The sequence below is a fragment of the Lolium perenne genome, chromosome 5 (genome assembly GCF_019359855.2).
Source record: "Lolium perenne isolate Kyuss_39 chromosome 5, Kyuss_2.0, whole genome shotgun sequence".
In the NCBI taxonomy this organism is placed as follows: domain Eukaryota; kingdom Viridiplantae; phylum Streptophyta; class Magnoliopsida; order Poales; family Poaceae; genus Lolium; species Lolium perenne.
In genome coordinates, this window is record NC_067248.2 from 85510362 (window position 1) to 85582450 (window position 72089).

General features: G+C 43.4%; 1 protein-coding gene across 1 annotated transcript; it reads right to left on the bottom strand.

Annotated features, from left to right (window-relative positions):
- Positions 1 to 16250: 16250 nt before the first annotated feature.
- Positions 16251 to 27284, bottom strand: LOC127300725 (proline--tRNA ligase, cytoplasmic). Its single transcript, XM_071819921.1, has 12 exons — positions 27023 to 27284; positions 26860 to 26945; positions 26170 to 26262; positions 25318 to 25434; positions 23668 to 23855; positions 22928 to 22994; positions 21234 to 21356; positions 20958 to 21110; positions 19096 to 19380; positions 18101 to 18319; positions 16665 to 16758; positions 16251 to 16529 (listed from the first exon to the last, which is right to left on the bottom strand). Exons 1-12 carry the CDS (start codon positions 27105 to 27107, stop codon positions 16465 to 16467), a joined length of 1575 nt encoding a protein of 524 aa, XP_071676022.1. The 5' UTR covers positions 27108 to 27284; the 3' UTR covers positions 16251 to 16464.
- Between the last annotated feature and the right edge of the window lie 44805 nt (positions 27285 to 72089).

The window sequence follows — 72089 nt, forward strand, 5'->3', positions numbered from 1 at the left end:
CAATGGATGTTGAGGCAGTGGCCCCGAGTAGATGATGTTGCGTGTCGAGTCCATGCTAGGCAACATGTTCATGGGTTGAAGCAATTGCTTGCATGGATTATGTGACAATCTTGTATCGCTAGTGCAACGAGGTTGTCAGCTCGGTCAACACGCCTCACATGAGAAGCCGTGACTTCTGTGCTGAGGCGGCAGCACCAGATGTTGGTGTGGCGGCCATGGTATACAAACGATTTCCCAATGCAGCTTGGGCTATGGTTAGTTTAGTTGTGGCGGCTCAAGTGTGAGTGGTGCTAAGTCAGCATGGCAGACCCCCAAAACTTTGACAAAGCATTAGATGTCAAGGCGGCAGTCCCAAAACTTACTGTTGAGGGCGTCAACCACATGTCATGCGAGTTTCATCGATGTTGGTTGTCAACGTCCGTTTGGCACAGCTCCTTTCAAGGTGTGTTGGTCGTCAACGTCGTCGTTGTTAGAATACGTATAGTATGTTAGGGCAATATGCTTGTTGTATTACCAGGGGGCCAAAGGCCACAATATATAGTACATGTATAGGTGCACATATGCAGAAAGCCCCCTAACATATGGGGAAACTACAATCTTTACTATTAAATTGCAATAGGTGGCTGCCTGGTGTCACAAATGGGCCAACAAATTTTTTCACATAGGCCCAAACTAAATCGGAGTTCCAAAGCCCACGGCTCATGCACAAAGCTGCTCCCGTCCCGGAAAAACTCATGTACGCATAAGTTTCATATCAGTTATCCTCAAAATAAAAAGAAAAACGTGCGCATAAGTTTCCGATTCAGTTACAAAACAGCGACCCATTTGCTATCTAAAAAAGCGACCATCGATCGGCCGTCTTTATGCTCTCTAGGACTCTATATGATCACAAAGTGTCCTTCCCCTAAACATATTCAGTTTTCTTTTCCGATTGAGCACCCTGCAGGTATACATACAATTCAGCTGCCGCGGCTGCCAGCTCGGCGAGACTCCAAACGGCATGACCACCCAAGACTCTCCGCTGAGCAGCAGCCCACGGTCAGTGCGGCGGCGCTCTCCAAGACACCAGCCCGCGCCATAGACGAGCCGGTGTGCGGCGACGCCCTCTAGCAACACGCCCGCGCACCTCCTCCAGACGAAGCCACAACTCGACGTGGCGGAGCCCGACCCTCTCTTCTTCTCCTCAGTTGGTACCACGGCGGAGATCTCTGCGGCCACGCGACCAAGCTGGGTGGAAAACACAACAAAGAAATCGGGACAAGCAAGAAACTACACTTCAAGCTGAATCCTAAGAATGTTACATACGGGCAGGTTTACGAATGTTATATAATTATTTGGACAGCACAATAGAAAAACATGTTTGATATGTATGAACGACTATTTTCGATAACACTTGTCTATTTGCAGTAGGTGATGATGGTTGGTCCATTAAAAAACCAACCTGATTGGTTGATGGCAGCTTGGGAAGTCGACCATGTTAGATTAAGGCCGGATTGATCACGGAGATTAATGAGTTTTCCATTCCTTCATGCAATTTATAACATGGTTTTTAATTTTGATTCGAGTAAAAGCGCTGTGTGACGTGCATAACTTGGGAAGATGGTAAGAGTTAAAACACAGTTAGAGGTGAGTGTGTGCGCATATGTGTAAGCGAATTTATTTGTATTGTGTTTCGCAAAAAAAGCTACGATTTGTCGATAACTATTTGATAATCAACATTTTTTAGCATTATGTGCATGTATTTCTATGTTGTAGCAACACACGAGCATTTAGCTACATGTGTCATAAAACCGGCTTCGTACGTAAAAAAACCAGATGGATCGGCGTTTCAGGCTTAGTATGTAAAAAAAAACTCGAGCACTCCCACCTCACGAAAGCCACAAAACCAGGACAAACTAGCGATCCCAGCAGGAAAGCCGGGTAGAGGAAGAAAACCAGCGTACATAAAAAACCGCTAGGCTAAAATTACGCGCTTTGACACCGCCAAGTGAAACACACCGTTTCGCTATTATGTTCCGTATATAGAAAATAAAATATCCCAATCGCTGTCGGGCACGGCTCCCTCTGCGGTCGCCCTGCTTAATCCCGTTGCCCCTACATGTAAGATCTCTCTGCACTGCCGGGCATGGCTCCCGTCATGGTCGCCTCAGCCCCCACCGGCGTGCTGGCCGACGGAGGGCGTTGACAGGGGCTAGCAACAAGCAGAGTCTATGAAGGCTCGAGAGTAAAGCAAGGTAAATAACCAGCCATGGACAGGAATAAGTCATGTCTGTCGAAGAAGAAGAATACCAGAATTTATGCAAACAACATGTCTAATTTAAACCAAAAGTAGTATTTATTAAAAGGTATGGTAGCATGCTATCACATTGCGCATTCATTATTTCTAATATTTAAATAAATTCAAGTTATAATTGTTCCGCGGCAACGCGCGGGCATAGTGCTAGTATACATATATATACATCTAACACCCCCCTCAAACTCATGGTGGATCCACAACACTGAGTTTGGAGAGTAAGAAATCATGCTGCGCTCGAGTCTGTGCCTTCGTAAAGAAATCCGCCAACTGCAAATCTGAAGGCACATAATGAACCGCAACAACATCATCATGTACCTGTGCACGCGTGTAAAAAGCATCAACACCGATATGCTTGGTCAGCTCATGCTTGACCGGATCACGTGCAATACTGATAGCACCTGTATTGTCAGACAAAAGTGGAGTGGGTGTCGTAACAGAGACCCCAAAATCTGCAAGCAACCACCGTAACCAAGTCACCTCAGCAATCAACAAAGTCATAGCCCGCAACTCAGCCTCAACACTCGAATGGGAAACTGTGACCTGTTTCTTCATCTTCCAAGCAACAAGCGAACCACCAAGAAACACACAGTAAGCAGAAAGCGAACGACGATCTGTAGGATCACTTGCCCACGTAGCATCCGAATAGCACTGGAGCTGGAGAGAGCTGGAACGGGGAAAGAAAAGGCGACGAGTGATCGTGCCACGAAGATAACGAAGAACACGGAGGAGATGACTATAGTGAACAGTGGTAGGAGATGAGACAAACTGACTCAGAATATGAACATGATAAGAAATATCAGGACGAGTGACAGCAAGATAAACAAGACTCCCAACAAGATGGCGATAACGGGTGGGATCAGGAAGAGGATCACCATCAGTAGGACGAAGCTTAACATTAAGCTCCATAGGAGTATCAACTGTGCGTTCATCCCCAAGAGCAGCACGAGCAAGAAGATCCTGAATGTACTTTTCCTGAGAGATAGAAAAGCCATCAGAAGTGGAGGAAACCTCAATGCAAAGAAAATAGCGAAGAGGACCAAGATCAGTCATAAGAAACTGATCACGAAGACGAGCCTTGACAAAGGCAGTATACTCAGGATCATCACCAGTAATGATCATATCATCAACATAGAGAAGAAGAGTACGTCCACGAGGAGAAGTGTGAACGAAAAGTGCTGGATCATGAAGACTAGGAGAGAAACCAGCAGCAGTCACCACACAGGCGAAGCGCTCAAACCAGGCACGAGGGGCCTGTTTAAGACCATAGAGAGAACGTCGAAGACGACAAACCATCCCATCGGGAACAGAATACCCAGGAGGAGGCTGCATGTAAACCTCCTTACTCAACTCGCCATTAAGAAAAACATTCTGAACATCAAGCTAGGAAACAGACCAACCGCGAACAGAAGCAACAGCAAGAAGGGTACGCACAGTAGTCATATGAGCCACAGGGGCAAAAGTCTCATCATAGTCACGGCCATGCTCCTGCTGAAAGCCACGAGCCACAAGATGCGTTTTATAGCGCTCAAGAGATCCATCAAAGCGAGTCTTGACAGAGGAAGTCGAGTCTGTTCATCGGGAGCCAGAGGAAGTCGAGGCAGAGGAAATCGGCCCTGGCGCTGCGTGGATCGGAGAGCGTCGGGCAGAGGAAGTCGAGGCAGATCGATTAGATCGAGAACGGGGGCGGACGGACGGGCGACGGGGAGATGAACAAGCAACGTCGGCCGGGGAACTAGGGGATCAATTTTTGCTCTGATACCATGTTAGGGCAATATGCTTGTTGTATTACCAGGGGGCCAAAGGCCACAATATATAGTACATGTACAGGTGCACATATGCAGAAAGCCCCTAACATATAGGGAAACTACAATATGCAGATATATACATCTAACATAGTATACGTATAGGACTTTGTATTTGTATCTCATATATAATAAAGGATCCCTACTTGGTGAGGTACGCCAGGACGACCAAACTATTTGGCCACGTTTTCATGGTATCAGAGCATCCGACTCTGACCTAGGGTTCCGCCCAACTACCTCGCTTCCGCACCCGCCGCCGGCGCCGCGCCCAACCTCTCCAGCGTCCGTCGAGATGTCTCTCCCCGTGTCATCCACACCGGTGACTTCGTCGGCCTCTACATCGGTCACTTCATTGGAGTCACCGTCGCTCTCCACAGCGGCCCCGCCCGCGCCCGGCATGGGCATCGTTCCGCCGTTCTCCGTACCCGACCTGGGCACTGACTTGTCGTTCACCACGCTACCAGGCACAGCTGCAGGAGAGGCTTCCCAGATGGCCACGATTCAATCTGATGCGGCTCGCTATACTGACGCCATAGCTGCAAGTTTGAGGCATCTGTCAACCGTTGGTTATCCACCTATGGCCGCGTATCCACCACAGGCTACCTACCCTTTGGCACTAGGATTTGGTCCTTATGGAGCGACACCACCATATGGCCAAGGCTCAGCGTCTCCTTCATTTTGGAGCTTCTTCCCGACTCAGCAGCCGGGACACTTTCCAAACTACGCGCTGCTGCCGATCGTTACCATTGCCTCGGCAATCATGATCCGTCTGACGAGCGACAACTACCTACTCTGGCGCACGCAAGTTGGTATACTTCGTCATAGTCACTTGCTCATGGGATATGTTGATGGCACCATTGCCTGCCCTGAGCCCCACATCGCTGTTCCTTACGCCGGAGGGATGCATGAGGCGCCGAACCCAGTGCATCAGCACTGGACAAAGCAGGATCATGTTGTTCTCTCGGCGTTTGTTTCCTCGATGACTGAAGGCGTTCTCAGCATGATTATGTTTGTCGGCACCTCTCGCGAAACCTGGGAGATCCTGAGTGGAGCTTTTGCCTCTACCTCCATCGTCAGGTCCTCCGCGATTCGACAGGAGATGGCTGAACTAAAAAAGGGGACCAAGACCATCAATGTCTATTTTCATCAGATGAAGGCACTCTCAGATTCCCTCACAAGCATGTGACAGCCTCTTCGTGATGCAGAGTTTATCTCATACATACTTGCCGGCCTTGATGAAGAGTATGATGCTCTCTATGAAGTGGTGACTAATCGCACCACGCCTATACCAATTTGTGACTTGTTCTCGCAACTTCAGAGTATAGAACAACGCAAGTTGGCTCAGTGCCGCTCAAGCGTACCTCGCACTATCCTGCCGCGCACATTGCTGCCCCCGCTGGCCCTGTCGCCGCCTTCGGAGCTGCCCGCGCTAGGCCTCGGCCTCTAGCGTCGCCGCCCTCTTCAGCGCCCAAGACGACGCCTCCATCCACCACGCCCAAATCCAACAATGAGCGTGGCACTGTTGTCTGCCAGTTATGCGGGATTCCGCGTCATGTGGCGTCAAAGTGCTACAAGAGGTTCAACCGCGACTTTCTGGGTCTAGGCAATGATGGGAGTAACACCGAGAAGCAACTTGCTATGGCGATGTCCGCTTCTCATGGATCTCATGGTGCTCCTCCGACCGTAGACCCGGCGTGGTATGCGGACTCCGGCGCTACTCATCACATCACTCATGAGCTCGACAAGCTCACTACTCATGAGCCCTACCACGGCACCGATCAGGTTCACACAGCTAATGGAACAGGTATGCACATTCATAATATTGGTCATGTTGTTTTACCTACTCCATCGTCTAGACATCTAGCTCTTAATCGAGTTCTTCATGTTCCTAAAGCAACTCGAGATTTGTTGTCTATGAGTAGATGATACGTTGCAAACGTATCTATAATTTTTGATGCTCCATGCTTGTTTTCTACCAATCTCCTTATGTTTTATGTGCATTTCGATACACTTTTTAGCATTTTCCGGAACTAACCTATTGACATAGTGCCACAGTGTCAGTTCCTGTTTTCTGCTGTTTTTGTGTTTCAGAAAAGTTGTACAGGAAATATTCTGGGCATTGCACGGGACAAAAACCCAGGACCTTATAATTTCGAGGGGAAGCCTAAGCCAGAAGGAGACACGCAGGGGAGCTGCCACGTGGCAGTACACAGGGCAGGCGCGGCCCCACCCCTGGCCGCGCCTGGCCCATGTACTGGCCACCCCGGCCTCCGCTGACATCGCCCTTTCGCCTATATATTGCCCTCACGGAGAAACTATCAGATATCAAGAAAGAATTTCACGAAAAGTCCCGCCGCCGCCGCCGTCTCAAACCCTAGTTCGGGGGGTTCCTGCTGCCTCCCACGTGGAGATAATCTCCATGGGGGAGGGCTCCGAAGAAGCCATGAAGGAGGGAGTTGAGGGGCTGCACTCCACGCTGCCCTCTCCGCCGTCTCCACCGCCATCTCCATCGCCAACTCCTCCTTGTACTTAGGGGACCATCCTCTCATAAGCCTCTGTACCGCCCTATGTAAACATGGTGTTCGATGCTATATTCTATCCTATGATCTATGTCATGTTTCATAGTTTATTTGTTCTTAGATTGGATGGGCGATTTTCTTTGATTCATTAGAGTTGTGATCTGATATGTTATTGTCCTTGGTGTCCATTATATTTGTGCGCGCATGGATCAAACACCTAGGGTTGGTAGTATTTGTAACGAAGCGGGGGGAGTTCTGCCGGAGCGACAGAAACCTGAGAACGCGAACCGATTAGTTGCACATATGGGAGTAAAGGAGACCTAGAGCTTAAGGCTATGGTTGGGGAAACCTTAATGCTTGTTAGTAGTTACGGATGTTTGCTAGCAAGCCAATCATATAGTGCTTGCAATCCCAAGTAGCGGAGTGCATGTATATTTAGCCTCTCCCACATAGAAAGCTCCTTCGAGGACAGTGAATCCGAGACCGTTACTATTGTTATAAATTGGTTGTTGTCCAGTAGTTAATATTAATGTAAACTTTTCAAAGCTTGAACATGAGTGGATTTTATTTAATGAGTATTAACCTACTAACATGTTTTGTGAAGTTTTATGTGGATGTAGCTAATTAGTGATGATATGAATAAGAAGACACAAGAGCTCAAGCTTGGGGATGCGTAGGTTCATCCTAAGAACCAATTCAAGATTACACAATCATCTAAGCTTGGGGATGCCCGAGTCATCCCCATATTCATCAACTACATGAGGTTGTCTCTTCCATACTCTTTATTACTCATCCACAGTTGGTTTTTAATAAAGCCTAGCTGAAAGGCGTTAAAGAAACTCACTTTTGGGAGATAACCCAATTTTATTTTTGCTTTGTTGAGTCTTGGAAGTTATTACTACTGTAATAACCTCTCCTTATCATTTTTATTTCGATTTTGTGCCGAGAGTATCCTCTAATGGAAGGGAAATGATGTCTGGGTGTTTGCTTTTCTGAATAAGATTTTGTGTTGTCACGAAAAAAATTCGTGAAAATATCCAGAACATTATTTTGAGCTGCCAATTTTTTTATTATGTCCCAGTATGTTAGCTAACTTTCGTTAGTTTAGCACTTTTTGATTTGAGCAACATAACTATTTCTTGAATTTCGATTTTTGCCTGCTGGTCTGTTTTGACAGATTTCTGCCATATTTTTCATTTGCTTCATATGCTCCCTCTTTTTGAGTTCTTTTGTGAGAAAGAGCTTTAGGAAGAAGTAGTTACTGTAGAACATGTATAAATGAGTGTTTGATATATGTCTCTACTGAAACCTTGCTGGTTTGGTTCTAATGTTATTTGCACTAATGTTGCTGATCAATTGTGTTAAGTTTTGTATGAAGGAAGTTTGCAAGTGTAGGGAGAGAAGAATGATGCAATGAGATGAAGCATGGACAAAAGCTCAAGCTTGGGGATGTCCCCTGGACACCCCAAGAAATATCCAAGAAGTACAAGCGTCAAAGCTTGCGGATGCTCAAGGCATCCCCTCTTCATCAACAAAAGCACCAGGTCATTTTTCAATACACTATATTTTTATTGCTTCATATGATATGTGTTGTTCCTGGAGCGTCTGTATTTTCGTTGTTTGTTTTATTTGTTTTGTTTGCTGTAATAAACTTGGTGGATCCTATTATTCTTGTGTGGGAGAAAGACACGCCCCGTTTCAATTGCCTAGAACACTTTAGTTTTCATTCCTATTTCTTTTCTAGTGTTCTAGTTTGCTAGTACTGCGTTTAGCTCTTGGTTTTTCTACTCATATCTTGTTCAGAGCTTGTTGGTTCTCCTTATTTATGTTTGAATAGATCTCTGGTCTTTTTCTTATTTATCATCTATGAGAGAGTTTTCAAATAAGTCGGTTGGCGTGGATGCATAAAAGGGTTTCATGTGTATAGTGATGCAAATAGAGGCATGTTTAGACTGTGGCATATATTTTTTCCTGTCATGATAGATGTTATTTTCATGTTGAGCTTATTTATTATGTCTATATCTTGATTAGCCTCAAATAGTTGAGAGTGTTTAGTGTACCATTGAAGGTTTTCATGCATTGTTTTTAGCATACAATAGAAAAGCACAATATTGTGGTATATATTCTCCTGCGAATGCTTTATTTGGGGCAACTTGGCACATGTTTTGCAACATGTTATGACTACATTCCAGTCAATTATTGCCTCCATGATCATTTAGTTTGCAACTTGTGTATCACTTTATGCTTTGATTAATATATTTTGTCGCTGTGCATGATTATGGCCATTATGCTCTCTTAGTTGGTCGGCCATTATGCTCTCTTAGTTGGTCGCACCCGGTCTTTTTCTAGCCTCCATTTGTATGAGTGTTTTATTCATGCATCCAACCACCAAAAACCAAATATGCCAAAGTGTCCACCATATCTACCTATATGTGGTATTTCATTGCCATAGTAGTTTGCTCATGTGCTACCTTTAAAAACATTCAAACTGCTCCTCGTTTTGTGACATTGTTTTTAGCTCATGAGGAAGTAAATTAAATTGTGGTAGTCATCTTCCATATTATTTAAGTAACTCAAAAACTCGCGAGCTTCATCTTGCTTGTCACATAAAAAAGTATATAAAAAGAAGAAGAGCTGGTTTGACCACAACTTCCAATAGGGGAAAAAAATAGGAAAATTATAAGAAAAGGGCACTCCTCCATGGTTTGTGATTGCTTGGTCGGCACCCGAGGATTCGGTTAGCCATGGTATGTGTAAGCAAAGGTTGGGAGGAGTGTCATTATTTTTTAAGTAGTATAAATGAAAAGAGGCTTCGCCCAAATATTTCGGAACCGCTCTCAAACTTGCTTAGTATGGAAGATGACAATAGATCTTTTTACTACTCGTTGACATGAACAACCACCTCTCAAAAGAAACTTTTACCTCCATTGTTTCAATAAAAAGCTCTAGCACATGAGTGATCTCACTTGCCTCTCAAAGAGAGACTATCTTTTACTTTAATGTTGAGTCTCCACCTTCTAGTTTATGCACCACTTATGAGAGCATAGTTGTCATTCTTAGTTTTATGTGCATGGTCCTAAGATTTTTATTGATTGATTCATAATTATGGTATCACTTGTTCTCAAACTTCTTGTTTCTAGTCACTCTTAAACTTTTAAAGGTGTCCTAGCATTTATGTTTTGCTACCACTTATGGGACAAGCTGAGTACCACTTTATTATGCATCTATCCTATGCTCTTTACAATCACTTTGCTTTCTATGCACTTTATACATTATCTTTTGTTTGATTACTCTTCATGATCATAGCATGGTTATTAAGTTTTACTGCAAGATTATATCTACCATGTCTATGTTAGAATGATTATGATCCCAGCTATTTTGCTTTTGCAAATTGATGATCAAAGTAGTGTGACAGCATGTCACCTCAAAAATTATTTGTTTGTTATCACTTACCTACTCGAGGACGAGCAGGAGTTAAGCTTGGGGATGTTGATACGTTGCAAACATATCTATAATTTTTGATGCTCCATGCTTGCTTCCTACCAATTCCCTTATGTTTTATGTGCATTTCGATACACTTTTTAGCATTTTCCGGAACTAACCTATGGGCATAGTGCCACAGTGCCAGTTCCTGTTTTCTGCTGTTTTGTGTTTCAGAAAAGTTGTACAGGAAATATTCTCGGAATTGCACGGGATAAAAACCCAAGACCTTATAATTTCGAGGGGAAGCCTGAGCCAGAAGGAGACACGCAGGGGAGCTGCCACGTGGCAGTACACAGGGCAGGCGCGGCCCCACCCCTGGACGCGCCTGGCCCATGTACTGGCCACCCCGGCCTCCGCTGACATCGCCCTTTCGCCTATATATTGCCCTCGCGGAGAAACTATCAGATATCAAGAAAGAATTCCATGAAAAGTCCCGCCGACGCCGCCGTCTCAAACCCTAGTTCGGGGGTTCCTGCTGCCTCCCCCTGGAGATAATCTCCATGGGGGAGGGCTCCGAAGAAGCCATGAAGGAGGGAGTTGAGGGGCTGCACTCCACGCTGCCATCTCCGCCGTCTCCACCGCCATCTCCATCGCCAACTTCTCCTTGTACTCAGGGGTCCATCCTCTCATAAACCTCTGTACCGCCCTATGTAAACATGGTGTTCGATGCTATATTCTATCCTATGATCTATGTCATGTTTCATAGTTTATTTATTCTTAGATTGGATGGGCGATTTTCTTGATTCATTAGAGTTGTGATCTGATATGTTATTGTCCTTGGTGTCCATTATATTTGCGCGCGCATGGATCAAACACCTAGTGTTGGTAGTATTTTTAACGAAGCGGGGGAGTTCTGCCGGAGCGACAGAAACCTGAGAACGCGAACTGATTAGTTGCACATATGGGTGTAAAGGGGACCTAGAGCTTAAGGCTATGGTTGGGGAAACCTTAATGCTTGTTAGTAGTTACGGATGTTTGCTAGCAAGCCAATCATATAGTTCTTGCAATCCCAAGTAGCGGAGTGCATGTATATTTAGCCTCTCCCACATAGAAAGCTCCTTCGAGGACAGTGAATCCGAGACCGTCACTATTTTGTCTTGAGCAAAGCCACCACTATTACCACCACTTTTCCACACTCATGTTACTGGTTACTTAGTTTATTTTACCGCTGCAACACTAACATTTATTTCCGTGTATTTATTTTCCTGCAAAGTCACCTCTCAAACCCGTGCCACCGCTGTAGTTTTATTTCCTAGATATTGCAAACGTTTAGTGCGCGTAGAGTTGTATCAGTGGTTGATAGAACTTTAGAGAATGTTTATCCTACCTTTAGCTCCTCGTTGGGTTCGACACTCTTACTTATCGAAAAGTCTACAAACGATCCCCTATACTTGTGGGATATCAGTAAACTTTCCCATGACAACAATGTGTTTATTGAACTTCATCCTCATGATCTTTTTGTAAAGGACCTCGGCACGAGAGCACCCATCCTTAGAGGTTGTTGCAGTGGAGGTCTCTACGAGATTAAAGCCCCTATCATCAAGCAAGCCCTTTCAAGTGTCAAGGTGTCCCGTGATATGTGGCACCGTCGTTTAGGACATCGAGCATTACAAGTCGTTCAGCATGTTCTTCGTAGTCATGAGTTACCATCCACCCATGAGTCTAATAAGATTGAGTCAGTTTTTGATGCTTGTCAGCAAGGGAAGAGCCATCAGTTGTCTTTCTCCTTGTCTACTCGTGTAACAAAATTTCCTTTAGATATTATTTATTCTGATGTGTGGGGTCCTACCCAAACATCTGTTAGTGGACATCGTTTTTATGTAAGTTTTGTTGATGCTTATAGTCGCTTCACTTGGCTCTATTTACTTAAACATAAATCTTATGTCTATGATGTGTTTCTCAAATTTCAAAAACATGTTGACGTCTCCTGGATCGCAAGATTGTTCATGTCCAAACTGATTGGGGTGGAGAGTATGAAAAACTCCATCCTTTCTTTCACAAGCTGGGTGTCTCTCATCGTGTGTCTTGTCCTCATACACACCAACAAAATGGCACTGCTGAGCGTAAGCACCGTCACATTGTTGAAACTGGGCTTACCTTACTTGCTCATGCGTCTGTTCCGTTATGCTACTGGAGCGATGCTTTTGCGACTGCTTGTTTTCTCATTAACAGGCTTCCTAGTTGCACCATTGACATGAAAACTCCACTTCAACAACTTCTTAAAGAAACACTTGACTACATCTTTTTAAAGGTCTTTGGGTGTGCTTGCTGGCCTCATCTTCGACCCTATAATAATCATAAGCTAGATTTCCGTTCGAAGAAAGTGTGTTTTTCTGGGCTATAGTGCTCTTCATAAAGGATACAAATGTCTCCATGTTCCTTCCAATAGAGTTTATATCTCTAGGGATGTTATCTTTGATGAGAATGTGTTTCCTTTTGTCAACATGCCTAACTCACACACGTTACCACCTGTTTCGGAGTCGTCTTTGCTTTCAGCTGACTAGTTTACGGATGTTGCATATTCGTTGCCATTGCTTGCTGACCATGGTGCAGGAAAAAGACGCGACACAAGTTTAGAGGTTTTAAGTCCACCTCAATACACTATTGACGTTGATCATGGAAGCCAACCATTGCATGGCTCCTCCCGTGGCTCCATTCCCTTGCATGGCTCGCATGGTATTGGTGCCTCAGGCTGCGGGCCAGCTGAGCCGCACCTGGCTCCTGCGTGCGCGCCCCTGCATGCAGCTGAGAGCAATTCCAATAGTGCAGTCGGGTGCTGGCTATAAGGCCAGCTATAGTCAGCTTATAGCTAACTTGTACAATAGTTGGCTTTAAGGATTGATGACTTTATGTGTAACAGGTCCACCACACATACTCACAAAGTGCCTAGGAGCAGGTGCAAGAGCTGGCTCTTGCATTAGAGTCCATCTCTCTTCTCTCTCCACTTCTCTCTCATCCACCTAAGCAAAACAACACTATTTTAATTCTTATAGCCTGCTGAGTCAGCCTTATTGTACTTGCTCTGAGCCGTGCCTGGCTCCCGCATGCGTGCCCTTGCATGCAGCTGCACCGCGCCCCACCACGCCTGCGTCCACGCGCTCAGCATCGCCTCCGCTGGTGACGCCCGCAGATGCACCCTCGCCGGCCACATCTTCCGCGCCTGACCGACGCGACAGGAACAGCAGCGCGTCCCGCCAGTCTCCTACGCCTGACGCTGTGCGTGATGCTGCTTCGCCAGAATCAGAACCACTGTCACCTGATGCCTCCCCTGCAGCGACCGTGACGCTACCTGCCTCCTCTGCAGCGATACAATCACCCGGCGTGACTCCTTCAACAGCTGCAGACTCATCACCAACACCACCTTCTCCTTCTCGACCTGTCACACGTGCACAACGTGTCATTCGTCAACCCAAAGTACGCGCTGACGGGACAGTGATATGGCTATCTGTTCTTGCTGCACATGCTGCAACTAAACACACCCGGGACCCGCGTGATTATAAAGAAGCTCTTCGCATTTCTCATTGGCGTGAAGCTATGGAGGCCGAGTTCTCTGCCCTGCAACGCACTATCACTTGAAAATTGGTACCTCATGTTCCTGGCATCAACTTGACTGATTCACACTGGATATTTAAAGTGAAGCTTCATTCACATGGTTCTATTGAACAGTATAAGGCGTGCATTGTTGCTAAAGGATACAAACAACGTTATGGTCTGGATTATGATGAGACTTTCAGTCCCGTGGTGAAACCAGCTACTATTCGCTTGTTGCTGACTATGGCTCTCGCTCATCGTTGGCACCTTCGTCAACTCGATATTCAGAATGTTTTTCTCAATGGTTTTGTTGATGATGAGGTATACATGAAGCAACCTCCTGGTTTTGCTGATCCTGATCGTCCTGGTCACTACTGCAAGCTTGACAGGTACATCCTTGTTCATTCTTCGGCGTCCGGATGTTACAGTCAGTCAGCTTCCTCAGAGTTTCAGTTAAGGATCTTGGTGGTCTGCATTATTTCTTGGAGATTGAGGTTTCCTCACCCTCATCCGGTACTCTTGTTCTTCGACAGCGCAAGTATGCACTTGAGCTCCTTGCGCGTGATGGTATGTTGAAGTGTACCCCTGTGACTACACCTATGGCGTCTACTGATCGTCTTTGCAGTGTTGATGCACTCTCATCTGAGGAGGCTACCCAGTATCGTAGTATCGTTGGTGGTCTCCAGTTTCTCACAGTGACACGCCTCGACCTGTCCTTTGTTGTCAACAAGGTGTGTCAATATCTTCATCAGCCTCGTACACCTCATTGGTCTGCAGTCAAACGCATTCTGCGTTATGTTTGCCACACTGTTGATAGTGGTCTGCAGCTTCGGTCTTCCTCCTCTACACTGCTTTCAGCCTTTTCAGATGCAGACTGGGCTGGCAGTATGGATGATCGGCGATCCACAGGGAGATATGCAACTACAAATTCGATTCAGCTTTTCAAAGGATCAAGTTGCTGATATTTTTACTAAGCCACTCCCTTTATCATTGCATGAGCATTGTAAGCGCAATCTCAATCTTTTACTAGTTGAGGTCGAGGAAGGGTGTTAGAATACGTATAGTATATGTATAGGATTTTGTATTTGTATCACATATATAATAAAGAATGCGAAGGGCGGGCCTGGTGCAGCGGTAGAGCCTCACCGCCTGTGACCGAAAGGTCCTAGGTTCGAGTCGTGATCTCCTCACATTGCACTTCGTGAGGGTAAGGTTTGCCACTAACACCTTCTCGAGACCCCGCACAATGCGGGAGCTCTCAGCACTAGGTACGTCCTTTGTATAATAAAGGCGAACGCTACGCGTCGGGTGGCGGATCTGGGGCCAAAAATCGGTCGTCCTCCGCGCCGTTCGATGGCGATCCAACGGGCAGAATCAATCGCATTAGGAAGTTTACATTATAGCCCCCGGTTTCTGGAGAATCAACCCGCAGTACTATATTTCTCAGATAATAGTTTAAATGCAGTTTTACATTTGCCACCCTCCTTTTTCTGGAAACCAACCCGCGGTACCTCCCTACTGTGAAGAGTATTACAACAAAAATCATCTCTCCGCGTACAAAAAAATATATACTATTACAACAAAAAGTCGCAATATTTTTTAAAGTAATGTCACAATAAAGTGGCTAAACCAACAAATTGTTTTTGTTGGAGATCAATTTACAACAAAAGTAGCCATTATTATTAACAAAAACCGGAGACTATTACAACAAAATTCCATATGTTTGCAAAAAAAACATTAATTTGTTACATATTGAATTACAACAAAAGTCACCAACTTTTTTTACAAAAAGTCACAAACGATTACAATAAAAAATCAATATGTTTGCAAAAATGATGCAAAGTGGTCAAGCGATATTTAATTTACTATAGATTGAATTACAACAAAAATCACCTACTATTTTATCCAAAGTCACATATGGTTACAACAACAAAATCACTTTATTAGCATCAACAAAAAAATAAGAAAATATTGTCTCTTTACAACAATTGTTAACAACAAATCCTACAAAAATTATGGATTGTTTACAACAAATAGTTCATCATCTCACTCATGTATTTTGCAGTAAAACCATTGTTGGGCCGAAAAAAGCAGGCCCATTAAGCCGATGCGGGAGCGAGGCCGGACGACCGATCGCTGGCCGGATCGGAAGCATTTTCCTATAATAAAGGATGCCTACCTGGCGAGGTACGCCAGGATGACCATACTATTTGCCCACGTTTTCAGTCGTCCGTTTGGCACAGCTCCTTTCAAGGTGTGTTGGTCGTCAACATCCTTTTGGCACGGCTCCTTTCAGGGTTGGCTTTCATCGTCTACGTTAAGTGCGTGTCCTCCCTTTCAGGGTTGGCTGCTCCTCTCATAGTCTCTACCGGCAGTGAAAGGCTGTCAGTGCTCTTTTGAGTTTGAGCATGTTTGGCTTGGCCCAATGGCCTTAGCATTGTTGTATGGTTTTGCCTTAGTTTCAAAAAGAGTTGAGCAAAGCGCAAAACAGCTATTCGGCTCAAATTGGTAAAACTGTTAAAATTCAAAGAAAAATTAAATTTTACACCTTTTTTCCTGTATGTGCTTGCAAAGTTTGGTCAAAGAACAAAAGGCAACGAACATGAGATATAATCAGAAAAAAAAAAAAGTTACTTCAATCAATGCATCGAATTGTCACAACAGATTTTGACACAAACAATTGGATTCATATTGCAATACAGGTATACGGAAAAATATGGATGATGCAACCTGCGATAACAGTACTGCAAAACCATGGAAGATCAGGTACACGACAAACGGCTTCGCCAGGACAAATGTATGAAGAAAACAGTAATATGCCAGGTTACGGAGATCAATAGCTGCGACCCCAGAACGACCACTTTGTAGCAGCCTTTCCAGAAGCAAAGCACACGGTTCCTGCATTTTTTTTGTGCAGAACATCATGCAGTGCAGCGAAAGAGAATGCCAAATGTATAGAACCCTCGGTTGAAGTGTAGCGAAAGAGAAACCCCAAATGTAATTGAAGTACGGTTAGTTGTCTTGATAGCTTACCGGAAGGAAGGTCTGGCTGATCAAATGGAGTACACAATGTTTTTGCAGCTCCAAGTTCGCCTTTTGTACGAGCTTTCACGTCCTTCTCAACTTCCTGTAGAAGGGAACAAATTGTATGATAAACATGAAACACCGTTTTTTAGCGAAGGAGTTTGGAACACCTAGCACACAGGATCATTGAGTGGTTCATTAAGCCAAGTACAGCAATGTTGAATATGTCTGCTGAATGCTAGTCCTCCACTCAAAGATGTCACCCTATAATTAAAATTTATTCATAAATACTTTTATGATTTGAAAACAACATTTCACTCATATAACCCTCTGAACACCGTTTACAAATTATCCTAGAGCAACAAGTGACCAAAGTCACCAAACAAAGGAGACTGATCTGGTCTGATGTGTGTCTACCAGAGATGTCTATTAATTGTGCAAAGTAACTATAACTTCGATTTTCTCACATGCTATTAAAAATTACAGGAACCAATAAATGGGGCGCTACCTTTGTGGAAACATGATAGGGAGTTTTTCTCTATCATATCCACCCATTTCTTTACTCTTCCATTCCATGCTTCAGAAATTTTGTTTTATTTGCAGAGAGTGCTTTAGAATATGAATGTTTATCATTAGTTAATCGAATGGCTACGATACAGAGTTAAGTTATACAATTCTCAGAAACAATTATCCACATTTTTACAGGAGAGTGATCCGGTCTAATGTGTGCCAACCAGAGATGTCGAATTGTGCAAAGTAACTATAACTTCGATTTTCCCTCACTTACAAGAACCAATAAATGGGGCGCTACCTTTGTGGAAACATGATACGGAGTTTTTCTCTATCATAATCCACCTGTTTCTTTACTTCCATTCCATGCTTCAGAAATTTTGTTTTATTTGCAGAGTGCTTTAGAATATGAATGTTTATCATTAGTTAATCGAATGGCTATGATGCAGAGTTAAGTTAAACAAGTCTCAGAAACAATTATCCACATTTGTGCACATCCCATCACTCCTACCAGTTCTGCAATATATGGAGCTTTTCTCTATCAAAATCCACCTGTTTCTCTACCAGTTTTGCAATATTGGAAACATTGACAGGGAGCCTTTTCTCTATCATAATGCACCTGTTTTCTCTACCAGTTTTGCAATATTGGAAACATGATAGGGAGCTTTTCTCTATGAAGGTTTATCATTAGTTAATCAAATGGCTATGATACAGAATTAAGTTATACAAGTCTCAGAAACAATTATCCACATTTGTGCACATCCCATCACTCCTACCAGTTTTGCAATATAGTGGAGTATATAGAATATGCAGTAGAAACAAACATGTGTGGTGCCATAGCCATTGCTTACTGTTCACTCCAAGTTACTTGTGACTGAAAAGTATCAAGGGTGGAATGTGGTAAAGGAAAAATGTAGGTTAGTACCATCACATACCTCTTCATCACACCATGGAGCCAGGATTAACTTTTTGTCATTGAGAGCTGCTGTGAATTCATCCCAAGTGCTGATGGGTGCAATGCAAGCATCCCTCTTTTGTTTCGCTGTTTCAAACAAGTTTACTTGAATCACATTCAGCAACAGTCTAACCTGCTCTACCAAGTCGGTCGAAGGAATATCAACCTTTGTACCATTGTCTCGCCGGACAATGCGCACCTGAAAATACATAAAATTATACTTCATTTATCTGCAATATGGAAGTTCAGCAAATGATAGATAAACTAGACTACAAGGTCATTGTTACTACTCCGTAGAAATCTAAAAGGATCCCTGGAGTAACTAATTCCTGGAATCATGCAACAGTACCTCTGACTAGTTATAAACATCCACTAACTACTTGCTTTCACCATACAAATGAACAGTGACAGCCTGATAAGTCCAATCTCCAATGTATGATAATTTTAATCGGGTTTCTCTAGGAATGAACACATCTTAGGATTCGGGAACAAGTTAAAGAAGACAAATATCCAGCATCTTTAAGCCAATAGGAAGAAAAAAGGGAGCCTATTATCCCTCTCAAAGAAAAGGAGCAACATGTCCGCTAATAAGGCTACAAGTATTTGTATGATGGATATGAAAGGCAGCAACACTAACTATTGTGAATATTCCTAGAGTGCAAAATGAAAACAGGAGTAGTTTCCGCACACTATCTGCATGCATGGCTTTTGAGTCGCGACTCAAAAGTGACTCGCCTGAGGCTGCGACTCATGTATAGTCGACCAAAAAAGCTGTATAGTCGCCATAAGTCGTTGTATAGTCGCGAGTCGCCGTGATTTTTGGAAAACGACTCGGCGACTATGCAGCGACTATTCAGCGACTATACAGCGACTCAAAAACCATGTCTGCATGATAAAAAAGTAAATGATACAAGTACTTTCAATCACTAGCGGAATAATCCATAAACTGAATGCTGAAAAGTGACATGTTAGTACCTGCTTGTTTGCCAGATCTTTTGGACCTATCTCAATTCTCAACGGGACACCTTTCATTTCCCATTGAGAATATTTCCAGCCTGGAGAATAGTTTTCACGAGCATCCAAGTCTGCTCGAATCCCTGCTTGGTTCAAGGTGTAAACGGCCGACTCGCATGCTCCTTTAATAGCTGTTGTGTCAGCATCTTTAAATGGCACAGGAATTATGATGACCTGGACAGGTGCCACCTTGGGTGGTAGCACTAAGCCCTTGTCATCACCATGTGTCATTACCATGACCCCAATCTGTGAGAAGAGCAAAAAATGCTAGATATTAGAAATACAAAAATAACTAGAAAAGACATTCAGCAACTGAAAATCCCACACACAAAAAATAACTAGAAACTATTCAGTAAAGGAAAACGTGTGATGTAACAAAAAACTTACAACACATGGCAATTGCCAAGCCTTTGGTCTGGCAATAAAAGCTAGCTCCGATGTACTAACTACTAACTATGTACTCCCTCCGTTCCAACAAATAAGGCCTATAAATTTAATCAAAAGTCAAAGCCTACTAAATTTGACCCATATAGAAAAAATATGAACATTTATGATACCGTAAAATATATTATGAAAATATATTTATTTTCATAATATATTTGTTTCATGTTGTAGATGTTTATATTTCCTATTTGGTCAAACTTAGTAAGCTTTGACTTTTGACTAAATGTATAAGCCTTATTCATCAGAACGGAGGTAGTACAAAACAAAACATAACACCAATCATTATGATTTGCATTACAAAAATGGGGTTATGAAATGTTTCGAGTTAGGCCAACTCTAGAAGAGAATGGACTTTTGTAGCTCGAGCTACATGTAGGCCATTTTTTGAACATATGAAAATTTCATTTCAAATATGATAAAAAATCGAAAAAAATACTGTGATGTAGATAATATTGTAATCTTCAAGTGTGTAAATTTTCAGATTGAAATATGTTGCGTTTTGGGCTCGGCAAAAATAACAAAACTTGATTTCAGCATTGGTGAACAGTAATGAACAGTACACTACAATCTAGATTTTGTCATTTTGTGAGACTTTGTTACTTTTACTGAGGGCAATATATGATGTATTTCAATCTGAAAATTTAGACGTTGATAGATTTCAACATTCCCTACGTCTACATATTTTTTTCAAAATTTTCTGAAACTTTGAAATCAAAAGTTTTAAAGTTTGAAAAAAGAAAAACAAGGTTTTCCACTCTAGAAGTGCTATTACATAGAATTAGAGAACTGTCAAAATCAGGTCAATTGCAATACAATATAACCATTGCTGGAGTAGGACCCATTGTACTGGTTATCGCCTTATTTCGCCTAATTAGTTAGGCAAGTTGATTTCTAGTATAGTAAATTGCAGAGCTGCTACTGCCTTATTCTTGTTCATACAAAAATCTAGGTATCTCGTCCGGAAAAATACATACAGATGCATACAAGCATTCCCTTCCAACTTACCATTGTGCGAAAGCCTCGACAAAGTTATCATACTTCCTTGCAAAAAGCATTTAATCTTGGAAACCAACTACTCCCTCCCTTCATCCCAAAAAGGATGTCGCGGATTTGGGTAAATTTGGATGTATCGCGATTTAGTGTATAGATACATCCAAATTTAGACAAATTTGCGGCACCCCTTTTGGGACGAGGGAGTATTATAAATACCGTGAATCCATTCTGGCAGCATTTGTTAATATAACGTCAAACTTAAAAGGTTATCATTACAGTTACGTCATCCAGCAAGATGTCTAAGCAGTAACTACAATATGAGTTAAAATGTGAAAGTGACACTGAGGAGTCCAAAGCTCCGACAAAATCAGAAATGTAAGAATTACCGAGCGGGTCGTGTATGCCCAAGAGTTCTGCCACACCATGGACCTTTCACCCTTTTCATTCTCAAAAGTGATATCGAACATCTTTGCAAAGTTTTGACCAAGGCAATGCGAAGTTGCACCCTGTATACCACGGCCAGTGTTTGGGATGAAAGCCTGAAGAAAAGGAAACAATAGACTTTAATTTTGCAGCAAATGAAAATACAGAAATCACTTGTATTCTTACCAGGACATCTTTGAGAAAGCTACTACATGCAGCAAATAGTTTCAAATCAATACCTCAACACTGGTAGTATAAAGTCCACCAGCAAACTTTTCCATCTCACTTTTCCTCCCTTTGGACACTGGAACAGCTAAAAATTCTTCATATATTCTCCGGTAGAGTTCCAGTATTTGGAGGACCTGATGACATTGCCATAAACGACTGATCAACCCTTGATGTTTTAACATGTAAAACATAAAATTATTTTATCAAACATAGCATAGAACAAATACCACAGTACTGCATTTATTTAGGTGTTCCTCTGATACATAATGACTGATTCAATAGTTTTGGGGCAGGCAGAACAATAAATTAAATACATGGTGAAACTCCTATATCCAGACATCATAGTGAGGTTATGTGTGTGTAGCATTCTGCTATTTGTGCAAGAGGTTAAAATGTTGATCCATGGCACAAGATTCATAGCTTACAACTTGATAATGAATAAAACAAACCAAAAGGTACTAATTCACAATAGAACCACCAAAGCAATTCAATATGACAAGTTCACAACAGAACCAAATTAAAATACTGAGATAAGTGGTTACTGCATTTTTTTCCTGAATGTGTCATTCTAGAATTCAAAGTTTGTTTATAGAATCCAGGGATAACCTTTAGGGCTTCCAGCTTACCGAAAATCCACGGCGGAGCAGGGCCGAACATCCTAAATCCGCAAAAGCTAGATTCGAGAAGATACCCCAATTTGCTATACAAAACGCGGACGACCACCACTTCAGGAAATTCATGGGGCACCAAATCACGGAGCAGCCCAAAATTACAATCTTATGCCACCACGAAGTGAAGAAAACGCTTTGATCCGTTCTATTTCCCCTGCTCCCATCCGGCTCCCTCGCTCACCTGCTCTTGTTCTCCTTGTTAGTCCATGACCACACCCACATCCCCCGACCTGGAGCAGCGCTCTGCATCCCTGCCTCGAGGGCTCCCCTCCTCCAGAAATATTGCCGCCGCCGGCATTCAAGACCTGCTTGGCATCTCCTGAGCTAAGAACCTGGACGCTGGGGAGGGCCTTTCCCAGCACCAATCCGATGCCAGCTCTATCCCTGCCAAGCCGCGACCCCGATACCGCCTCCATCCTTTTCCCCATCCGCAGCTCCGGCCTGACTCCAACCTAATCCACGTGTGCATCGAGCTTAACGGCTGATGTGCCTCGAGCTCGCCGGCGGATGCGCCTCGAGCTTGCCGGCGGAGGCGAGGCAGGTCTTCCAGTCGCTCTCCTCTCCTGGCGGTGGAGGGTACCGGGCTAGTGGCTGTTGACGGGAGGATTTGGGGTGGGTGCCCTTGGGGAATCGATTAGGGGCTCGGGGAAGATGACTAGTACAGAAAAGGAAGTTACAAAAAGAGTGGAGCTGCACTTTATGGGCTCAACTCGACCGCTTCTGAACCTGCTTAGAAGCAGGCCAGCCCAGCAGAAACGTGTAGTGGTGCCTCTCAGCTCCGAACCAGACGCTGGAGTGGACTTTGGAAGCTGGATTGAAGGAGTATTGTCAATCTGGAGGATTGCCGAACACGCCCTTAGACCAGGTTCTGTTTATGTACCCCTCCATTTGATCATTTTACCATCTATACACATTTGGTCATTTTCAATATTTATATACTCATCCATTTGGCCATTTCCAAAAGTAACACTCACCTTCTAAAACTAACTAGTTTAGTACATATAGGGTAGCGCAGTCTTTTTTGGAAGTAATACCTCTTCATCTGCTTCCTCTTTATTCGCAAAAACTGTATGCCCTTCTTGCCAGAGAAATTCACGGCTCCTGAGAACAATTGCAGACACTGTCAAATAAAATTTCAGCATTTGCAGAGTTTTCAATCTGTACAGCTGATGAAAATTTATGGGGGAGAAAGGTCAAGCTGATACAGCCATCATGATGCAGAGCTTTGCAGAAGCAAGATGCATGAAATTCAGAAAATAAAATGTGATATGATCAAATTTTGAATTAATGAGCATCAAATTGCTACAACGTAAGAAATGAACAACAGAAACTCCAAGAAAAGAATGAATAGCAAGAATGATTGGTGTTATTGATACCATACACAAATACAGCGTTGGAATTGCAGTAGCCAGAATGACATATTTAGTGAAGAGTCCGAAGTTGCAAAACCTCCTTTCCAATCTTCTTTTGGTTCTTTTGTTTTAAATGCTCTAGCAATGTTGACATCAAATTTTTTGACAGAAATATTTCATGATTTTGATGGGAAAGATAATTGTGGTGTTTTTCACTCTTGGAATACTTGAAAAGCTTAATACTTAACAGCCATCTTGCCATTGTACTTATTTCCTTCATACAAATGAATATACTGATTTGGCAGATATACTATCAAGCATGCGATTAGGCACTATCGCACTATAAAGACAATGATGGTGGATTCATGCAGGCATTATAAGAAACAAGGCAGACTCAGAGAAGTGCCTAAACAATGAGCTACCTTATGAAAGGAGTTGGATTGCTAAACTCCCATCTAACAACATTGCACCACTGATTACACTTCAAAGGTAAGTCTCGGTGGCTTCTTATCCATTTAGAGAAGTATGGATACATGACAGTCTCGCTTGTTGGTCTGATAGCAATAGGAGCTTCCAAGTCAGATTTTCCTGACTTAGTAACCCATGCAACCTGAAGACAAGTGAAAAGGTTAGTATGTTCAGAAACAATACAATAAATAGATAAAGTAAATACGGCACAAGATTATTAGGACCAAAGCACAGAGAAACTTAATTAAAATAATATTTTAGAAAATCTGCATCATGAGGGCTATAACCTCTCAGAAATGGTGATAACACGCCAGCTGACAACAATCGTGACACACAATTATACAATTTTATTGGTTAGACTACAACCTTGCGTCAAAAGGCAGTTGCCAACACCAACAAACCAAATGGTTGACACGGAACTAGTTCAATGTCCAGATAGGTTGACAAAGCATATGGTTAATTCCATTTATTTATTTTCTTCAAGGATATGGTATCATTCAGTAAGAGTTGCTTGAATTGAATTTATAACTACGCAATACCAGCCTTTCACCCTTCCCTAAGTACAATGGCTCAATAAATCATAAGGATTTAGGGGCATAGAAGTTTTTCTCCATAAATCATAAGGATTCAGGGACACAGAGAAACTTAATTAAAATAATATTCGAAAATTAGCATCATAAGGGGCTAGAACCTCTCAGAAATGGTGATAACACGCCAGCTGACAACGATCATGACACACAATTATACAATTTTATTGGTTAGACTATAACCTTGCATCAAAAGGCAGTTACCAACACCAACAACCAAATGGTTGACACAAAACTAGTTAGATGTCCAGATAGGTTGACAAAGCATATGGTTCATTCCATTTATGTTTTTCTCTTCGATGAGATAGTATCATTCAGTAAGAGTTGCTTGAATTGAATTTATAACTATGCAATACCAGCCTTTCGCCCTTCCCTAAGTACAGTGGCTCCATAAATCATAAGGATTCAGGGGCATAAAAGTTTTTTTCATGCAGATTAAGTACGGAATTTTCACAAATGATTAGAGTTATTCAAATTATATTACATCAAATAGGGAAATACTCCAAATTATTCCTAAATGTTTGACTCTCTGCTATCTCATCAATTCATACATAAACCATTCGACAGGTCTAATACAACTCCCAAGAATCAAGAATTGCTAAGGTCAAAGAAAACAATGATTTGTTTGCTTCATAACACCTTGACAAATTTTGCCATATTTGTGGGAACTGTAATCATGTTTCTTTTTCTTTCAACTTTCCAACAGTTATTGCAGGTAGTTGGACAGGTTAAGTACTACCTCCGTCTCGGTTTACAGGCCTACGCGTATCTCTAGGTTGTCAATTTAAGCAATGTAACACAAGATATATACTGCACATATATCATTAGAAAGTTCAGATGTTGTACTTTCTAATGGTATAATTTTTATAGTATAAAATTTACATTATTAGTCAAATTAACGATATTGGGAGATGCGTAGGCCCTGTAAACCGGGACGGAGGGAGTAGCAGGCTAAACCAATATATTAACTTACAAAATACTGGAGCGGCCTGAAAAGAAATGGAAGAAAAGGCACACCTCAGGTGCAAAGCCCTCAATATGATCTTTCTCCTTCTGCAGAACATTTTCAGTAACAAATAAAGGGAAATAATATGGTTTCAGCTTCAACTTTTTTATTTCTGCATCAAAAAATTCCTGCACCAAATCAAATAGCTGTTACTTAAACGGGACAGGGAAAATATAATAATGTCAATGTTACTTGGTAATTAAAATAAAAAGTACCACTATGGGTTCACAATGTTTAAAACAAGACAAGGGTTGGTGGGCCAATTACCCACTGAACTTAGTGTCAAGTTTAAAGTTCAGAACTTCGGTATAAAACCTATTTGAACTCATCCCTCAACCCTTTGACCAAACCAGGGTAGAAGCAGGGAAGAGGGGAACTTGATATGCCAACCCTAGGTTCACAGAAAAAATTTCATCCATGTGTACTACTACACATCGGGGAAAAAACCACCCTGGTTTTGTCAAAGGGGAAGGGGATAAATTAAAATGTTTTTGAGGCTGAGAGTTGTGTTCTAACATGTTTTACATTTAAGGTTCAACTTCCAGCTCAGCACTAAAGTTCAGGGTGTGGATGGGTTGCTGGAGGGGGATATCTGTCAATAGAAGAAGCTGCCCGTCGCAAAAACAGAAACACATTAATGAAGGAAAAGTAACTTACATGTATAAAACTGAAAAGGGGCATTAATGATCGGACCATGCATTCATAACTTACTATACCAGTTGCTCTCATTTACATTAGTACAGAGCTCACAGGAAAGATATAGGACTCACTATTTAATTGTAAAGAAGGGAAATACTAACAAACAGTAAAATACATATTGGTTAGTTAAATATCAGATTGGGTATGGTATTGAGAAAAATTACTTTCAGCAATTCCCATATTTCCATCGCCCAAGGCCTCAAGATATAACAACCAGATATGTCATAGTACTCAATCATTTCGCTGTTAACAACAACCTGGATCAACAAAAACAAAGCTTCAAATAAGCACCTGGCAGGAACAGAATTAAGTTGAAGTTTGAAGGAATCTAATCATCCATCTAGCACACAGCATATCGTTTGTTTTTGTTTCTACAAAAATGCAAAAAAGTTGCATAGTAAAGATTGAGTAACAAGAGCACAGGTGACTATCAAATACTGAAAGTTTGCTACTTTTTCCTTCCATAACAACTGACCTAACAATTTAAAATGCAGCAGCTAACAACAAAGTCAATAATTCTTATTATAGTATAAGAACTATTAACAAACTTTAAGCTGCTCACAGGACAGAACTTCTGCCCAAGCCATCACACGAAAACTTGCCCGGGGCAGAAACTATGAGCGCCTAAATAATCGTTTCCACATCGTATCATCCATGCGCACAGGGGCGGACCCAATCAAAAATCTGAATTTCAGTAGTATTTGTTAATATTTGAGGCAAAAAAAAAGAAATTGAATTCTGCAAGATTTAGGCAAGGAATACCCCCACTCATTAGTTTCTCTGGGTCCGCGCGCAGAATCACTGGTAAACCTCACAAATACGGCAATACAAATAAGAGATGCACCAAAACGCACCTCGGAGTACCACTCCCCAAAGTTATCGTCCTTCTTGTAAGCCATCCCCAGTTTGGTCTCCTTCTTCACCTCCTTCTTCTTCTTCCCTGAACGCAAAGGTCGAAGATCAAAACTCAAATCTAGCACAGCCAACAGCGTTAGAAGAAGATGGAAAACAACGTACCTCCGCCTCCGGCACCGCCTGCGCCCTTGTTGGTCGACATGGCTGGATCCCGAACTGCCGTGCAGCACGAGGAGGTGAAACACATAAATCTCAAACCAAAATAACCTCGGCAAAACCATAAAGAGAAGGTAGAGCGGGATCTGGGGCTTGCTTGCCTTGCTCTTACCTGCCGGGATCCGGGAAAACGCCGGGAGCTTTGGGTCCGATGCGGGATTGCAAGCGACGCGCTAGGGTTTAAGTGGAGGCGGCGGCGGCGGTGGCTGAAAAAGGATATATGGGGTAGACTAGGCAGAGTAGGGCGACAGGAGGAGTAGGCCGCAAGGAGCCAATTGGACAGCACGGCGGATGCTCGCAAGGGCATCTCCAAAGGGAGACCCAAATCAGACAATTTTTGTGTCCGATTTTGCGTATTCGCGTCAGGGCATCTCCAACGTGCGATGCAAATGGACGCGCTGGGCCCCGTTTTGGGCCGTTTGGTGGCCGCGCGGACACGCGGACAGCGGTCCGCGTCCGCGTGTCCATTTGGGTCGCACGCGGCGCCCAACGGGGCGACCCAAAGAGACGCCACGTAGTTCGTCTTCCTTGCGCGGCGCTGCGCCATGGCAGGCCTCGACGGGACAGCCATGGTAGGCGGTGGAACGCGCGGGAAAGTTCCCGCGCACGCGAAAACGCCATTGGCGCGCGCTTGCGCCCAAGTTTCCCGCCAGGCCGCCGGCTATAAAAGACGGCGGCGGTCTCACACAGACCGCACCACCTTCCTCTCCCCCTCCACCTTCTCTGGCGTCATGCCATGCACCCTGCAGGCCACGTGGGCCAAGCTCTCCCTCGCCGCCCGGGCCAGGATTCCGCGGACGGAGGAGGAGGAGCGCGCGGACTCGTGGTGGGTCGCCGACGACAAGGCGCTCCGCGTCGCTGCCGAGGCTGCGGCAAAGAAGACAGCCGACACGGAGATGGTGGAGGCGGCCGCGGACGGCTGGCACGAGACCGCGGACGGATGGTACGAGGCCGCGGAGGAGGGGGCGGCCGCCGCGGAGGAGCCCGTCAATGAGGAGGACCTCGCGCTGGCGAACATCAACGCTGCCATCGAGGAGCGTCTCGCCGACCTCACACGCGTGACGAAGGAGCACGAGGCCACTGGCGGGCCGGCCGCCGCCGATTAGGCGACCTCCTCGGCCGTAAGAACGAGCCGCTCGCTATGCGAGCAGCCCGTCACCTCATCCAGATGCCCTCGCCCGAGCGGCGTGCCGGGAGGATGCCGAGTCGGCGGAGCGCGGCCGGCAAGAGCGCATGCGCCGGCGGCAGAGAACCACGAGGCCCGTGCCCCCGCCCGCGTCCGCCCTGGAGGCGCACACCGCCGTGGAATGCGCCGCCCTGCAGAGGTGAAGCTATGCGGGAAGCGGATGATTCCGCCGCAGATGCGGAGCGCGAGCGCGCCCGAGGTGCGCGGACGGAAAGGAGGAGGATGAAGGCCTCCGCCGAAGCCGCCGCCGCTGCCGCCGCCCGCGCCGCCGCCGCCGCGCCACCCAGCCCGTAAGCTGGAGTGGAATCCTCACGCGTACAGGCCCCCCGCGTCGAGTGAAATCCATGGCCCCGACGGCGAGCCGGCGAGGAGTCGCCGGCGAGGCCGCCGGCCCGTACGTATTTAGGATAGAAGTAGTAGCTAAAAAAACTTGTAATGGGTTCTTTTTAATGAAAAAAATTGTTTATGTCTATGACACGCGGGGCAGGGGCGGACAAGGGGCGGACGCGAGCGACCAGCCTTTCGCGTCCACGGCCACGCAAATCTGGGCCGGGTTTGCGTTGATCCGCACACCGAGGGCATCCGTTTTAGGGATGGGTCCGCGCGCTGGGCCGGGTTTTTGTCCGGCTGGACCCATCCGGACGCGCGGGCGCGGGATGGGTCGCCCGTTGGAGATGCCCTCAGCCTCTGCACCTGCGGATAGGCACGGACGTCCGTGAACCACTGTTCCCCAATGTTGTGACCTAAATAATTGTTTCTCCTCCTTCTTCCCTACTAGCAGTACTAGTTTACAGGCCATGCCTACCGCGAGCTCTGCCCCGGCGAGCTCCACCCCGGCGAGCTCCACCCCGACCTGGTATTCCACCGACAGCATGCCCCGGCGAGCTCTGCTCCGGCAGGCCCCGCCCGCGTCAGACCTCCACCCCGGAAGGCCCCGCCCGCGTCGACCTCTGCCCGCCGGCGGGGCGAGCTCCGCCGCGTCCGGCGAGCCACGCCCCGGCGAGCCATGGAGGATCTCGGCATGGCCGGCCGGCGGACGAGACGCGGCGCGGCTGCTGGCTCCAGCGTGACTCGGCTGGTGTCGACGCGAGGCCGCTGTTCTCCGGCGTGGGCGGCGGCGCGTCGCCGGCGAGGTTGGTCAGATTCCATGGCCTTCTTCGGCGTGGGCGGCTGATATATGGGCCAGACGAGGACATGGCCGGATGGAATAGCTCGTCCCTGGCTGTCCGTGGCCACGCAAATGGCTCCCAAATTTAAGTCAGGTTTGGGTCTGCCCAGACGGGCATGCCTATCCGGCTGGAAAATGGGTGCTCCCGTTAGGAGCTGGTTTTACCCAAACGGACACGGGTGGACAGTTTTGTTCAGTTTTAGGTCTCCCGTTGGAGGGCATCTCGGCGACCCAAACGGACAACCGTTTGTGTCCGCGGAGAACGAAAATGTGTCTGGACCCTGCTCCAGCGGGGCGACGGAAAGCGCCAGGTTTGCGTCTTCGCGAACGGGCCGAGCGTCTTTCTTTTCTTACCTGGTCCCGCACGTCAGGGATAGCGAAATCGACCGCTTTGATTTGCTTCTTTTTCCCCTTCTTTGCTGCCCTAGTGCGACGCCACCACCCCAACCCCACCCGCCGCCGAACCGCAGTACCCGACGTGGGCTCGGTCCTCGCCGCGCCGGAGAACAAGATCTCTGTCGGGGTAGGCTCTGGCGCACCTATCGCCTGTTTGGGGGTCAAACTTTTCCGGTTGCGCCGCCCGGCCTCCCCGCCCACGGCATGTTCGGTCAATTGCGTCGGTAGGTTTCTTGGTCGTGTTTTCCGCGCTATTGTGCGCGGCCATTGATCTGCAGTTCCTACCCACGCAGATGGACATGTGGCAGATGTTGGGCAAGTTCCGCACGGAGGTCATTGACTCCTCTTCCGACGAGGAGTCCGATCAGTTGACGCAGACAATGGCTACTGTCGCGGCCTCCATCCTCCACGAGTACAATGCAAGCCAGACGCCGGTGCACCGGTGCTCTGTGAAGGGCCGCTCAAAAAACCTGCCGCGCAACAGAGTGGAAGGGCACATCCGGCTCCACTACGACTAACTGCACCGATCCGGTGTTGAAGGAAAAAATATTCCAGCGCTGGTACAGGATGTCAAGGGACCTGTTCATGATCAATCTACGCGGCGTCAGAGACTACGACCCCTACTTCCAATGCAGGTCCGATGCAACAGGTGCGCTAGGCTTCACCTCCTACCAAAAATGCTCCGCAACTATTCGCATGCTATCATATGGAATGGCTGCTATATATTCGATGAGTATCTTCGAATGGGTGAGAGCACCTGCCTTGAGTCCATGTACCGGTTTTTTCGAGCCGTGATTGCCATGTTCAGACAACATTACTGTAGCGAGCCAAAAGTTAAGGATACAAGATGGCTCTTGTCTATCAAAGAGTCTAGAGGGTTCCCAGGAATGATTGGCAGCATGGATTGCATGCACTGGGGTGGAAGATTTGTCCATTTGGATGGCAAGGTCAGTACATCGGGCATGCGGAGGGACGGACTGTCATTCTTGAAGAAGTCATATCTCAAGATTTATGGATTTGGCATTCATTCTTTGGCATGGCCGGCTCCAACAACGACATCAATATATTGCACCGATCACCGGTTTTCAACATGCTTATGCAAGGCAAAGCTCCCCGGGTGAGCTACGAGGTCAATCGAAATGCATATGACAAGCCATATTATCTTGTTGATGGCATCTACCCTGACTGGGCCACACTGATGAAGAGTGTCTGTAATCCAAACTCGAAGAAGACGAAGAGGTTTGCCAAGATGTAAGAGGCTTGCAGGAAAGATGTGGAGCGAGGATTTGGTTTGCTCCAAGCTCGGTGGGCAATTTCCTTCACCCGGCAAGAACATGGTCACTGAAGACCATGCATGAGGTGATGACATGTTGCGTGATCATGCACAACATGATCGTTGAGAACGAGCGTCCTGATGGGCGCAATGAGCACCACTGGGATTTCCAAGGTGAGCTGGTTGCGCCAATCCCTGGGGCGTTATCCTGGGAGGACAATCTGCATATGAATGTAGAAGTTACTAACGAGGTCGTGTGCAGACGCCTACAAACAGATCTGATTGAGCATCAGTGGGCATTGGCTGGCCAGGAATACCATCTTATTTTCATGTAGACTTTTAAAAGTTTTGATGTAATAACTATGACTTCATTGAAACTGTTTATTTTGTTGTTTTGAAACATCCCAATTCATGCCGACGCACAAATACGTCGGGCCGGTGGAGGCACCCCCAGGAGCAAACGGACACGCGGACAAAAACGATCATTTTCGAGTCCGCCGGGCGACGCAAACGGACGCACACGGACAATTTATGTGTCCCAAATGCATCGCCCCGTTGGAGATGCCCTGAGTTCTCCATCGGCATGACCCAAACCCACGGTCCAAATAGCCTGATTTTATTCATTTGGATCATGCCCTCCAACTGTTTAAGATATCATGTCTGGTCTGCCTGAAATAATGCCACAACGGGATGACCAAACTTGTCTTAATTTATATTGTTTTCTCTCTCACCCCTCTTCTCCGAAGATAGGCCGACCTAAATCCACTCAATTTTCCTGCCCCATTCTTCTCTCGACGTGAATTGCTATCTTTTGCAAGAACAAATCCACCGCGTGGTGTTGTTTGGTCTGAGTGGGAGCTTGGATGTGAGTCCTTGGCAGGCAGATTTCTACTTCGAAAGTGCGAGATGGCGAGGATCTTCGGAAGTGGAATTTCTGGGCGTCTTCGGCAGCAGCGAGAAAGGGGCGCCACCTGAGGAGGGCGGGAGCACGGAGGGTGGCGACTCGGACGAGATCGACCTCGGCTTGGGCCTCTCCCTGGAAATGTGCTCTCCTCCGTGTAGCTGGCCGATGCTCCCTGACATAGGCATCCCGAATGGGTCTGCCGAATAAAGTACCCGAGGTTATATATGGAGGCCCATGACTCGAAGCTTTCAAGGCCCAGAAGCCCGGCAAACATCGATATGGAATATAGAGTTGTATTAGGAATCACGAATCATGTAATCATACGGGAAAGACTCGGATAGCTGATGCGCGTAGATGTACACGTCCGTTGGGAACCCCAAGAGGAAGGTATGATGCGCACAGCGGCAAGTTTTCCCTCAGAAAGAAACCAAGGTTATCGAACCAGTAGGAGCCAAGAAGCACGTGAAGGTTGTTGGTGGAGGAATGTAGTGCGGCGCAACACCAGTGAAACCGGCGCCAACGTGGAACCTGCACAACACAATCAAAGTACTTTTCCCCAACGTAACAGTGAGGTTGTCAATCTCACCGGCTTGCCGAAAACAAAGGATTAAGCGTATCGAGTGGAAGATGGTGTTTGTTTGCAAAGAACAGTAAAGAACAATGATTGTAGTAGAATGTATTCAGATGTAAAAGAATGGACCGGGTCCACAGTTCACTAGAGGTGTCTCTCCAATAAGATAACTAACATGTTGGGTGAACAAATTACAGGGGGGCAATTGACAAATAAAGATTCAATACATATCAATGATGATTACTATGTGATTTAATCAGGGCATTACGACAAAGTACATAGACCGCTATCCAGCATGCATCTATGCCTAAATAATCCACCTTCAGGCTATCATCCGAACCCCTTCTGGTATTAAGTTGTAAACAACAGATAATTGCATTAAGTATGGTGTGTAATGTAATCAACACAAATATCCTTAGACAAAGCATCGATGTTTTATCCCTAGTAGCAACAGCACATCCACAACCTTAGAACTTTTTGTCACTGTCCCAGATTCAATGGAGGCATGAACCCACTATCGAGCATAAATACTCCCTCTTGGAGTTACAAGTATCAACTTGGCCAGAGCCTCTACTAGCAACGGAGAGCATGCAAGAACATAAACAACACATATATGATAGGTTGATAATCAACTTAACATAATATTCTATATTCTGATGGGGTTCGTAGCATAGAAAACAAAAATTTTCCTACCGCAAGACGAATAAATCCAAGATCTAATCTATGGAACACCCAAGATCTAATCTACAAGATCGAAGCAACGAGATTGACAAGATACTAACCCTTGATGATTTCCAAAGCCTACGAGATCAGATCTCGTTGTTGATGTAGACGATCATCCCCAGTGCTGCAATCCGGCAGCACTTCCGTACTCGGTCGCGCGTACGGTGTCGATGAAGCCCGTCCTCTCCCCGTTCCAGCGGGCAGCGGAGGTGTGGTAGATCCCCTCGGAATCCCAGCAGCACGACGGCGTGGTGGTGGTGGTGGAGGAGAAAAGCTGCAGGGCTTCGCCAAGCCGGAGCAGACTAGCGGTGGAGGAGAGAGGGGGCGGCAGACTTTGGTGTGTCACGGGGGGCAATGGTCGGCTGTCCCTCTCCTCTATTTATAGAGGGAGGGGCGGCCAAGGCAGCCCCTTGGGCCCCACCAGTGCACAGAAGGAAAGGGGGGATCCTGAATCATCCCCTTCCAAGTTTGCTTCCCCTTCCAAAGTTGCTCCCTCGATTTTAGGGATTTGATCTTATCCTCCGGGATTTGATCTTATCCCTAGGGGGGCTGGCCGGCTGGGCCTTGAGGGCTTGGTGCCCCTGGCCCATTAGGCTAGGCTGCACTCCCTTGGCCCATGTGGTCCCTCCCGGGGTGGTGGGCCCACCGGTGGCCCTCTAGAACCTTCTAGAAGCTTCGGTCAAACACCGAAACTTTTCCCGAACCCCGGAAAATAACTTCCCTTATATGAATCTTATTCTCCGGACCATTCCGGAACTCCTCGTGATGTCCTGGATCCCATCCGAGACTCCGAACAAACTTCGGTCTCCATCTCATATTCCGAATCTACTTATGCGACATCGAACCTTAAGCGCGTCACCCTACGGTTCGCGAACTATGCAGACATGGTCGAGACTCCTCTCCGAGCAATAACCAATAGCAGGATCTGGAGATCCATAATGGCTCCCACATATTCAACGATGACTTAGTGATCGATTGAACCATTTACATACGATGCCGATTCCCTTTGTCACGCGATATTTTACTTGTCCGAGGTTCGATCATCGGTATCTCCATACCTTGTTCAACCTCGTTACCGACAAGTACTCTTTACTCGTATCGTGGTATGTGATCTCTTATGAACCATTCATATGCTTGCAAGCTAATCAGATGACATCCCACCGAGAGGGCCCAGAGTATATCTATCCGTCATCAGGATGGACAAATCCCACTATTGATCCATATGCCTCAACTCACACTTTCCAAATACTTAATCCCACCTTTATTGTCACCCATTTACGCAATGACGTTTGATGTAATCAAAGTACCCTTCCGGTGTAAGTGATTTACATGATCTCATGGTCGAAGGACTAAGGCAACTATGTATCGAAAGCTTATAGCAAATTGAACTTAATGACTTGATCTTATGCTACGCTCATTTGGGTGTGTGTCCATTATATCATTCACCTAATGACATAACCTTGTTATTAATAACATCCAATGTTCATGATCACGAAACCATGATCATCCATTAATCAACAAGCTAGTTATACAAGAGGCTTACTAGGGACTCCTTGTTGTTTACATAACACACATGTATCAATGTTTCGGTTAATACAATTATAGCATGGTATGCAAACAATATCATAAACACAAAGATATATTATAATAACCATTTTATTATTGCCTCTTGGGCATATCTCCAACAGTCTTCCACTTGCACTAGAGTCAATAATCTAGTTTACATTTGAAAAGATATAACACCTTGGCCTTCTGGTGCTTATCATGTTTTGCTCACGGGAGAGGTTTTAGTCAACTGATCTGACACGCTCAGAAACGTATGTATTTTGCAATTCATTTGCGTCTCAACGCATCACTCATTTTCCAAATGAGTCGGCATTAACTGTATATGCTTAGTCCTCTGGTGGAACCTTAATTCCGCGGTCTGAAATAAGTCACTAATATTGTCACATACAATATAGCTTCAAAGTTCTGACACTATCGGAACTACACCAAGTTCTCAAAGAACTCCTCGACTTAACATCCTCGGTCATTGTCAAAACAATGACATACTCTGCCTTCGTTTGTAGAATCCGTCACAATATTTAGAACTCATACAAATCTAGCATAGACTTGTTCTAGCTCATTGTGCTACCTTATAACTCTTAGCCTAATTGAGATTGAAATTTTATTTTTATATGTGACCAAACTAATATCGGTGCAACACCTTACAGCGATTTGTTTGTCATTACTCCATATAAAAACTATATTTATATATCCTTGGTTCTTCTAAAGCACTCAGGGATATTCTTACTGTTGTCCAATGATCATTACATGAATCATTCTGGTATATGCTCGTAACACTTTAGAGCACAGGACTTCTGACTTTGTACATATTATTCGTGATCTAAAATCACTCATGTGTATTTACTCATCGAGTGTCAAATACACTCAAGTCTTGTTAAACCTTCACATGAAAAGAACACCTTCTTAATTGAACTACTTCAATATCTATTCTATGTACTTAAACTTAAACTTATTATGTGTTTCTACCTATCTTCATAGATCTTGACACTAAATATGTTTCAATTCATATCCTTTCATTGACGTTAATTCTCAATGAAACCTTTTAAATCAATTATATAATTACACTATTTATAATGAACGATATGTCATCTACATAAAGTATTATAAATATGTCTCAGCGCTCCCACTTAATTTCTTGCAAATGCAAGCATCTTCATCGTTTCTGATGGAATCAAATTCTTTGATTATTTCATCCGGTGAAGATTCCAACTCCGCGATACTCACTTCATCCAATTGAAGTTTGTATACCTATCTAGTATTCCACGGACCAGCAAAACTCTTGGTTGTATCTAGTATACATCCTTCATACACACTTCTGGTAAGGAATGTATTTCTGCCATCCTACTATCATATCTCATAAAAGAAATATGTAGCGATTACTAGAATAATCCACATAGACTATAAGCATTGCCACGGAAGATCCAATCTTATCGTAGTTAACTCTTTGAACTTTTTCGTAAACTGCTTTTCGATAAGTCGAGCTTCTTTAAGGATATTCCATCCAAGTCCATCTACTTTATAGATCCATTTACTTTCAAAAAGTATTCACCTATCTTGGATTTCATGGCGCATAGCCAATTTAACGGAGTCAGGGCCCATCATAACTTCTTTGTATGTAGTTGGTTTATCATTGTTCAAAAACAATCCTTTGTCCACAAATCATTTATTTGATTACAAAATAAACCACATCTACAAGGTTCAATAAGTACTTTGATCTCCATGACTATAACACTTTGTAGACATGGGAGCCATGATCTTCGTAGCTGCTTCCGGAACCATTTCCGATGTTGTGCTACTCTGATCATCATGCTCAGGTTCATAAACCTTATCAAGTTCTATTGTCCTCCCACTCAAATAATTCGTTAGAAAACAATTTCTTGGAAATAAGCAAGTAACATCAACAAACACTTTTGTCTTTTACTTAATAGTGGAAAAAATTCCCAATCAATTCTCTGGGATAACCAACAAAGACATTCATCCGATTTTGGTTGTAAACTCATTCACTTATGCTACGCATGCCAAAATTTAAGAAAGGACTATTTAGGGTTTATACCCATGCCATAACTCGTATGGTGTCATTTCAATGGATCATGATGATGCTCTATTCAGTGTAAAAGCGGTAGTCTCTAAAGCATAATCCACAAAAGTATAATGGCGTCATTTTATTTTATCTCATCATCAATCCAACAGGTTTGGATACGTCTCTTGGATACTCCGTCATCATTATGATACTCCAAGAAACGTGAGATTGTAGAACAATTTCATAACTCTCTTAGATGTTCGCTAAAACTCGTAATTCAAATATTTCCACCATGATCCAATCACATATATTTGACTTTTCTATTACGATGATTTCCACTTCATGCTGAAATTTATTTGAATCCATTCAAATGTTTCAAACTTCTTCCTTATCGAATATATCCACATATATATACTCAATTCATTGTTAGAAGTTTTCATGAAGTAGAAGAATCTCCCGCACACAACTATGCCCACTGAACCATATACATCACTATGTATGTTTCCACTAAGTTAGTTTCCCGTTCATCTCTTGGCCTATGAACGGGATTTAAGTCATTCTCTTTAGAAGAGATTTGCAAGCGCCAAATGATTCAGAAATCAAATGACTCCAAAAGTCCATTTGCATGGAGTTCCTTCATGCGTTCCTTTCTAACATGACCTGAATGGCGGTTCCACTAATAAGTGGAATTCATATCATTTGCCTTATGGCATTTTAGCGTCAGTGTTATGTATGTGTGCTTCACCATAAAGATTTATAATAACTTATCCATCGTTCATGGAATGCTGTTACAATTTGAACAACTCATTGTTTTCATTTAACCAGAACAAGACAACAATTATAAAGTTCTTTATTATAAATCTGAATGGCTAGACAGAATGCCAACGGCGAACATAATAACACTTTATTTTTGTTCTAGACGTGCATTCCTATCACATTCCTTTTCAGTCACTTAGGCCATCGTATTCTTGTATTGCGTTGTATTGTATGACATCTCATACCAACCAATCTGGTACAAATACCCAAGAATTTCATTTTGTGACCAAAACAAGGAATACATTCATAACATGTATATCATCTATATACACCTGAGCTAGACTTTCTAGTATTTTCTTTCTTTCTGCCAAAATATCTTTTGTAGTTTCTCTTTTAGCTTTCCTCATTCTTAGAAAAACACTTCACCTTCAATAACTTCTAGGTCCATTGGTCAAATACCAATAACCTTGAGGTTCTTACCTTGAAGTTGATCATCACATGACAAGCATTCTAGATTTCACTATTAGTAACCTTTAATGTAATGAACAATTTCACTCATAATTTTATCCATCAAATCATGACGACTTTCCGAGACCATGTCTGTACATGCTAGGCTCGTAAAGTTTTAACCTTAGTATTCGCATGTGCAAATCTGTCTTGCACCCGTTGTATGCACACGTAGAATCTATAACACCCGATCATCACGAGATGCTTCGAAGCGACGAGTCTTAGCAACGGTGCATTTTAAGGACGATCACCTCATGGATATGCGAATATCGTTAGTGCCCAACTAGTTGGAGGATTGGGACGCCTGGCGTCTTCAACCTTCGTACATTCCCATAAAACTTATGAGTTTATGTAGTCTCACTAGATTATATTCTATCATCTTGCAATAAGGTCTTAGATATCATATATATCTCATACCTTGCTTATTTCTGAAAACAAAAATTTCAGCTCCTTACTTTTCAAACAGATTTGAACTTCAAGTTTCACGGAGACAAGATGATTTAAGGTACTAATTGAAACCATTGCTCTTTGAATCATCAATGTGAGGTTTACTAAAAGTTTGCATTAGGACTTAATCATATCTTGATTCTTTAACAATACGATACCAGTCCGTAAAGTTACTTGTCAGACTTAACAGTATTTCTATCTCAATTACAAGACTAGCGCATGGTAGAAAACGGATGCCAATTCTACAAATTTAATTCAAAATACTATTCAGACTATGTTCATGATAATTTGAGTTCATTTTTAATTCTTCAATTAACTAGGTGAACTCCCACTCAAAACAACATCCCTCGCATTGTCTTAGTGATTACACGAACCAAATCCACTACACCAAGTCCGATCATCACGAGAAAAGATGTAGCTTCAAAGGCGAACACTCAAAGTGTTCATCATATCATTCATATGACTCATGCTCTACCTTTCGGTATCCCGTGTTCCGAGACCATGTCTGTACATGCTAGGCTCGTCAAGGCAACCTTAGTATCCGCGTGTGCAAATCTGGCTTGCACCCGTTGTATGCACATGTAGAGTCTATCACACCCGATCATCACGAGATGCTTCGAAACGACAAGTCTTAGCAACGGTGCATACTAAGGATGAACACTTTATTATCTTGATATTTAGTGAGAGGGATCATCTTATAATGCTACCGTCGCGATCTAAGCAAGATAAGATGCATAAAGGATTAACATCACATGCAATTCATAATATGTGATATGATATGGCCTTTCTTCTTGTGCTTTTGATCTCCATCTCCAAAGCACATGATCATGATCTCCATCATCACCAGCATTGCACCAAGGTCCGTGGCGCCGCTTCATGGTTGTCCATCACTTATAGCTACTATGATAACTACTTGAAATAAAGCTATTACATGATGAATAGACACGCAGGTCTTTAACAAAAATTAAAGACAACCATTAGGCTCCTGCCGGTTGCCATAATACAACAATGAACATCTCATACATCAAATATAATCATCATCACATCATGGCCATATCACATCACCAAACCCTGCAAAAACAAGTTAGACGCCTCTAATTTGGTTTGCATATTTTACGTGGTTTAGGGTTTTCGAGTAAGATCCAATCTACCTACGAACATGAACCACAACGGTGATACTAGTGTTGACAATAGAAAGTGCAAATTGGAATCTTCACTATGGTGGGAGAGACAGACACCCGCAAAGCCACTTATGCAATACAAGTTGCATGTCAAGCGTGGAGCAAGTCTCATGAGACGCGGTCATGTAAAGTTAGCCCGGGCCGCTTCATCCCACCATCCCGCAAGATGCAAAGTACACAAACTAAAGCAACAAAAGCATCTACGCCCACAAAACCATTGTGTTCTACTCGTGCAACAGATCTATGCATAGACATGGCTCTGATACCACTGATGGGGTTCGTAGCATAGAAAACAAAAATTTTCCTACCGCAAGACGAATAAATCCAAGATCTAATCTATGGAACACCCAAGATCTAATCTACAAGATCGAAGCAACGAGATTGACAAGATACTAACCCTTGATGATTTCCAAAGCCTACGAGATCAGATCTCGTTGTTGATGTAGACGATCATCCCCAGTGCTGCAATCCGGCAGCACTTCCGTACTCGGTCGCGCGTACGGTGTCGATGAAGCCCGTCCTCTCCCCGTTCCAGCGGGCAGCGGAGGTGTGGTAGATCCCCTCGGAATCCCAGCAGCACGACGGCGTGGTGGTGGTGGTGGAGGAGAAAAGCTGCAGGGCTTCGCCAAGCCGGAGCAGACTAGCGGTGGAGGAGAGAGGGGGCGGCAGACTTTGGTGTGTCACGGGGGGCAATGGTCGGCTGTCCCTCTCCTCTATTTATAGAGGGAGGGGCGGCCAAGGCAGCCCCTTGGGCCCCACCAGTGCACAGAAGGAAAGGGGGGATCCTGAATCATCCCCTTCCAAGTTTGCTTCCCCTTCCAAAGTTGCTCCCTCGATTTTAGGGATTTGATCTTATCCTCCGGGATTTGATCTTATCCCTAGGGGGGCTGGCCGGCTGGGCCTTGAGGGCTTGGTGCCCCTGGCCCATTAGGCTAGGCTGCACTCCCTTGGCCCATGTGGTCCCTCCCGGGGTGGTGGGCCCACCGGTGGCCCTCTAGAACCTTCTAGAAGCTTCGGTCAAACACCGAAACTTTTCCCGAACCCCGGAAAATAACTTCCCTTATATGAATCTTATTCTCCGGACCATTCCGGAACTCCTCGTGATGTCCTGGATCCCATCCGAGACTCCGAACAAACTTCGGTCTCCATCTCATATTCCGAATCTACTTATGCGACATCGAACCTTAAGCGCGTCACCCTACGGTTCGCGAACTATGCAGACATGGTCGAGACTCCTCTCCGAGCAATAACCAATAGCGGGATCTGGAGATCCATAATGGCTCCCACATATTCAACGATGACTTAGTGATCGATTGAACCATTTACATACGATGCCGATTCCCTTTGTCACGCGATATTTTACTTGTCCGAGGTTCGATCATCGGTATCTCCATACCTTGTTCAACCTCGTTACCGACAAGTACTCTTTACTCGTATCGTGGTATGTGATCTCTTATGAACCATTCATATGCTTGCAAGCTAATCAGATGACATCCCACCGAGAGGGCCCAGAGTATATCTATCCGTCATCAGGATGGACAAATCCCACTATTGATCCATATGCCTCAACTCACACTTTCCAAATACTTAATCCCACCTTTATTGTCACCCATTTACGCAATGACGTTTGATGTAATCAAAGTACCCTTCCGGTGTAAGTGATTTACATGATCTCATGGTCGAAGGACTAAGGCAACTATGTATCGAAAGCTTATAGCAAATTGAACTTAATGACTTGATCTTATGCTACGCTCATTTGGGTGTGTGTCCATTATATCATTCACCTAATGACATAACCTTGTTATTAATAACATCCAATGTTCATGATCACGAAACCATGATCATCCATTAATCAACAAGCTAGTTATACAAGAGGCTTACTAGGGACTCCTTGTTGTTTACATAACACACATGTATCAATGTTTCGGTTAATACAATTATAGCATGGTATGCAAACAATATCATAAACACAAAGATATATTATAATAACCATTTTATTATTGCCTCTTGGGCATATCTCCAACATATTCATCGGATCCCGCCAAACACAACATGTAGCATTACAAATAGATGATCTTGATCATGTTAGGCAGCTCACAAGATCTAAACAATGATAGCACATGCGGAGAAGACAACCATCTAGCTACTGCTATGGACCCATAGTCCAAGGATGAACTACTCACGCATCAATCCGGAGGCGGGCATGATGATGTAGAGCCCCTCCGGTGATGATTCCCCTCTCCGGCAGGGTGCCGGAGGTGATCTCCTGAATCCCCCGAGATGGGATTCGCGACGGCGGCGTCTCTGGAAGGTTTTCCGTATCGTGGCTCTCGGTACAGGGGGTTTCGCGACGAAGGCTATTTGTAGGCGGAAGGGTAGGTCAGGGGGCGTCATGAGGGGCCCACACACTAGGGCCGCGCGGCCAGGGCCTGGGCCGCGCCGCCCTGGTGTGTGTCCACCTCGTAGCCCCACTTCGTCTCCCTTTCGGTCTTCTGGAAGCTTCGTGTAAAAATAGGCCCCTGGGCGTTGATTTCGTCCAATTTCGAGAATATTTCCTTACTAGGATTTCTGAAACCAAAAACAGCAGAAAACAGCAACTGACACTTCGGCATCTTGTTAATAGGTTAGTGCCGGAAAATGTATAATAATGATGTAAAGTATGTATAAAACATTCAAGTATTGTAATAAAAGTAGCATGGAACATAAGAAATTATAGATACGTTTGAGACGTATCAATAGCTTCCCAGAGTTTGTAACTTGTACGACACGAAATCCCTCGGCTCTTCCTCCTATATAAAGGGGAGCCGAGGGGAGGAGAATCCATCGAATCTATTGTCAACATAACCCTAATTTTCTTAGTCGAGCACCTTTTTGGCTGAACCTTCGAGATCTACCTGCCCTCTACTTTCTACGAAACCCTAAGTCTACAATCCATAGGCATTGACAAGTTAATCCCTTGTCAATTGGCGCCGTCTGTGGGAATTGGAGGCTGCAAGAAGGTGATCTCGATGGCATCGTCAACATCATCAACATCATCAATGGCAAGCAACACGATGGACGAAGGTAAACAGATCCAACCTGATCTCGACGATTTTGTTCCTCACCCTCCCGCCCGTTTGCATGCATATGCCGATCTGGAGGAGTCGATGGAGATGACATTTGGGAGTTTCCACTTCCGCGTCGGGAAAGAAGGATCGCATCGTCTCGCGGCACCAATTTTTTCGGGACCGTTAGCTTCATCAAGCCCACCGTCGGCGGAGAACTCGCCGATCTGTTCGGCGATATGTCTTTCGGGTCGTTCATGGGCTCCGATCTGAGCAGCGACTCGGAAAGCATCGACAACCTCGACTTCATCGACAGATCTACTTCTATTCGAGAGGTATTCGGCGATCATACGACGGTGTCCCCGACCCTGAAGATGATGAAAACACAATTACAATATATCATCAAGTATGCGCAATCGGGGAATCAAGCTGACAAGAGGATGAAGCATCGGAGACTTTCGATGATCGGCAATCCATACATCGATCCCGCAGATCTTACGCGGGGAACATGAAACAAATACATCGGGTCCATGCCGCGAGAGAAAATATAGCTACCGCAAGCAGCTTGGGATAGAGCTCAGAGAGCCATGAATGGCATAGAGCCGATGACTACTACGGCTACACCGGAGGCGCTGCAAGCATATCAGTATAAACTCGCTCGTGTTGCACGAGAGTTAGAGAAACAAAGAAAGGCACTCGACAAATGGAGATCTGCAGCTTCTGCGTCAAGTGCACGCAGGGCCGCCCTGAGTCAACAATCAGGAACGTTGGGAGACAATCACAGAGACGCCCGTGCGAGATGATGATCTCGATTGTCAAATGTGCCCGAGCATGAACGAGAGAACCTGATTCAAAACCTTGACATGTCCTTGATGTCTACTCACGCTTCTATTCCTGTAGACAGTGTTGGGCCTCCAAGAGCAGAGGTTTGTAGAACAGCAACAAGTTTCCCTTAAGTGGATCACCCAAGGTTTATCGAACTCAGGGAGGTAGAGGTCAAAGATATTCCTCTCAAGCAACCCTGCAATTAAGATACAAGAAGTCTCTTGTGTCCCCAACACACCTAATACACTTGTCAGATGTATAGGTGCACTAGTTCGGCGAAGAGATATTAAAACGCAGGTGGTATAGATGGTGGTAAACGGTAATTGCGATCTGAAATAAATATTGCAGCAAGCGAACATGTAACAGAACTTGTTGAAAACGGTGTTTCAATGCTTAGAAACAAGGCCTAGGGATCATACTTTCACTAGTGGACACTCTCAACATTGCAATCATAATTCAATATAAATATAAGCACTTCATCATACTTCTCTCCTATTGGATAAAGAACTCAAATTCATTGGGCAAGTGTGCAAAAGCACACCTCAAAGGCGTATTCCCAAGTACTAATGAACACCCCACACTGTCACCGTGAGCATTCATAGGAGGTACTAACACACCACAATTCATAAGGGAGTTACACACGGCGCACACACTGTACCTTTACGCCGAGGTCACAGTAACCCCAAAGTTCACATAATAAAACACTTGAATAGCATATGACATCTAGATTGCAAAGCATATGATCACATAGATGAATAAATAAATGCTACTCTCAAACACTCTCTTGTTGGATAACAAACACCATTCATTGTGTAGGGCTACAAGAGCTCCCTCAAGACGGAGTAAACAAGCTCCACAACGTCATAAAGGAAACACACACGATGCACACACTGTCACCATTACACCGTGGAGAGTGAATCTGGAGTTCATATTAAAGTAACCTCTAGAGTGCATAATAGACAAGAGCAACATCTACATATTCATAAAGATCACACCATGGGAGAGAGAGATGAACCACATAGCTACCGGTAGAGCCCTCAGCCTCGGGGGAGAACTACTCCCTCCTCATCATGGGAGACAGCAACGGCGATGAAGATGGCGGTGGTGTCGATGGAGATGACTCCGGGGGCAATTCCCCGTCCCGGCGGCGTGTCGGAACAGAGACTTCTGTCCCCCGAAACTTGTCTTCGCGATGGCGGCGGCTACGGAACTCTTCGTGGAATATGACTGGATGATTTAGGGTTTTCGCGACGGGGAGAATATATAGGCGGAAGGGCAGCCTCGGAGGGGCCAGGGGGTGCCCACACCACATGGCGGCGCGGCCAGGGTGGGCCCACGCCCCCCTATGGTGTGGGTCCCCTGCTGGCCGCCTCCGACTCTCCTTCGATGTTCTGGAACCCTCCGTGGAAAATAGGAAGTTTGGCTTTTGTTTCGTTCAATTTCGAGAATATTTCCTGTGTAAGATTTCTGAAACCAAAAACAGCAGAAAACAGGAACTGGCGCTTCGGCATCTTGTTAATAGGTTAGTTCCGGAAAATGCATAAAAATGATATAAAGTGTGAACAAAACATGTAGGTATTGTCATAAAACTAGCATGGAACATCAGAAATTATAGATACGTTGGAGACGTATCAAGCATCCCCAAGCTTAGTTCCTACTCGCCCTCGAGTAGGTAAACGATAAAAACAATAATTTGGCGATTTACACAAAATAACCCTTTTCTGAAACTATAGCACAAACTGACCCTCCGGCGATACTATTTCACCCATCTAACCCTTTTGTGTGGCGCCCCTCACATCGGCGCCACACATGGCAGTGTGGCGCCCGTGCCTGCGGCGCCACACCCCCAGCCGACGTTGCGCCCTCGACGTTGAGCTGGTGCGACGATCCGACGTGGCAGGATGTGTGGCGCCGCTTCCATCGGCGCCACACATGCACTTGTAATTGCCCAAAACATACTGTGAGACAAAGCGTCTGGGACTTAGCCGTTTTGGCGAAGCTGTTTGTGTGGCGCCGACGCCACGGGCGCCACACATAGAGGTGTGGCGCCAGTGCCACGGGCGCCACACAAACAGTCTCGCCAAAACGGCTAAGGACTAAACTTCCGGAGTCCCTGGATGTTTTCGACATATAAGTTGCATTGTGTGGCGCCGACGCCACGGGCGCCACACTGTGAGGTGTGGCGCCGGCCCGAGGGGCGCCACACTTTGGAATTGTGTTAAAACCATGAAAATTCTTGCCTTAATTAAACAGTTTCAACACAACAATAGCAATTTCATACACATAGAACATACACATAGCACGCATCATTGATCACATCTTAGCACATAGATTCAAACAACACGTAGCAATAGAGACATGGTTCGAATTGACATGGAGTTCACAACACGATACTTATGAAGATAGAGTTCACAACATGGTCTCGCTTTGAGTATCCTGGGCCGCCCAACTGATAGGCGGTCCTAGCTCCATACGGAAAGTAGGAGCAAGCATCCACCAATACCGCCACTCCCAGTCCTGCGACAAGCTTCGTCCAACTGCGTACATAAGACATTTTGTTAGAGGTAGAGGTAGGCACGGTACTATAGAAGAACAGTACATACAACAAATCATCACCTGTCGGTAGAGGTAGGCAAGTGATGCTGTTCCCCAACTCCACCGGCACTCCAACACCGTAAGCGCCTTGAGCCAACACCAATGGGCCAACTTCCCACCACTGTCAGCAAAGAGAGTCCTCGATATCATGTACCACAAGTACACTCGGGTGTACGTCCTGATAGTGTCACGCTCGGCCCCTTCCGGCAGGAGTTCTCCAAAGTTAGTCCGTATCCAAGCGAAAGGTGCGCCGGCGGGAGCTCTCTCCTTTGGATTTTCTGGCGCTGGAGGAGCCATGCCAATAAGGTTCACCATCTGCTCGCGCCACCCATCAGAAGTTGTGTTCATACACAGTGGCTCGCCCTGAATAGGCAGTCAAAGTACATTGAGACATCCTGAAGAGTAGGGGTCATCTCGCCGGCCCTCAAGTGGAAGGTGTGCGTCTCCGGCCTCCACCGGTCGACAAGGGCGGTGAGTGCCGCGGCGTTCATGTTCAGCCCCCCGTCTTACAAGCGTGATGAACGGGAGAAGACCGGTGGGCTGGATGAACTCCGTGTACCTCTCGTCATACGGCATATCAGCTGTGCCATGGTACCGAATCTTCAAAGGGTGAAGATCCGTTCTCCTCTCCGTCATATGAAAAGCCCGGTGCTTCCTGTCATACTCTTGATCTAGGAGCCACACCATCCTACATGTTTACACAAATACACCATATTATGATAATATATCCAAATAAGCCATCACACATACATGATATACATACATGTTCATTCATATCTAGGGATAAAACACCATATTATGAGCTATTCCACTAACAAATATGAGTTATTCCATCGCAAGTACTAGGCATATGTAACAAATTTGAATGCATTTCCTAAGCAAATAATTAGTCATTTCAACATACATACATACATACATACATGTATCCAAATTTGAATGCATTTCCTAAGCAAATAATTAGCCATTTCAACACATACATACATACATACATACATGTAAAATTTCACATCTATGGTTCCAACTAATCTATGGTTCAAACACATGCATACAATGAGGCTATCAATTTCAACACATACACATCAATATAGATTCCAACAACCAACATTTCCAATCTAGGTTCCATGTCTAAATCGAATTAAATCGGAGCAAATCTTGGATGAATCAAAGGGCAACGAAGGGGAATACCTTGAGGATTGTATGGGGATGGATTTGGCCGGCCAGATCTGTCCAATCCGTGGAGGATTTGGTAGGGGGCGGAGGAGAGGCAGCCGGCGGCGGCAGTTGGAGGAGAAGCAGAGAGGAGAGAAAGAAAGAAGAAGGTGTGGTCGGGCTGGGGCGGGCGCGGGCGTCACACTTAAGTCGATGTGTGGCGCCCGTGGCACTGGCGCCACACCTCTCTGTGTGGCGCCCGTGGCGTCGGCGCCACACAAACAGTTTTGCCAAAACGGCTAAGTCCCAGACGCTTTGTCTCACAGTATGTTTTGGGCAATTACAACTGCATGTGTGGCGCCGATGGAAGCGGCGCCACACATCCTGCCACGTCGGATCGTCGCACCAGCTCAGCGACGAGGGTGACACGCGTGAAGCACACGTCCGTTGGGAACCCCAAGAGGAAGGTGTGATGCGTACAACAACAAGTTTTCCCTCAGTAAGAAACCAAGGTTATCGAACCAGTAGGAGCCAAGGAACACGTGAAGGTTGTTGGTGGAGGAGTGTAGTGCAGCGCAACACCAGTGAAACCGGCGCCAACGTGGAACCTGCACAACACAATCAAGATACTTTGCCCCAACGTAACAGTGAGGTTGTCAATCTCACCGGCTTGCTGAAAACAAAGGATTAAACGTATGGTGTGGAAGATGATGTTTGTTTGCAAAGAACAGTAGAGAACAATGATTGCAGTAGATTGTATTCAGATGTAAAAGAATGGACCGGGGTCCACAGTTCACTAGTGGTGTCTCTCCAATAAGATAAATAACATGCTGGGTGAACAAATTATAGGTGGGCAATTGACAAGTAAAGATTCAATACATATCATGATGATCACTATGAGATTTAATCAGGGCATTACGACAAAGAACATAGACCGCCATCCAGCATGCATCTATGCCTAAATAGTCCACCTTCGGGTTAGCATCCGAAGCCACTCCATTCTTATGTTGCAAACAACAGACAATTGCATTAAGTACAGTGCGTAATGTAATCAACACAAATATCCTTAGACAAAGCATTGATGTTTTATCCCTAGTAGCAACAGCACATCCACAACCTTAGAACTTTCTGTCACTGTCCCAGATTCAATGGAGGCATGAACCCACTATCGAGCATAAATACCCCCTCTTGGAGTTACAAGTATCAACTTGGCCAGAGCCTCTACTAGCAATGGAGAGCATGCAAGAACATAAACAAACACATATATGATAGATTGATAATCAACTTGACATAATATTCTATATTCATCGGATCCCACCAAACACAACATGTAGCATTACAAATAGATGATCTTGATCATGTTAGGCAGCTCACAAGATCTAAACATGATAGCACAAGAGGAGAAGACAACCATCTAGCTACTGCTATGGACCCATAGTCCAAGGATGAACTACTCACGCATCAATCCGGAGGCGGGCATGATGATGTAGAGCCCTCTGGTGATGATTCCCCTCTCCGGCAGGGTGCCGGAGGCGATCTCCTGAATCCTCCGAGATGGGATTGGCGGCGGCGGCGTCTCTGGAAGTATTTCCGTATCGTGGCTCTCGGTACAGGGGTTTTCGCGACGAAGGCTTGATACGTCTCCAACGTACCTATAATTTCTGATGTTCCATGCTTGTTTTATGACAATACTTACATGTTTTGCTTGCACTTTATGATGATTTCATGCGTTTTCCGGAACTAACCTATTAACAAGATGCCACAGTGCCCTCGTTTTCTCGTTGTTTTTGGTTCCGTAAAGGCTGTTCGGCAATATTCTTAATTCGACGAAACGAAGACCAAACATCATAATTCACCGGGACGGACCAGGACACCGAAGGGAAGTCAGAGGGGAGGCCTGGGGCCCCCACACCATAGGGCCGCGCGGGCAGGCCCCTGGCCGCGCCGGCCTATGGGGAGGTGATACGTCCAAAACGTATCTACTTTCCCGAACATTTTTGCTATTGTTTTGCCTCTAATTTGTGTATTTTGGATACAACTAACACGGACTAACGCTGTTTTCAGCAGAACTGCTCTGGTGTCTCGTTTTTGTGCAGAAATCCAACTTTCGGGAAAATCCTCGGAATTCTTGCAGAAGGCCCTATTTTACCAAAATATTGACGGAGCCAGAAGGGCAAAGGAGGTGGAGGCCCGAGGGCCCCACACCACATGGCGGCGCGGCCCAGGGGGGGCCCGCGCGGCCATGTGGTGTGGCCCCCTCGGCCGGCCTCCGACGCCCCCCTTCGGACTACTTATTGGTTTCGACCTGAAAACGCACGGGAGAAGTCGAAGTCGCCGTAAACCCTCCGTAGAGCCGCCACATCGCGAAACTCCGTCGCGGGAGCCAGAAGTCTCCGTTCCGGCACTCCGCCGGGACGGGGAATTGGAGGAGATCTTCACCGCCATCACCGCCAACGCCTCTCCATCGACCAGCCATGTTTCCCCCATCCATGTGTGAGTAATTCCCCCGCTGTAGGCTGAAGGGGATGGTCGGGATTGGATGAGATTGGTCATGTAATAGTCATAAGATTGTTAGGGCATAGTGCCTAGTATCCGTAGATGTCACTTTTATGATATTGTTGCAACTTGTTATGCTTAATGCTTGTCACTAGGGCCCGAGTGCCATGATCTCAGATCTGAACATGTTATTGATTCATGAAGATATTCGTTGTTTATGATCTTACCTGCAAGTTGTATACACATGTCGTCGTCCGAACCAATGGCCCCGAAGTGACAGAAATCGGGACAACCGGAGGGGATGGTAGTGATGTGAGGATCACATGTGTTCACGGAGTGTTAATGCTTTGCTCCGGTACTCTATTAAAAGGAGTACCTTAATATCCAAAGAGTTTCCCTAGAGGCCTTGGCTGCCACCGGCTGGTAGGACAGAAGATGTTGTGCAAGTTTCTCATTGCGAGCACGTACGACTAAATATGGAACACATGCCTATTGATTGATTAGCACTTGGATACCGTTTTATTATTATCTGCAAATGCCCCTGCTTTGATTGTTACATGAGTTTCTCTCATCCATGCAACGCCCGTTAAATCCGTCCCTGTGCCTACAGTATTTTAATCCTGCTGTTTACTATAATCACTACTGCGTCTTTATTTCATCTTTGTTATTTCACTATTTCCACCGCCATAAAACCGTTACTATCGATAAACTCTTGCGAGCAAGTCTGTTTCAGTGCAGCTGAATTGACAACTCCGCTGTTAAGGCTTACAAGTATTCTTTGTCTCCCCTTGTGTCGAATCAATAAATTGGGTAATACTTCCCTCGAAGACTGTTGCGATCCCCTATACTTGTGGGTCATCAAGACTATTTTCTGGCGCCGTTGCCGGGGAGCATAGCTTTATTTGGAAGTTCACTTGGATTGATATTGTTCGCTGCAAATTCTCCACTATGGGTAAACCTCGCGATACTAAGATCGCCATATTACCATCCACTACAAGAAAAGGTACAACTCTTAGTACCTCTGCTGCTCTTGATTCACCATCTGTGATTGATAAACTTGTTTCACCGCCACATGCTTCACGTGCTGGTACTTCTGCTGAATCTGAAAATTCTCATAATATTGATAATGTTTCTGCTGTGCTTGATGATAGTGGTTCATTGGGATCTTTTCTAGATGCTACAATTGCTAAGTCTAGACAAATTGAAAATACTGAAACTCCTAATGCTACTACACCTGTTAAATCACCTGAACTTGATTATTCTAGTGATGATCTTGATGAAGATTATGTAGAGCTTGATGATGATTTTATTGAAAAATGCAATGCTACTACTGATGCAAGAAAAATTAAAAAGTTGCTTACGGAACATGCTGTTAGATATAAATTATCTCCTGATCCTAAATTTGCCACATCTCCTATAAACATTAGGGATAAAGATTATGATTTTTCTCTTGATCTATCTCATATAGCTATTGTCGAGAAAACACCCTTTTGTGGTACTGAAAAAGAAAGTGCTGTTGAACACATGACTGAATTATCTACTCTTAGTGGCTTGTTTTCTGATGATATTAAGATGCGTACTTATTTTGTCGCTAAAATTTTTCCTTTCTCATTAAAGGATGATGCTAAAACTTGGTATAATAATTTGCCTCCTGGTTCTATTAAAAGTCCAAAAGAATTGCTTGATGTTTTCTTCCGTAAATACTTTCCTGCTAGTGCTCAAGACGCTGCTTTGCAGAGAATTTATAATTTTGACCAGGAAGATGGAGAGAAATTGCCTGAGGCTTGGGCAAGATTTTGTTCTCTTATTAGAGCTCAGCCTGACCATGATTTGGAAAAGCATGATTTACTTGATATATTTTATAGTGGACTAACTATTGAGTCTAGGGCATACCTGGATAGTTGTGCTGGTTGTGTTTTCAGGAAAAGAACTCCAGACGACGCTGAAGAATTATTGGCTAAAATAGGCCGGAATCATGATGATTGGTCTACACCTGAACCGACCCCGACGCCGATAGTGAAGAAGAGGGGTATGATTAAATTGAATGATGAAGATATGAGGGAAGCCAAGAAGTCTCTTAAAGAGAAGGGTATTAAACCTGAAGATGTGAAGAATCTACCTCCTATAGAAGATATATGTGAGACAATTCCCCCTTCATCCATGATTGAGGTACACTCGCTTCAACACTTTACTAGGGAAGATATTCCGTATTCAAAATCTCCCGCTCAATGCTTAGATGAGTTTGATAATTATATTGTTAAGCAAGAAAACTTTAATATGAGAGTAGAGAATCATTTAATGGAAAATTCCCGAGCTATTAGTGAATTGCATGGTATTGTGGAGAGAACCTCCAATGATGTTAAGATACTTGTTAAACATTTTCAAATGGTTCAAACTCAAACTGATCAACTTACTAAAGTGCAAAATGACTTGTTGGGAAATAATTCTAAAGAAAAACATGCTTGTGAAGTAACAACTAGAGGTGGTGCTTCTACCCAGGATCCTCTATATCCTGAAGGGCATCCCAAAAGAGTTGAACAAGATTCTCAACTAATTAAAACTAGTGCTCCATCTAAGAAAAAGAAAAAGAAACATAAGAATGTCGTAGAATCCTCTGAACCGGTTAATGATCCTAATAGTATTTCTATTTCTGATGCTGAAACTGAAAGTGGTAATGAACATGATAGAGATAATGATAAGAATGATACTCCTGATAAAGAAGAAATTGAAAAAGAACCAGAAAAGCCTGCTAAAAATAAAAAGTACACTAAAGAAGATTTTATTACTGAGAAACATGGTAATGAAAGAGAACCTTGGGTTCAAAAGCAAATGCCTTTTCCTGCTAAGAAACTAAAATCAAAGGAGGAGGAACATTATAATAAATTTTGTGATTGGATGAAACCTTTATTTTTGCAAATCCCTTTGACTGATGCTATTAAATTGCCTCCTTATTCAAAGTATATGAAAGATATTGTTACTAACAAAAGGAAAATCCCCAATGAGGAAATTTCCACTATGCTCGCTAATTACTCCTTCAATGGTAAGATTCCCAAGAAGTTGGGCGACCCAGGTATACCGACTATTCCTTGTTCTATTAAGAATAATTATGTTAGAACTGCTCTGTGTGATTTGGGAGCGGGTGTTAGTGTGATGCCTTTTTCTCTTTATAAGAGACTTGATTTAGATAAATTGATACCAACTGATATATCTTTGCAAATGGCTGATAAATCTACTGCTATTCCTGTTGGTTTATGTGAAAATGTTCCTGTTCAAGTTACTCAGCATTGCTTGATATTAACTGATTTCGTTGTGTTGGAAATGCCTGAAGATGATAATATGTCCATTATTCTTGGAAGACCCTTTCTTAATACCGCAGGGGCTGTTATTGATTGCAATAAAGGCATGGTTACTTTCAATGTTGATGATAAGGAACACACTGTCTATTTTCCCAAGAGGATTGATAAAGTATGTGGAGTCAATACAATTTTTAATGTGAAAACTATCAAAGTGGGATCCATTGATTGTCCTATATATGAGCCTAAAGAAGAATATCAAACTCTTGTGATTGGATCCGTATCAATTCAATATAAGGTAACATGATTGATTTGAGGTTTATTTCTTCTTATGTCATATAAAATTTATTTGATAGCAAGACTTGATCAACCTTGTTAACAAGTATATTTTATTGCATAAAAGAGCTAAACAACACTTCTTTCTTTCTTTCTCCCTCCACTTATTTTACTTGCTGTAGCACTTTTGTTTTGCAATATGCTTTAGTCATTTAAGATTTTAGAAATCATTTTCCTGCGCAGTAATCATTAATTTAATACCCAGAAATGTGCATTTTTCAAAGTTCTCTAAAAATTACAAAAATTACACCGTTGGTCCTATTTTTCGACGAGGCACCTGGGAGCACCAGAGGATGACCTGTGGGGCACCAGGGGGTGCCACACCATAGGCCGGCGCGGCCAGCAAGGGGGCCGCGCCACCTTGTGGTGTGGGCCACCCCTTGCCCCACTTCATCATCTCTTCCTCCCAGCATCTTCTCTCCCCCGAAAAAGCTCGTACCAAGTTTCTCTCACTCGTGTTTCTGCTCAAGAACTCGCGATTTTTCGATCTCCTTGCTCAGCCCAGATTTCTGTCTGAAATTTGGCACATTTACTCCTTGGTATGTGACTCCTTTGATTGTCCAATTAGAATTTCATTTGGTTGAGTATATCTTGAATATTTTGCTGCTGTAGATAACATGTTTAGTGAGCTTGCATGCTTGTTCTAAGTGGAAGAAACTAGTTTTGATGCATGTGTAGTACTCTAGCAAGTTCCTATAGTAGTTCCCTTCAATTACATACCTTGAAATCAAATTTTATAATGATTGTTGAAAAATTTCAGAAAATGGAAGGAAGTATGCACCAACTTAACCAAGAAGAGTTGGAGGTACAGCAAGTTATGAGAGTCCATCGTGAAGAGGGAGTATACCCCTCTTATTACCCGTGCACGGACTTTATGCGGAATGCGGGAATTCTGCAAGATGTTCAAACACTAATTTCCAATGCAGGATTGGGAAATTTTGCTGTTGGTGAACCTCACCAATATGCTAAACTAACGGTGTCGGTTGTGCAGGATTTCGAGTTTCACCGGTCTCAAACTGACCCCATGGTCCGGTATAAGATTTATAACAAAACTATCGACTTGCCTTTCAGTGATTTTTGTACAGCGATTAGAGTGCCGCGATGGGGATCTTGCGAGAAGATCAGGGGAACACCACGGGAGCTCTCGAATCTTTATACAAGGATTTGTAATGGGAAGAGCTTCTCCAATGATGGTGGTAAGATTAGTAGCATTCAACATCCAGCCATCCGTTATTTTGCCTATTTCATTACAAAGTGCGTTCTTGCGAGAAGAACTGGAGGTAAATTATCTGTCCCAGACTTGGCTTTCTTAGCTGCTGCTTTGCAACAGGATAGGACTTATAATTTGGGTGCTTTAATAGCTTGTAGACTTGCTACTAACCGTGAGAAAGGAGGAATTTGTGGAGGTCTTATTGCCTCTCGCTTATTGGCTATGCATGGTGTAGGTCCTCACCATTTAGATATTCCGCTTTCTATTGAGAAACTTGATGTTTTCTCCATGATCAGGCATGAGTTTATTTCGGATGCATCTAGTTTGAATAACCTGCATTATAGGATAACTTTGTATAAGAAAAGTTGGAGTATAACTAAGAAAATTGAAAAATTAGTACGATTGCCTGCACCTGCTTTGTTTAACCTTGATGCCAGGGACGGGTGGTCGATCACAGAAAATGAGCTAAACGCATACATAGAAAGGGAAAGCCGTCGTGCAAGGGAAGATGTGGAGGAGACCGAGGAGCATCCCGACTCTTCATCCGATGCAGCAAGCTCCTCATATCAACATCATGGTCATGTGGAGCCTCCATGATATTCTTCTGCGCAGGGGCCCTATTACCACTCCATGTATGATCCACCGGCGTGGAACTCCGACCCTCGTTGGGAATGAACTCCACTTAGGCCAAAAGCCTAAGCTTGGGGGGAGGTATACCGGCATCACTCATTCTTTGCATATTATGGTTGCTGGATACTTGTACATACTTGTTTAGTCTCTAGAGTGGTTTTCTAATGAGAAGGAGATGATATTTGGGGAAGTGCTGTCCAAAAACAGATTCTGTGCTGTTACCAAAAAAATTCGTACGCACAGCCAGAACGTTATTTTGAGTTGCCAATTTTTGAGCATGTTCCCCAGGTTGTTATCTAACTTTCATTAGTTGAACACTTTTTGGTCTGAGCAATGGAAGATTTTTGTTAATTTCGATTTCTGTACTGCTGTCAGGATTTGGCAGATTTCTGTCATCCTGCTTTTATGTGTTTCTGTTAGTTTGCATTCTTTTGTTTTCGCTTTGTTTCTCTCCTAAGACACAAAAAGACCAAAAATATTTCTGTTGTTTCTCTTCACCATTTGTTTATTTGGTTCCTTGCTCTTAGTTTGTTTTATTTGCTATCGTTGGTTTGCTATAAGAAAACCCAAAAAGATTTTGCTTTGTTTGCTTGTTTTCTTTCGTTCTTGTTTCTAATTCGAAAACACCAAAAATATTTGCTGTTCTTCTTTGGTTTGTAAAGTTCATCATGAGTTCAATGGTCTTCGGTGGCTGGAGCGTGGTTTTCATTTCATATTATCCAAGCTACACAAGTGAAAAGGCAATAATGACGATCTACGACAATCTGATTGTGGTGAGAGGCTGGTATGAACTCTATTTGCTTTCATTTTTGTACATATACTCATCCATATGAGCATGCTTAGTTGGTTCATGTGAGTTATATGTTATTTGAGAAAGTCTAGTAGTTCATGATCTCTCATGTTTAGTTCCAATTTATTAATATGAGTAGCATGTCATGGATGTTTGCTTGCATTGTTTTATTCATAAGTAAGTATGGCATTGTGGTATCCTCCTCTGAATAATTCATTTATATCAACTTGGCACATGCTCACGCATGCATATGACTGAACAAAAAGTCAATTAAGCCTCGATGATTTATATTGCTTCAGAGTTCTTGTATCACTTTTATGCCTCCGTTAATTTATTTTGCCGCAAGCATGATTATGACTAAGCATCGCTCTCTTGATTTGTCGCTCCCTAGTCTTTTGCTAGCCTTCACTTGTACTGAGCGGGATCGCCGCTCGTGCTTCCAAACACCTGAAAACCAAGTTGTTCCAAAAGTGTCCACCATAAATACCTATGCATGGCATTTCAAACCATTCCAAGTAAATTCTCATGCGCTACCTTTAAAACTTTCAAAATGCTTCTCAATTTGTGTTAATGTTTCATAGCTCATGAGGAAGTATGTGGTGTTTAGCTTTCAACCTTGTCATTTACTTTTGACGGACTCTCATATGGACTAGTGGCACATCCGCTTATCCAATAATTTTGCAAAAAGAGCTGGCAATGGGATTCCCAGTCCCAAATTAATTAATTCACATAGACACTCCTCCATGGTTTGTGATTGTTGGACGGCACCCGAAGGATTCGGTTAGCCATGGCTTGTGTAAGCAAAGGTTGGGGGGGAGTGTCATCATCATAATAAAACTTAAATAAAAAGGCACTCCTTCATGGTATGTGATTGTTGGCACCCGAGGATTCGGTTAGCCATGGTTTGTGAAAGAAAGGTTGGAAGGAGTGCCAACCAAAAATAAATAAATGGGAGCCGCTCTTGTGAGTCCGGTTGATGAGGTAGTTAGTGTACCCATTACCATTCGTTGACAACAACAAACACCTCTCAAAATAATTTCACTCCTGTTTATAAATGAAAAGCTCTAGCGCATGTTAATCCCTGCTTCCCTCTGCGAAGGGTCAATCTTTTACTTTTATGTTGTGTCTCCATTCTTTCTTTGAGCACTATCTTGAGAGCACGACTGTCATTCTTAGTATAATATGCTTGTCTCAAAATATGATTGATTGTGGTATAACTTTGATGCTTTTATCTTTGACAATCACTACTTCTAGTCTTTCTATGAACTCAAGAGGTGCCTCGGCATTTATGTTTTGCCGATCAAATACGGGCAAGCGAGATACCACTTTATCATATTCTCTTATGAACATTGCAATCCTGCTTATATACATGATTCATGATGCTTATTATTAATTGTTGGTACCTCTCCATGATTGACATAGCTGTTGGATGATCTTATTTGCATGTATCTCATTATGAACTGCTTAAGTATTAGCCATAGCATGAGAATATATACATCATATGAGCAAATGTGTTCGTGAAAGTTCTTTTATCGCTCAGTTGTTAACTGAATTGCTTGAGGACAAGCAATAAGCTAAGCTTGGGGGGAGTTGATACGTCCAAAACGTATCTACTTTCCCGAACATTTTTGCTATTGTTTTGCCTCTAATTTGTGTATTTTGGATACAACTAACACGGACTAACGCTGTTTTCAACAGAACTGCTCTGGTGTCTCGTCTTTGTGCAGAAATCCAACTTTCGGGAAAATCCTCGGAATTCTTGCAGAAGGCCCTATTTTACCAAAATATTGACGGAGCCAGAAGGGCAAAGGAGGTGGAGGCCCGAGGGCCCCACACCACATGGCGGCGCGGCCCAGGGGGGCCCGCGCGGCCATGTGGTGTGGCCCCCTCGGCCGGCCTCCGACGCCCCCCTTCGGACTACTTATTGGTTTCGACCTGAAAACGCACGGGGAGAAGTCGAAGTCGCGTAAACCCTCCAGAGAGCCGCCACATCGCGAAACTCCGTCGCGGGAGCCAGAAGTCTCCGTTCTGGCACTCCGCCGGGACGGGGAATTGGAGGAGATCTTCACCGCCATCACCGCCAACGCCTCTCCATCGACCAGCCATGTTTCCCCCATCCATGTGTGAGTAATTCCCCCGCTGTAGGCTGAAGGGGATGGTCGGGATTGGATGAGATTGGTCATGTAATAGTCATAAGATTGTTAGGGCATAGTGCCTAGTATCCGTAGATGTCACTTTTATGATATTGTTGCAACTTGTTATGCTTAATGCTTGTCACTAGGGCCCGAGTGCCATGATCTCAGATCTGAACATGTTATTGATTCATGAAGATATTCGTTGTTTATGATCTTACCTGCAAGTTGTATACACATGTCGCTGTCCGGAACCAATGGCCCCAAAGTGACAGAAATCGGGACAACCGGAGGGGATGGTAGTGATGTGAGGATCACATGTGTTCACGGAGTGTTAATGCTTTGCTCCGGTACTCTATTAAAAGGAGTACCTTAATATCCAGTAGTTTCCCTAGAGGCCCGGCTGCCACCGGCTGGTAGGACAGAAGATGTTGTGCAAGTTTCTCATTGCGAGCACGTACGACTAAATATGGAACACATGCCTATTGATTGATTAGCACTTGGATACCGTTTTATTATTATCTGCAAATGCCCCTGCTTTGATTGTTACATGAGTTTCTCTCATCCATGCAACGCCCGTTAAATCCGTCCCTGTGCCTACAGTATTTTAATCCTGCTGTTTACTATAATCACTACTGCTGTCTTTATTTCATCGCCGTCGTTATTTCACTATTTCCACTGCCATAAAACCGTTACTACTGATAAACTCTTGCGAGCAAGTCTGTTTCTAGGTGCAGCTGAATTGACAACTCCGCTGTTAAGGCTTACAAGTATTCTTTGTCTCCCCTTGTGTCGAATCAATAAATTGGGTAATACTTCCCTCGAAGACTGTTGCGATCCCCTATACTTGTGGGTCATCAGGAGGGCACCCTGTCAGCCCTCCTGCGCCGCCTCTTCGCCTATTTAAGCCCTTTCGACCTAAAAACGCAGTACCACTTGACGAAACTCCAGAAAGACTCCAGGGGCGCCGCCACCATCGCGAAACTCCAATTCGGGGGACAGAGTCTCTGTCCCGGCACTCGCCGGACGGGGAAGTGCCCCCGGAAGCCATCTCCATCAACGCCATCGCCTCCATCATGCTCCGTGAGTAGTTCCCCCATGGACTACGGGTTCTAGCTGTAGCTAGTTGGTATTCTCTCCCCCATGTACTTCAATACAATGATCTCATGAGCTGCCTTACATGATTGAGATCCATCTGATGTAATCGGTGTTGTGTTTGTTGGGATCCGATGGATGATACATTATGATTAGTCTATCTATAAAGTTTGTGAAGTTATTGTTGTTGCAATCTTGTTATGCTTAATGCTTGTCACTAGGGCCCGAGTGGCATGATCTTAGATTTGAGCTCTATAATTATTGCTTAGATTGTATCTACAAGTTGTATGCACATGTCACTGTCCGGAACCAAAGGCCCCGAAGTGACAGAAATCGGGACAACCGGAGGGGATGGGGGTGATGTGAGGGACACATGTTTTCACGGAGTGTTAATGCTTTGCTCCGGTGCTCTATTAAAAGGAGTACCTTAATATCCAGTAGATTCCCTTGAGGCCCGGCTGCCACCGGCTGGTAGGACAATAGATGTTGTGCAAGTTTCTCATTGCGAGCACGTACGACTAAATATGGAAAACATGCCTACATGATTAATGAATTGATGTTCTTTCTTAATGCTATTTCAATCCTATCAATTGCCCAACTGTAATTTGTTCACCCAACACTTGTTATTGGAGAGTTGCCACTAGTGTAGATAGCTGGGAACCCCGGTCCATCTTTCATCATCATATACTCGTTCTACATGTCAACTATTTTCTGGTACCATTGCTCTCATATTACTACTACTGCTGCTGTGTTACTGTTACTGCTCTCATATTACTGTTGCTTTCACATCACCCCTGTTACTAGTGCTTTTCCAGGTGCAGCTGAATTGACAACTCAGTTGTTAAGGCTTATAAGTATTCTTTACCTCCCCTTGTGTCGAATCAATAAATTTGGGTTTTACTTCCCTCGAAGACTGTTGCGATCCCCTATACTTGTGGGTCATCAAGACTATTTTCTGGCGCCGTTGCCGGGGAGGCATAGCTCTACTCATAAGTTCACCTGGGGAGTACACTCTACCTCTCTCTCTGCTTTTATCTCATTTTGTCTTGCTAGTTTATTTCTGTCTAGTTTATTTGTGCTTAGTTTATTTCTGTCTAGTTTTACTTTATTTTGTTTCGCTTAGTTTACTTTTGCCTAGTTACTTTTTGTCTTGTTTTATTTTCCTCATATACCCAAAAATCCATAAAAATTTGAAAAACCTAAAAATTAAAAACTGCTGTTATGGGAGAACCTACAACCTACTTGGAGCTTATAGAATGTTATAATAATTATAGAGAATCAAGAACTGGTAAAATAATGAGTGCTATGATAGAAAAATTAAATACAATTGCTAAAATCTTGCTTAAATGCCATGATATAAACTGTTGTTCTGAACAGGATACTAAACATCTTAAATTTCAATGTGGCTTTAGTGAGGAATTTTTAATTAAGAACTATAATCGGAATTGCTATATTCATTATGGGTTCGAAGAGGTAGAACAATTTGTCTTATTTATGGGAGCCTCCGAGATAGAATCCTTCATGGTTGAGAATTATGAAACTTGTGCTATTTGTAAGGACCTTAAAGATTATGTCTCTACTATCCTTAATTCTTGTATAGAATGCTACAGTAGGAATCTGTATATCCTTGATTATAAAGAGAGACACATTAATGCACAAGAATGCACTCACAATTTGCAGGAACCGGTGGAAGAAGAAATTGATGAACCTGAAAGCTCATTGGATGAAAAAGAGGAGGAAATTGATGAACTTGAAAGCTCATTGGATGAAAAAGAAGAAGAGAGCGACGAACAAAAGGAGGAAGAATGGATTAGCTACCCATGTCAACCTTCTAATGAGAGTAACTCTTTATCTCTTACACTATTTGATTGTCCTCCATGCTTACCGGAAGAGGTTGAATGTTATGTTCCTGTGGATTCTCTTGAAATAGTACCTATGAGTAATACTTGTGAGAATGATTATGCTACTGTTATCTATGATAATCCATGCTACTTTGATAAATCTTATGATAATGCTTTGTTTGTGCCTAATGTCGAAATGCATGGTACTAAAGAATTTTGTTTGGCAAATGTCTATGATAAAGCTCTTGATGATGGTCCTATGTTACTTGATAATATTAATTATACCACTAATGAAAATGGGATTGGAGAGTTCTTGACTTATTCTATGAGTCCCATATCTATTGAGATTGATCAACTACCTTGTTATATTATTAATAAAAGTAAGTTTGAAAGTTTTAATTCCACAATTCTTGAACTTGATAAAAATTATGTGTTTGGAAATCATGAAAAGTATGCTGCATGTGATAGTTATATTGTTGAGTTTGTTCATGAAGCTACTGAAAATTATTATGAGAGAGGAAAATATGGTTGTAGAAATTTTTATGGTACTAATACACCTCTCTATATGCTGAAATTGCTGAAGTTATACTTGTTTTATCTTGCTACGCTTGTCACTTTGTTCTTCATGAATTTATTTGTGTACAAGATTCCTATGTATAGGAAGCATGTGAGACTTAAATGTGTTTTGAATTTGCTTTTTGATGCTCTCTTTTTCTTCAAATACTATTTCTTGCGAGTGCATCATTTAAAACTGCTGAGCCCATCTTAATGGCTATAAAGAAAAGAACTTCTTGGGAGATAACCCATGTGTTATTTTGCTACAGTACTTTGTTTTATATTTGTGTCTTGGAAGTTGTTTACTACTGTAGCAACCTCTCCTTATCTTAGTTTTGTGTTTTGTTGTGCCAAGTGAAGCCTCTAATCGAAGGTTGATACTAGATTTGGATTTCTGCGCAGAAACAGATTTCTATCTGTCACGAATCTGGGCTGTTTTCTCTGTAGGTAACTCAGAAAATTAAGCCAATTTACGTGCGTGTTCCTCAGATATGTACTCAACTTTCGTTAGTTTTGAGTTTTCTGATTTGAGCAACGGAAGTATTTTATTAAAATTCGTCTTTACTGGCTGTTCTGTTTTGGCAGATTCTGTCTCTGTTTTTTGCATTGTCTCTTGTGGACTTTATGTGAGGCTTTCTAGACGTGGAGAGCTGTAGCTAATGTTTTATTGAGTTCTTGCAATGTGTCACTACAGGACCAAGGTGGATTCAAATTTTTTGAGTACTAACCCCTCTAATGAAGTTTATGAGAAGTTTGGTGTGAAGGAAGTTTTCAAGGGTCAAGAGAGGAGGATGATATATGATCAAGAAGAGTGAAAAGTCAAAGCTTGGGGATGCCCCCGTGGTTCATCCCTGCATATTTCAAGAAGACTCAAGCATCTGAGCTTGGGGATGCCCAAGGCATCCCCTTCTTCATCAACTTATCAGGTTTCTTCTATTGAAACTATATTTTTATTCGGTCACATCTTATGTGCTTTACTTGGAGCGTCTGTGTGTTTTTATTTTTGTTTGTGTTTGAATAAAGATGGATCCTAGCAATCCTTGTTTAGGAGAGAGACACGCTCCGCTTTTTCATATGAACACTTGTTCTTCGTTTTACTTTTAATGTTCAATGATAAAAGTTGGAAGCTACAATACTTATTGGTATTTGGTTGGAAATAGAAAATGCCTCATAATGTCTTGAATAATTTGACAATTGGCAATTGTTTTGAGCTCTCAAGTATATCATGATTAAGTTTTTTCATGTAGTTTAAACCTATTAGTGGAGAACTACCGTAGAGCTTGTTAAAATTGGTTTGCATGATCGGTCTCTCTTAAGGTCTAAATATTTTCTGGTAAAAGTGTTTGAGCAACAAGGAAGACAGTGTAGAGTATTATAATGCTTGCAATATGTTCTTATGTAAGTTTTGCTGTACCGGTTCATACTTGTGTTTGCTTCAAATAACCTTGCTAGCCTAAGCCTTGTATCGAGAGGGAATACTTCTCATGCATCCAAAATCCTTGAGCCAAAACCTATGCCATCTGTGTCCACCATACCTACCTACTATGTGGTATTTTCTGCCATTCCAAAGTAAATTGCTTGAGTGCTACCTTTAAACAATTCAAAATTTATTACCTCTGATTTGTGTCAATGTTTTATAGCTCATGAGGAAGTATGTGGTGTTTATCTTTCAATCTTGTTGGGCAACTTTCACCAATGGACTAGTGGCTTCATCCGCTTATCCAATAATTTTGCAAAAAGAGCTGGCAATGGGATTCCCAGTCTATGTGATTGTTGGACGGCACCCGAGGATTCGGTTAGCCATGGCTTGTGTAAGCAAAGGTGGGGAGGAGTGTCATCATAATAAAACTAAAATAAAAGGGCACTCCTTCATGGTATGAGATTGTTGGCAGGCACCCGAGGATTCGGTTAGCCATGGTTTGTGAAAGAAAGGTTGGAAGGAGTGCCACCCAAAAATAAAAATAATTCATGGGAGCCGCTCTTGAAGGTTTGTCTAGCAAGGGGGTTAGAGTGCCCACTACCATTCGTTGACAACAACAAACACCTCTCAAAACTTTACTTTTATGCTCTCTTTATGTTTTCAAAACCAAAGCTCTAGCACAAATATAGCAATCAATGCTTCCCTCTGCGAAGGGTCATTCTTTTACTTTATGTTGAGTCAGTTTACCTACTTCCTTCCATCTTAGAAGCAAACACTTGTGTTAACTGTGCATTGATTCTTGCATACTTGCTTACTTGCATTCATCATATTACTTTGTGTTGACCATTATCCATGAGATATACATGTTGAAAGTTGAAAGCAATTGCTGAAACTTAAATCTTCCTCTCTGTTGCTTCAATGCTTTTACTTTGAATTTATTGCTTTACGAGTTAACTCTTGTGCAAGACTATTGATGCTTGTCTTGAAAGTACTCTTCATGAAAAGTTTTGCTATATGTTATCTATTTGTTAGCAACTATAGATCATTGCCTTGAGTCACTTCATTCATTTCATATGCTTTGTAATAGTATGATCAAGGTTATGTAAGTAGCATGTCACTACAGAAATTACTCTTTTTATCGTTTACCTACTCGAGGGCGAGCAGGAACTAAGCTTGGGGATGCTGATACGTCTCCAACGTACCTATAATTTCTGATGTTCCATGCTTGTTTTATGACAATACTTACATGTTTTGCTTGCACTTTATGATGATTTCATGCGTTTTCCGGAACTAACCTATTAACAAGATGCCACAGTGCCAGTTCCTGTTTTCTGTTGTTTTTGGTTCCAGAAAGGCTGTTCGGGCAATATTCTCGGAATTCGACGAAACGAAGACCAAACATCATAATTCACCGGGACGGACCAGGACACCGAAGGGAAGTCAGAGGGGAGGCCTGGGGCCCCCACACCATAGGGCCGCGCGGGCAGGCCCCTGGCCGCGCCGGCCTATGGGGAGGGCACCCTGTCAGCCCTCCTGCGCCGCCTCTTCGCCTATTTAAGCCCTTTCGACCTAAAAACACAGTACCACTTGACGAAACTCCAGAAAGACTCCAGGGGCGCCGCCACCATCGCGAAACTCCAATTCGGGGGACAGAAGTCTCTGTCCCGGCACCCTGCCGGGACGGGGAAGTGCCCCCGGAAGCCATCTCCATCAACGCCATCGCCTCCATCATGCTCCGTGAGTAGTTCCCCCATGGACTACGGGTTCTAGCTGTAGCTAGTTGGTATTCTCTCCCCCATGTACTTCAATACAATGATCTCATGAGCTGCCTTACATGATTGAGATCCATCTGATGTAATCGGTGTTGTGTTTGTTGGGATCCGATGGATGATACATTATGATTAGTCTATCTATAAAGTTTGTGAAGTTATTGTTGCTGCAATCTTGTTATGCTTAATGCTTGTCACTAGGGCCCGAGTGGCATGATCTTAGATTTGAGCTCTATAATTATTGCTTAGATTGTATCTACAAGTTGTATGCACATGTCACTGTCCGGAACCAAAGGCCCCGAAGTGACAGAAATCGGGACAACCGGAGGGGATGGCGGTGATGTGAGGGACACATGTTTTCACGGAGTGTTAATGCTTTGCTCCGGTGCTCTATTAAAAGGAGTACCTTAATATCCAGTAGATTCCCTTGAGGCCCGGCCGCCACCGGCTGGTAGGACAATAGATGTTGTGCAAGTTTCTCATTGCGAGCACGTACGACTAAATATGGAAAACATGCCTACATGATTAATGAATTGATGTTCTTTCTTAATGCTATTTCAATCCTATCAATTGCCCAACTGTAATTTGTTCACCCAACACTTGTTATTGGAGAGTTGCCACTAGTGTAGATAGCTGGGAACCCCGGTCCATCTTTCATCATCATATACTCGTTCTACATGTCAACTATTTTCTGGTACCATTGCTCTCATATTACTACTACTGCTGCTGTGTTACTGTTACTACTACTCTCATATTACTGTTGCTTTCACATCACCCCTGTTACTAGTGCTTTTCCAGGTGCAGCTGAATTGACAACTCAGTTGTTAAGGCTTATCAGTATTCTTTACCTCCCCTTGTGTCGAATCAATAAATTTGGGTTTTACTTCCCTCGAAGACTATTGCGATCCCCTATACTTGTGGGTCTTCAAGGCTTTAAGTAGGCGGAAGGGTAGGGTTGGAGGGCGATAGAGGGGCCCACACCAGAGGGCGGTGCGGGCCCCCCTCTGGCCGCGCGACCCTATGGTGGTGGCGCCTCGTCGCCCCACTTCGTAATCCCTTCGGTCTTCTGGAAGCTTCGTGGAAAAATAAGACCCTGGGCGTTGATTTCGTCCAATTCCGAGAATATTTCCTTTGTAGGATTTCTGAAACCAAAAACAGCAGAAAACAGCAACTGGCGCTTCGGCATCTTGTTAATAGGTTAGTGCCGGAAAATGCATAATAATGATGTAAAGTATGTATAAAACATGTGAGTATTATCATAAAAGTAGCATGGAACATAACAAATTATAGATACGTTGGAGACGTATCAAGCATCCCCAAGCTTAGTTCCTACTCGCCCTCGAGTAGGTAAACGATAACAACAATAATTTCTGAAGTGACATGCTACCAACATAATCTTGATCAACATTATTGTAAAGCATATGAGATGAATGGAGTGATCTGAAGCAATAGATTGCTAACAAAGAGATAATGACTAAACAAATGAATCATATAGCAACACTTTTCATGAATAGTACTTTCAAGACAAGTATCAAAAAGACTTGCATAGAGCTAACTCATAAAGCAATAGATTCAAAGTAGAAGGCATTGAAGCAACACAAAGGATGATTAAGTTTCAGCAATTGCTTTCAACTTGTAACATGTATATCTCATGAATATTTGTCAACATAGAGTAATATAACAAGTGCAATAAGTAAACATGTAAGAATCAATGCACACAGTTAACACAAGTGTTTGCTTCTAAGATAGAAAGAAGTAGGTAGACTGACTCAACATAAAGTAAAAGAATGGCCCTTCGCAGAGGGAAGCATGGATTACTATTTTTGTGCTAGAGCTTTTGTTTTGAAAACATAGAAACAATTTTGTCAACGGTATTAATAATTCATATGTGTTATGCATAATACTTCCTACAAGTTGCAAGCCTCATGCATAGAATACCAATAGTGCCCGCACCTTGTCGTAATTAGATTGGATTTACATCGATTATCATTGCATAACATATGTTTCAACCAAGTGTCACAAAGGGGTACCTCTATGCCGCCTGTACAAAGGTCCAAGGAGATCAATTGCATTTGATTTCTCGTTTTTAATAGATCTCAACTTAGGACATCCATACTGGGACAACATAGACAACATATAATGGACTCCTCTTTAATGCATAAGCATTCAACAACAAATAATATTCTCATAAGAGATTGAGGATGAATGTCCAAACTGAAAACTTCCACCATGATACATGGCTTTGGTTAGCGGCCCAATGTTCTTCTCTAACATATGCATACTCAGACCATTTGATCATGATAAATCACCCTTACTTCAGACAAGACGAACATGCATAGTATCTCACATGATATCCAACAAAGGTAAAAAAGTTGATGGCGTCCTTAGAAACATGGTTACCGCTCAACAAGCAACTTATAAGAACTAAGACACATAGCTACATATTCATCAATAGTTTTTAAGCTATTTTCCCATGAGCTATATATTGCAAAGATAAAGGAATGAAATTTTAAAGGTAGCACTCAAGTAATTTACTTTGGAATGGCAGAAAAATACCACATAGTAGGTAGATATGGTGGACACAAATGGCATGGGTTTTGGCTCAAGGTGTTTGGATGCACGAGAAGCATTTCCTCTCAGTACAAGGCTTTGGCTAGCAAGGTTGTTTGAAGCAAACACAAGTATGAACACGTACAGCAAAACTTACACAAGAACATATTGCAAGCATTATAAGACTCTACACTATCTTCCTTGTTGTTCAAACACTTCACCAGAAAATATCTAGACCTTAGAGAGACCAATCATGCAAACCAAATTTCAACAAGCTCTACGGTAGTTCTCCACTAATAGATTAAACTACATGATGCAAGAGCTTAAACATGATCTATGAGAGCTCAAAACAATTGCCAAGTATCAAGTTATTCCAAACCATATAAAGCATTTTCTGATTCCAACCAAATAGCAATCAACGAAGCAATTTTCAGCCTTCGCCATGAACATTAAAGCATAACTAAGAACACAAGTGTTCCATATGAAAAAGCGGAGCGTAATATCTCCAATACAAGGATGGTGGGATCCAACTTTATTCAAACCAAAACAAAATAAAAGCAAACAGACGCTCCAAGTAAAGAACATAAGATGTGATGGAATAAAAATATAGTTTCACTAGAAGTGACCTGATAAGTTGTCGATGAAGAAGGGGATGCCTTGGGCATCCCCAAGCTTAGATGCTTGAGTCTTCTTAAAATATGCAGGGATGAACCACCGAGGCATCCCCAAGCTTAGACCTTTCACTCTTCTTGATCATATTGTATCATCCTCTTCTCTTGACCCTTGAAAACTTCCTCCACACCAAACTTTAAGCAAACTTATTAGAGGGTTAGTGCATAATCAAAAATTCATACATTCAGAGGTGAGATAATCATTCTTAACACTTCTGGACATTGCACAAAGCTACTGAAAGTTAATGGAACAAAGAAACCCATTCAACATAGCAAAAGAGGCAATGCGAAATAAAAGGCAGAATCTGTCAAAACAGAACAGTCCGTAAAGACGAATTTTCCAGAGGCACTTAACTTGCTCAAACGAAAAAACTCAAAACTAATTAAAGTTGCGTACATATCTGAGGATCACGCACGTAAATTGGCAGATTTGTTTGATTTTTCTACAGGGAGATCTACGCAAATTCGTGACAGACAGCAATTCTGATTCTGCGCAGCAATCCAAATCTAGCATCAACTTTACCATAGAGACTTTACTTGGCACAAAAAACATGATAAGGATAGGTTGCTACAGTAGTAACAACTTCCAAGACTCAACAATACAGTAATAAAATAAAACATGGGTTATCTCCCAAGAAGTGCTTTTCTTTAACGCCTTTCAGCTAGGCGTAGAAAGTGCAAATCAAGTATTATCAAGAGAAGAAGCATCAACATCATATTTTTTCTTACAAACACAATTTGTTGCAGAGGGTACCTTAGATGCTCCATTATCTAAATTTCCCATGGTGGTGCTAGGGGTTTTATCAATTTTAGGCCTATAATAATTCTTTGGTTTAGGCACCTTAGAGACATACATGAATTTTTGCTCTTTACCCACATAAGCTTTCTTCTTAAACTTAAGAGAAGAAAAAGTTGAACCCAAGGTTCCCATAGCTTTTTCAAGTTCACTAATCCTATTGGTTTGATTATCATTGATAACACAAGTTTATAGGACAACAATTCTTTCATTAATTTTTCCTAGGGATTTATCAAGTTTATCAGTATTATCAAGTAATACTCCCAATCTAGTCTCAACGCTTGGAAATTTTTTCTCTATGGCTTCCAACTTTTTATGAAATCCTCAAGAGAGATTTCAATTTTAAGTTCATTAACAGGTGGTATTCCAACTAGACTCTCAATGATGCAACTAGCTTCTAAAATGGGAGTACCTAGGAAATTACCTCGTGAAACATACCTATTCCAGCTAGATAGGCCAACATAAAAGTTCCTAAGAAGGATAATAGTGGAGTGTTTCTTAATGCACCTATGATGAGCATTACTAATTCTGTGCCAAGCATCTTTAAAATTTTCTCCACCTTGTTGCTTAAAAGAACGAACTTCAACTTCAGGATTACTCACTTTAGCAGTAATAAAAGTAAACTAAGCAACATAATAAAGTAAAGACAAGTAACTAATTTTTTGTGTTTTGATATAGAACAAGTAAACAAGACAGAAAGTAAAGCAACTATTTTTTTTGTGTTTTTGATATAAAGCAAACAAGGCAGTAAATAAAATAAAGTAAAGCAAGACTAAAACAAAGTAAAGAGATTGGATGTGGAAGACTTCCCTTGCAGCGTGTCTTGATCTCCCCGGCAACGGCGCCAGAAATTTAGCTTGACACGCGTGAAGCACACGTCCGTTGGGAACCTGATACGTCTCAAACGTATCTATAATTTCTTATGTTCCATGCTACTTTTATGACAATACTTGAATGTTTTATACATACTTTACATCATTATTATACATTTTCCGGCACTAACCTATTAACAAGATGCCGAAGCGCCAGTTGTTGTTTTCTGCTGTTTTTGGTTTCAGAAATCCTAGTAAGGAAATATTCTCGGAATTGGACGAAATCAACACCCAGGGTCCTATTTTTCCACGAAGCTTCCAGAAGACCGAGGGGGGAAGGAAGTGGGGCCACGAGGCGCCGACACACTAGGGCGGCGGCCCAGGCCCTGGCCGCGCGGCCCTAGCGTGTGGGGCCCTCGCGCCGCCCCCTGACCTACCCTTCCGCCTACTTAAAGCCTTCGTCGCGAATACCCCTGTACCGAGAGCCACGATACGGAAAACCTTCCAGAGCCGCCGCCATTGCGAAGCCAAGATCTGGGGGACATGAGTCTCTGTTCCGGCACGCCGCCGGGACGGGGAAGTGCCCCCGGAAGGCTTCTCCATCGACATCACCGCCATCTCCATCAACGCTGCTGCTCCCATGATGAGGAGGGAGTAGTTCTCCCTCGAGGCTAAGGGCTGTACCGGTAGCTATGTGGTTAATCTCTCTCTCTGTACTCCAATACAATGATCTCATGAATTGCTTTGCATAATTGAGATCTATATGATGAGCTTTGTATCGCTACTAGTCTATGTGCTACTCATGTGATGTTATTAAAGTAGTCTATTCCTCCTGCATGGTGTAAAGGTGCCAGTGTGTGCATCATGTGGTTCTTGTCGTAGGTTATGATCATGATCTCTTGTAGGTTGTGGAGTTAATTATCATTATGATAGTATTGATGTGATCTATTCCTCCTTTCATAGTGTAATGTGGACAGTGTGTATGCTATGTTAGTTCTTGGTTTATTTTGCAAAGATCTATTATGCTCTGAGGTTACTTAAATATGAATGCCGAATGTTGTGGCGATTGTTAACTCCGGCTTGAGGGAGCTCTTGTAGCCCTACACAACGAATGGTGTTTGTCATCCAACAAAAGAGTGTATGTAGCACAAATGAGAGAAGTTATTATTTATTATGCGATCAATGTTGAGAGTGTCCACTAGTGAAAGTATGATCCCTAGGCCTTGTTTCCAAACATCGAATCACCGCTTACTTACTGTTCTGTTGCATGTTTACTCGCTGCCATATTTTATTCAGATTGCTATTACCACTCATATACATCCATACTACTTGTATTTCACTATCTCTTCGCCGAACTAGTGCACCTATACATCTGACAAGTGTATTAGGTGTGTTGGGGACACAAGAGACTTCTTGTATCGTGATTGCAGGGTTGCTTGAGAGGGATATCTTTGACCTCTTCCTCCCTGAGTTCGATAAACCTTGGGTGATCCACTTAAGGGAAAACTTGATGCTGTTCTACAAACCTCTGCTCTTGGAGGCCCAACAATGTCTACAAGAATAGAAGCACCCGTAGACATCAAGCTATTTTCTGGCGCCGTTGCCGGGGAGGTAAGGTAAAAGGCACTCATACTCCGGTCCCAGGTAACTAAGTTATTTTCTGTTGCTGTTGTAAGTGCTCGAAGCTATTTCCTTTAGATCCTGCAATTGCATCTTTTGGTTTCTTGTTTACACTAGTTAGGCATAATGGAAAGCAACAGTGAGCTTCTTATTCTATTTCCTGAGTTAAGACATGGATTGTTTGCTGCGAAAATTAAAAAACCTATGGAATCTTACTTGCATGCTAGTAGCAATGATATTAGTATGAACGCTTTGAACACCATTGTTGCTAATGATATGGAAAATTCTAAGCTTGGGCAAGCTGGTTTTGATGAGCATGATATTTTTAGTCCCCCAAGCATTGAGGAGAAAATTTTCTTTGATGATACTTTGCCTCCTATTTATGATGGTTACAATGATAGTGGTCTTTTGGTGCCGCCTACTATGGAGAGTAAATTTTATTATGATTATACTATGCCTCCTACACTTGATGAGAATAATAATGATAGCTACTTTGTTGAATTTGCTCCCACTACAACTAATAAAATTGATTATGCTTATGTGGAGAGTAATAATTTTATGCATGTGGCTCATGACAAGAATGCTTTATGTGATAGTTATATTGTTGAGTTTGTTCCTGATGCTACTGAAAGTTATTATGAGAGAGGGAAACATGTGTATATGCATCTTAATAATATTAAGTTTCC

Bases quoted from the DNA above. Each gene is read 5' to 3' on its own strand.
- LOC127300725 (XM_071819921.1), bottom strand. From the start codon at position 27,107: ATGTGTTTCACCTCCTCGTGCTGCACGGCAGTTCGGGATCCAGCCATG. The intron at 21,357-22,927 runs GTATTACTTCCA...CAATGTCATCAG, and splicing joins AAGAGGAAGCAGATGAAGAG to GTCCTCCAAATACTGGAACT. The intron at 19,381-20,957 runs GTAATTCTTACA...CTCTTCTCACAG, and splicing joins GGGCATACACGACCCGCTCG to ATTGGGGTCATGGTAATGAC.